This window comes from Nelumbo nucifera, chromosome 6 (assembly GCF_055504915.1).
Source record: "Nelumbo nucifera cultivar China Antique chromosome 6, China Antique-T2T, whole genome shotgun sequence".
Taxonomy (NCBI): Eukaryota; Viridiplantae; Streptophyta; class Magnoliopsida; order Proteales; family Nelumbonaceae; genus Nelumbo; species Nelumbo nucifera.
In genome coordinates this window covers 45,178,327-45,250,415 of record NC_142654.1, presented here as the reverse complement: position 1 = coordinate 45,250,415, position 72,089 = coordinate 45,178,327, and the positions used below count along the sequence as shown (strand labels likewise).

Here is a 72,089-nt window from a genome sequence, read left to right as displayed (position 1 = left end):
GAGTGATTATAAGTGGTTTAAATAATTATGGATTTGAATAATGAAGACTCTTTATATGGTTGTTAGAAGACAAGGAGGGTTTGTTTGAAAGAAAGAATTTTATGCGTCTAGTGGGGATTAGTTCGAATCTGCTTGTATGGCTTTTATTGCCACTTATAATTGTCAGTGAGTTGATTTAGTTTATCTAGATATAATGGGTTCGATTAAGTTAGAATAGTAAGTTAGATTTGTAATATGCTTCTTTCTAATTGGTTGAAAGAACTGTGTAGAGTTTTTGCTTTCATTTGTTTAATTTGTTTAACGGAATTGTTTGGATTGATCCTAGTTTATTTGCTTTTATTTTTTATTTTAATAGCTATGTTTTAATCTTCTAATGGAGATGAGTTCATTTTCTACTCTCTCTAAATATGCTGGGATTGTTTAAGTTAGTCAGTTTAGAGTACTATAAGCTCGGCTCTTGTTATTTAAAGTGATTATGTCTTGTTTTTGCTTTGATTTGTTTTAGGTTTATATCGGTAGGATTGTTCGGAATGATTCCGGTTTGTTGGTTTTATTTTACTTTGAGTATGTCTAACTTCATTTTTTAAAGTAGTTGAGTTGATTTCCTAGTTTATATATAGGCATGCTAGTTTTGTTTGAATTAGAATAGAGGGTCTAGTATTCTATTAGCATCGTTGGAGGTTATGGATTTGATTGCAAGTTGATTGGACGCTAGGGCTTGGTTTGTTTTGGATATTGTGTAGTTGGTCTACCTAGGATCGGCTAGACTCAGTTTCATGGGATTTGAAAGAATGCCTTTAATTAACCGTAGCTATATCAGATGTGTACCAGATTGGTTAAGCTTTGCAGAGAGGTTTCGTTGAAAGTGAGTACCATAAAATTGTTAGCATTTAGTCACAATTTTGTTGAGTTTGATTTGTCTTTGTATTGATAGGTAGGTCAGTTTGGATAATCTTGGGTTGTTTGGATTGATTTTAGTTATGTTTTGGTTCAATGGTTTTGATTTGGCAATGTCTCGGTATCTTTGATTAGATTGGTTACTGAATGGCAGATTGGGCCGTCATTGTGTGGTTGTATAGGTTCTACTTTGCAGTGCCCATGTTTGGATAAGTTTGGGCTCTGTTGTAATGGATTCGGTTTTAAGTTGCAGTTGATAATTTGATAATATCCTTCGGCTCTTAATAACCCTTCGGTTTGAGTGATTATAAGTTGTTTGAAGAATTATGGATTTGAATAATGAAACCTCTTTATATGCTTGTTAGAAGACAAAGAGCGTTCGTTTGATATAAGGACGTTTATGCGGCCAGTAGGGATTAGTTGGAATCTACTTGTGTGGGTTTTTGTGGAACTTATAATTTTGAGTGAGTGGATATAGTTTGTCAAGATATGGTTACACACTAACAAAACTTATTAGAACAATAAACGCATTTTACTAACTGAAACAAAACCAGCATACCCAGATAAGCTAGGAAATCAACTCAACACATTTAAAAAATATAAACAGACCTATGCAAAGCAAAATTAAACGAATAAACCTAGATCAACGCAAACAATCTCGTCTAAATAATCTATAACATTTTAAAGAAAAAATATGACATAATCAATTTAACCTACAAGAACAGAGATTTCAACAACTCTAACCTCGCTAATCTAACTTAAACAAAACAACATAACTTATACATCTGGCTGGATAATCTAATTATTCTAAGTTAAACAGACCTAACATAATTAGAGAAGCTGGAAAATCAATTCAAGTCCATCAAAAAGTTAAACCTGACCTGCTCCAATCTAAACAAAGACAACAAACATGGATCAATCCAAACAAAACCTTTTAAAGAATGAGAATAACATAATCACGACAACCAACAAAAGAAACAAGCGTATTAACATGCTAAAGTAACTGTTTTAACTTAGACGAACCCAACAAATCTAGAGAAGCTACCGTGCAAGGTTGTTCGAATATGGAATTCAGTAACCGATATAACAGAAGCCTAGGAAGAAGTAATCTACTTTATTTAACAAAGTCCAATGAAATCTATCAAGACATTGACAGAAGGAAACAATCAATTCAAAACGTAGCTGAAATCAATCCAAACAATTCAAAAGTATCCAAACCGACCTGACCTAAAGCAAAATTAAAGTCAACAAAACTGGAACAAGATACAGACAATTTTAGATAACTCACATTCAAATGAAGCACTGGCCAACCCTAGGTAGAACCAACTACACATTATCCAATACTAACGAAGCACTGGCCAACCAACCAACCATCAGTCAAATCTATACACACTAACAAAACTTATTAGAACAATAAACTCCCTTTACTAGCTGAAACCAACCCAGCATACCCAGATAAGTTAGGAAATCAACTCAGCACCTTTAAAAAATATAAGCAGACCTACGCAAAACAAAATTAAATGAATAAACCTAAATCAACCCAAACAATCCCGTCTAGAAAATCTAAAACATTTCGAAGAAGAAACATGACATAACCAATTTAACCTATAAGAATAGAGATTTCTACAACTCTAACCTCGCTAATCTAACTTGAACAAACCCACATAACGTATACAACTGGCTGGATAATCTAATTATTCTAAGTTAAACAAACCAAAACTAATTAGAGAAGCTGAAAAATCAACTCAAGTCTATCAAAAAGTTAAAACAATAAACAATAAACACCTTTAAAAAATAAACTCCCTTTACACACTAACAAATCTATACACACTAACAAAACTTATTAAAACAATAAACTCCCTTTACTAACTGAAACGAACCCAGCATACCTAGATAAGCTAGGAAATCAACTCAACACCTTTAAAAAATATAACCAGGCCTATGCAAAGCAAAATTAAATCAAGCCCAATAATCCCGTCTAAATAATCTAAAACATTTTGAAGAACATACATGACAAAATCAATTTAACCTATAAGAACAGAGATTTCTATAACTCTAACCTCGCTAATCTAACTTAAACAAACCCACATAACTTACACAACTGGCTGGATAATCTAATTATTTTAAGTTAAACAAACCTAACCTAATTAGAGAAGCTGGAAAATCAACTCAAGTCCATCAAAAAGTTAAACTTGACCTGCTCAAATTAAAACAAAGACAACAAACGGGGATCAATCCAAACAAAACCGTTTAAAGAACAAGAAAAAAACATGACGCGAAAACTTGACATAATAACAACCAACAAGAGAACCAAGTATATTAAAACCCCAAAGTCACTGTTTTAACTTAGATGAACCCAACAAATTTAGAGAAGCTAAATCTACTCACTACGAATTATAAGTGCCAAAACAGAACCTATAGGAACTGATTCAATGTACTCTCCACAAATCGAATAGACGTCTTTGTGCAAAACAATCTCACTAAACTTCTAAAAACCAAAAAATGAAGTTTTCGTTTTTCGAATCATTTATTATTCTTATAACTTACGATTACTCAGTCAGAAGAGTCTTCAAAAACCCTAAGAGATAATACGTTATAGGTTTTGAAAATTATAAACAATTATGACTCTCAACATCTTAAAAAAATTCTAACAACAGAACCCGTTACAGCGGTGCACAATCCAAACCCAGCACGACCAACCAAAATTCGAACCAACACAACCATGCAAGGTTGTCCGAATCTGTCATTCAGTAACCGATATAACAGAAGCATGGGAAGAAATAGTCCACTTTATTTAACAAAATCCAACCAAATCTATCAAGACATTTTCAAAAGGAAGCCATCAAACCAAAACGTAGCTGAAATCAATCCATACAATCTAAGACTAACCATACCAACCTGACCTAAGGCTAAATTAAAATCAATAAAAATGGAACAATATGTGGACAATTTTAGATAACACACATTCAAACGAACCTATACTGATAGAAATGAATCAAACCCAACATAGATAAAACCATTTGGTAGACATCGAATATCGCTAAGGTAAATCAAGCCCATTTTTAAAATCCCGGGAAACAGACTCTTGCCAACCCAAGGTAGAACGAACTACACATTATTCAATACTAACCAAGCCCTGGCCAACCAACCAAAAAACAGTCAAATATATACAAAGTAATAAAACTTATTAGAACAATAAACTCCCTTTACTAACTGAAACGAGCCAAGGTTAAACTAGGAAATCAACTCTGCACCTTTAAAAAATATAAACAGATAAACCTAGATCAACCCAAACAATCCCATCAAAAAAATCTAATACATTTCGAAGAAAAAACATAACATAATATATTTAACCTATAAGAATAGAGATTTTTACAACTCAAACCTCGCTATTCTAACTTAAACAAACCAACATAACTTATACCATTGGCTAGATAATCTAATTATTGTAAGTTAAACAAACCCAACATAGTTAGAGAAGCTGGGAAATCAACTCAAGTCCATCAAAAAGTTAAATCTGACCTGCTCAATTCAAAACAAAGACAATAAACGTGGATCAATCCAAACAAACCCGTTTAAGAAATGGGAAAATAACACGATGTGAAAACTTGACATAATCACATCAACCAACAAGAGAACCAAGCATATTAAAATGCTAAAGTAATTGTTTTAACGTAGATGAACCCAACAAATCTAGAGAAGCTAAATCTTCTCCCTTGGAATTATATGTGCCAAAACAGAACGTACAGGAACAAATTCAAGGTACTCTCCACAGGTTGAAATGACGTGTTTGCGCAAACAAACTCACTAGAGTTCCAAAAATGAAAAAAAAGAAGTTTTCATTTTTCAAAACGAAGTTGAAATCAATCCAAACAATCCAAAACTATCCAAACCGACCTGACCTAAAGATAAATTAAAGTCAACAAAACCGAAACAAGATACAAACAATTTTAAATAACTCACTTTCAAATGAAACTATCCTGAAAGAAATGAATCAAACTTAACATAGATAAAACCATTTGGTAGACGTGGAATATAGCTAAGGTAAATCAAGCCCATTTTTAAAATCCTGGGAAACAGACTCTTGCCAATACTCTCCACAAGTCGAATAGATGTGTTTGGGCCAAACAAAATGCAACCAAATATATCAAGACATTGATGGAAGGAAGCCATCAAATCAAAACGTAGCTGAAATCAATCCAAACAATCCAAGACTATCCAAACCGATCTGACCTAAAGCTAAATTAAATCAACAAAACTGGAACAAGATGCAGACAATTTTAGATAACTCACATTCAAATGAAACTATCCTGAAAGAAATGAATCAAACTCAACATAGATAAAACCATTTGGTAGACATCAGATATAGCTAAGGTAAATCAACCCATTTTTAAAATCCAGGGATATAGACTCTTGCCAACCCTAGGTAGAACCAACTACACATTATGCAATACTAACAAAGCCCTGGCCAACCAACCAACCATTAGTCAAATCAATACAAATTAATAAAACTTATTAGAACAATAAACTGCCTTCACTAGCTGAAATGAACCAAGGATAATCTACGAAATCAACTCCGCACCTTTAGAAAATATAACCAGACCTACGCAAGGCAAAATTAAACGAATAAACCTAGATCAACACCCGAACAATCCCATCTAAAAAATCTAAAACATTTTGAAGAAAAAACATGACATAATCAATTTAACCTATAAGAAGTGTGGGCTACCCCTTTGAAGGTGGTGGAGAAGGCCACGCACATGCAGGATTCACTGGCCCTTTGCCAGGTGCATCTGGGACTGAAAGGCGTCCACATGATCATTCGGATCGAAGGATCAATCGCACTTGTCCAGTGGAGGGAGCTTGAAGTCTCTTGGCATGGGGACAGCAAGAAGTTCTGGAGACAGGGGGGAAGGAACTGAAAGGAGAGGAGTAGCTTTTACTTCACCTGAGCTCACCTCCTCTTTACCTTTGAGCTCGGGCAAGACACAGGTAGCAATTCGGTGAGCTCACCGGCGTCTTCGTTGCTGCTTTGCCGGATCAGCGTTGGTGCTGCTTGCTTCAGTGTTATTGAGTTCGATGGGCTCGGACTGCTGGTGGTAGCTTTGGACCGAAGGGCCCAACTTGGTGTCTGCGGCTAGGACCTCAAACGAACTTTCTACAAGCGGGAGCTCGAACTGCTGGTGGTAGGTCTGGACCGAAGGACCCAGCCTGGTGTCTGTGGCTAGGACCTCAAATGAACTTTCTGCGAGCGGGAGCTCGAACTGCTAGTGCTGGGGCGATACGGGCTTCACTGGCTGGGCGGCCCCCGACTTGCCCATAGGCTGCGAGGCGGGGGTGACTGGCCTCTCCTTTTTGCCATGGGAAGAGGCTTGGCTCTTTGCGGGATCCTGGGCCGAGGAGGCCTCTCCCCGGCGAGGTCATTCACTCTGGCGGGAGGGCTTGGTTTGCTTTGAGGCCGGGTGTCTAGGAGGAAGTGGCTGCTGGGCCCGAGGCAAGGAAGGGAACTGCTGCTCATACTGGTACTGAGAGACCTAATGTAGCACTTGTTGCTGATAGAGTTGGAACTACTGGAACTGCTGCATTTGAGCTTGCATGGCTCGCATGCACTGCACTAAGTCTTCCAACTGATTCTGGTTGGTCGCTGGGGGCACAACTGAAGGTTAAGCAAAGGTTGCTCCAGCATAGCTTAACGAATCTATTACACATATGATATAGCTATGGTTAATTTAGGGCAATCTTCCAAATCCCATGAAACTGAGTCTAGCCAAACCAAGATTGAACCAACTACACCATAGCCAAAACCATCCAAGCCATCCAATCGACCACCAGTCAAATCCTAAACCACTAGCACAGCTTGAAAGAACACTAAACCCTCTATTCTAATTTAAACGAAACTAGCATGCTAGATAAACTACGAAATCAACTCAACTCCTTTGAAAGATGGAACTATACCTACTCAAAGTAAAATAAAGCCCATAAACCTGGATCATTCCAAACAGTCCGTCCTATTTAACCTAAAAACAAATCAAAGCAAAATCAAGAACTTAATCACTTTAACCAACAAGTACCAATTTTATTTCTACTCTAAACTCACTAATTAAAACAAGCCCAACATATTTAGGTAAAGTAGAAAATTAACTCAATTCCTTTATATGATTAAAACATACCTATTAAACGAACCATATCTTGATAAACTAAATCCACTCACTCAAAATTATAAGTTCCACAAAAATCCACTCAAATAGATTCAAACTAATCCCAACTGGCCGCATAAACATCCTTATATCAAACGAACATTTTTTGTCTTCTAACAAGCATATAAAGAGGTTTCATTATTCAAATCCATAATTCTTCAAACAAATTATAATCACTCAAACCGAAGGGTTATTAAAAGCCGAAGGATATTATCAAATTATCAGCTTTAACCTAAAACCGAATCCATTAGAACAGAGCCCAAACGTATCCAAACATGGCCACTGCAAAGTAGAACCTATACAACCACACAATGACGGCCCAATCTTTCATTCAGTAGCCAATCCAATCAAAGATACCGAGACATTGCCAAATCAAAACCATTGAACCAAAACATAACTAAAATCAATCCAAACAACCCAAGATTATCCAAACCGACCTACCTATCAATCAATACAAAGACAAATCAAACTCAACAAAATTGTAACTAAATGCAAACAATTTTATAGTACTCACTTTCAACGAAACCTCTCTGCAAAGCTTAACCAATCTGGTACACGTCTGATATAGCTACGGTTAATTAAAGGCATTCTTTCAAATCCCATGAAACTGAGTCTAGCCGATCCTAAGTAGACCAACTACACAATATCCAAAACAATCCAAGCCCTAACATCCAATCAACCTGCAATCAAATCCATAACCTCCAACCATGCTAATAGAACATTAGACCCTCTATTCTAATTCAAACAAAACTAGCATGCCTATATATAAACTAGGAAATCAACTCAACTACTTTAAACAATGAAGTTAGACATACTCAAAGTAAAATGAAACCAACAAACCCGAATCATTCCGAAAAAGCCTACCTATATAACCTAAAACAAATCAAAGCAAAAACAAGACATAATCACTTTAAATAACAAGAACCGAGCTTATTACTACTCTAAATTGAAAAACTTAAACAATCCCAGCATATTTAGAGAGAGTAGAAAATGAACTCAACTCCTTTAGAAGATTAAAACATAGCTATTAAAATAAAAAATAAAAGCAAATAAACTAGGATCAATCCAAACAATTCCGTTAAACAAATTAAACAAATGAAAGCAAAAACTCTACACAGTTCTTCCAACCAATTAGAAAGAAGCATATTACAAATCTAACTTACTATTCTAACTTAATTGAACCCATTATATCTAGATAAACTAAATCAACTCACTGAGAATTATAAGTGGCAATAAAAGCCATACAAGCAAATTTGAACTAATCCCCACTGGACGCATAAAATTTCTTCTTTCAAACAAACCCTCCTTGTCTTCTAACAACCATAAAAAGAGGCTTCATTATTCAAATCCATAATTATTTAAACCACTTATAATCACTCAAACCCAAGGGTTCTCCAAAACCAAAGCTATCAAATTATCATCTGCAACCTATAAACTATAATCGTTCCCAAAATCTTAAAAGAACAATCCCAATCAAATCCATCACAACAGAACCCAAACGAAACCAAACGTGGCCAATACAAATTAGAACCAACAAAACGACACAATGTCAGCCCGAATCAAGGATACAGACAATGCCACATCAAAACCATCGAAGCAAAACATAGCTCAAATCATTCCAGAAAACCCAAGATTATCTAGACCGACTTACCTATCAAGATAAAGATAAATCAAACTCAACAATACTGTAACTAGATGCTAATAATTTTTGAGTACTCACTTTTAGCGAAACCTCTCCTGATATACAAATGAATCCAATCCAGCATAGCTTAACGAATCTGTTACACATATAATATAGCTACGGTAATTTTGGGACAATCTTCCAAATCCCATGAAACTAAGTCTAGCCAAACCAAGATTGAACCAACTACACCATAGCCAAAACCATCCATTTCATCCAATCGACCACCAGTCAAATCCTAAGCCACTAGCACAGCTTGAAAGAACACTAAACCCTCTATTCTAATTTAAACGAAACTAGCATGTGTAGATAAACTACGAAATCAACTCAACTCCTTTAAAAGATGGAACTATACCTACTCAAAGTAAAATAAAGCCCATAAACCTGGACCGTTCCAAACAATCCATACAATTTAACCAAAAACAAATCAAAGCAAAATCAAGAACTTAATCACTTTAACCAACAAGTACCACTTTTATTTCTACTCTAACCTCACTAATTAAGACAAGCCCAGCATATTTAGATAAAGTAGAAAATTAACTCAATTCCTTTATAAGATTAAAACAGACCTAATCCCCACTGAGAATTATATCTAGATAAACTTACTATTCTAACTTAATCAAACCCATTATATCTAGATAAACTAAATAAACTCATTGAGAATTATAAGTGGCAATAAAAGCCATACAAGCAGATTCGAACTAATCCCCACTGGACGCATAAAATTTGAACTAATCCATTATTCATTATTCAAACAAACCCTCCGGCTAGTACCTGATTGGACCTAAGTGCAAGTGATAGCTGTTAGACAGTTTTGTATGCCCTTAGCTTCAATCAGAATGATGTAATTTATGAGTTTATTGTAAATGAATAAAAGTGCATATTTGATTCATGTTCCCTTGGTATTTTTCTGTGTAATACCCTTAAACTGGACACTTAATGAGACTCGTGTTAGTTTAGAATGTTCACAGCCAGTGGATCGGTCTAGGGAGACCTATCCTGACAAGGTTGACACTGTGGTGCCACCAAGTCGGTTGGGGTGGACTGTCTCAGCTGCCAGGGTGAGACCCTAGGCACATACAGTGTAGGATTAATTGAATCTTTGAACTCGATCAGATTTTCAGTATTGCCCTGGACCTTGGAGATTGATGGGCAAAACTGGAAAGTTACACCCGACCCCTAGACTCAATTATGATACTGTTCTAGGTGTCGGATTGGGCTGTCTTTGATATTCCAATCGGTGAGATCCTTAGCGGGGGTCAAAACCTGGGTATGTTGGGACTGTCTGAGAATTCATCTGAGTGGGTGATCATAGTGACAGGATCAGCCCCTTTGTCGGACAAAGGTAATGATCGAAGATGCACTCTCACTGATGGAAACCCAGACTGCCGGCAGCCGATTTTAATCGTTGAGATTTGTTTTGCAAAATATATTTTATATATTTTTTTAATGTAAATAAATTCTGATTTATATTGATTATTGAATAGGGAAAATTTCTAATTTTTTTTATTCGGTCGGGCTTCGGGCTTTTTATTAGGGCCGGGCTCGGGCCCAAGTTGTAGGCCCGTTGGTCGGGCCGGGCTTGGGCTCGGGCCTAACATATTTCTGTTAATGAATAGTAAAAGCCCAGCCCGAGCCTGGCCCAGCCCATGAACATGTCTATTCACAGGTAGTGCCATGTTCGGGAAGGGCTTTGTCTTTATATCAAAAGAATATATTGCAGCCCAACTTCAAGCCTAACCCAACCATCAAGTCTATTGTTGAGTCAAGCCTAGCAAGGAAATTGTTATTCTTTAGTACTCTCTCATTTCCTCACCAATTAATTTATATATTTAATTTAGTAAGTTAAAAATTTTATTTATTTAATTTTATCAACATATTATATCCCTCTATCTCCCCCTCCCTCTCCCTGAGTCCAATATTTTGGGTTGGTTTTAGATAGTTTGGATATTTACTTATTTATTTATTTATTATTTTACTATATTAATTAAATCTTTATCTACAGATATTATTATTTAGCTTAATAAATTATATAATTAATGAATAAATTCTATTATTAACAAATTATTTCTCTCTCTCTCTCTCTGGATCCTTATTTTTTGGGCTATCAACGAGTTAGGTCTAGAGTGGGATATGTACCTATCCCGTCCCAATAATAAATAAATATTTAGTTATTTTATTAAATTAAATCATTGATTTATTTATTTTACAAAATTAAGTAAAATATTATCCATATATTTCTATTTTTTAATTTACTAAATTATTCAAGTAGTTAATAATTTATTTAAAAATTAAGTTATTTCAATCTCTCTCCCCGAGCCTATTAGGGCTATTAGTAGGTTAGATCTCATTTGGGATTAAAATTATTAATGGGTTCGGCCAGGTTTGGATTGGGATTTGTGTTTATATCAATAGAATATATTTAAGCCCAAGTCTGAGTTTGGGTCGGCCTTCGGGCCTAGATCTTGAGCATAAGCCAACGTTCATATAACAGTGAGAAAATTCTTTGTTTCTCTCTCATTTTCTTACCCAATTATTTATATAGTTATGTTATTAAGTTAAAAAGTTATTTATTGAATTTACTAAATTGTTTACTCTATAAACAAGTTATTTCTCTCTCTCTCCCTCCCCGAGTTAAATATTTAGGGTTGTCAACGGATTAGGTTTAGATCTAGATAGCTTGGATATTTATTTATTTTACCAAAAGTTAGTATATTATTATCCATAGATTTTATTTTTTTTACTTAACTAAATTATTCAATTAATTAATGATTTAATTTATGAACAAAGTATTTCTCTTTCTCTCTCCCTTTTTAAGTCTATCAATGGATTAGTTATGTTGTCGGATAGGCTATACATGCCTTGTCCCAATAATAACTGAAATTTTATTTATTTACTTTACTAAATTAAAGTAGTCATTTATTTGTTTTAATAGATGAAATAAATTATTCTCCATAAATTTGTATTTATTTAATTCAACCCATGACCAATATTTAACTAATAAGTTATTTCTCTCTCTCTCTCCCTCTCTCAGTTGGGATTAAACCACTTCACGGTCCGTGCCAGGTTCAAGTCGGTCTTTACCTTTATATCAGCAAAACATATTCAAGCCCAAGTCTGAGCCCTGGACTGGCAATCAAGCCTAGACCTTAAGCTTGAGGCCGACCCTCATATAAAGCCTAAAGCACGACTAGGAAATTTATTCTTTGTTTCTCATTTTATTGCATAATTATTTATATATTTATATTATTAAGTTAAATAATTTTATTTATTTATTTTTATTAAAAAATTGCTAAAAATCCCTCTTCCATAATTGTTGCTAAATATATAATTATTTGTAATGATGTCATTAATAAATATCTATTATTTTATTAAGTTAAAAAAATTATTTATCTAATTTAGGCCAAGTTCAAGCTGGGATTTGTCTTTATATCAAAAGAACAGGGGTGGAGGCAGGGGGGACCCAGGGGAGCCATGGCCCCCCTAATGCCCAAAAATCCCCACTATTCCATGTAAAATTCCTAGGGGTGCAACTTTTCCATGTTAGGGTTGGGATTTTGTCAAAATTTCAATTGGCCCAACCTGAAGCCTGAGCCCGAAACAGTGTAAACTGTTAACTCGGGACAACCCGACTTGCACCCCTAAAATTTCCCCTCCCCCACTCTCCACCCCAATGGGGTGTCCCCCCTTTAACCATCCATATTTATTCCCCCCAGACCCCCAAATTCCACCTTAGTTTTAGGCCCCTTCATGAAAATTTTCTAGCTCTACCCCTGCAAAAGAACATATTCAAGCCCAAGTACGAGACCAGCCCAACCATTGGCCCTAAATATTGAGTCGAGCTTGCCCAAGGAGATTATTATTCTTGTTGGTGATGATGGAATCAGATTACCACGTAATGCTTTTGATTCTCAATTTTATTTTGATAGGCAAGTACTCTCTTTCTTTGTAATCTGAGTTGGTTCAGATTGATGTGCTTTGCCTAAATTTAATAAATCTGTTATAATACCTTTTTTAGCCTTTTTTTCCTAATTAGACAAAGAACTGTTGTTGGTTGTATTTTGCAACAATTAATAGATGTTTGAGATAGTTTTAGGGACTTGTTAGATGCTTGAATATCGTGTTTTTTTTTTTCCTTTCAAATTTTTGTTCATTTGTGCAATCTCTCTCTCTTCCCGTCCTGGGCAGATTTTTAACTTTCTAGCTCCCTTTTGAGTACAAATCAGTATGTCCAATTTTCTCACCAGTGCTTCTTAATTTTCATCTTCTTAATTTTCATTGGTCATTTAATTGTTCAGAAGGAAAAGGTTTGCGATTTGCCAACAGTCATGAATTTTTAGCAATAATGACCCTGTCCAAAACTTTATTCACATCTTTCTGATAAATCAATGTTGGACACATTACTCTAACTCCTCAAAAAATTACCAATTGAAACATAAATATTTTCTATTGGGTTTTTGGATGAGATTGAATGCAATTAGTTATTAATTGGAGATATGCTCAGCTTGGTTGTTAGCCTGTAAAAGACCAAGAAAATGCAATCTGTCATGAATTTGTGCCCACATGCTGGTGTTGACAAAGTACTAGAATTTTAATCCATACCAACACCAACAAAGAAACATTTGAAAGTTAACCACATGCTTTGAAATGGATTTATTCTTGTTTAATGTTGTGTGAATATCTTATTGTCAATATGGGTTGCTTTTCTTGTCAATATGGGCACTCAATCTGTTGTTGCAAGTGTAAATATCTTCTAATGCTGTTAATATTTGATTACTTTAAATGAATTTATTTCGTTTAAGACTCGTCTTTATAATGAAACATTAGGGGTAGGGGTATGCATTGCTTTTCTTGTCAATATGGGTGCCCAATCTGTTGCAAGTGTGAATTTTGATAGCAGTTCATATACTTTACCCATATGATCTGCAAGCATATTTCTAGATTGCAAGAATGTCGTGTATCTTTATTATAAAAATTTGATTCAACAACTTATGGTTGTCGGACTCGGACTTCCGGCCACGCTCAGAATTTTGACAAAACCCAAGCCCGAGCCCGGCCATTGAACAGGCTTCGGACGTTCTGAAAATTCCCTCTCCCCACTCCGTTCTCTCTTTTCCGTCTGGCTGCTTATTCCCTTTTTGATCTGTCTGGCTACTTTGGATGGAGGTGAAGGACACGGTAATTCTCGAAGGCCACCACCGCTCGATGACTAATTCTGTTAGAATTTTAAATATACCGTTGTAAGAATCGTGGTATTTATTCTGCAATCTTTGATACGCTTTACCTTGTCATTTAAATTGATTTTGTAATGGTCTAAATCCTTATCAATCGACCTGAGAGCAAGAGATCATCGATTAATTTCTATATAAGAGTTGGTGTTTTCCATTCAGAGAAGAGCTCGATATCGTGCTTCTTAGAAAAGAGAAAACAGAGAACAAAACCACTCGATTTCCTCAGACTTACCTGCGAATGGCGATCCATGGCTCCAGAGCCAGTTCACTCAGGTGGAGCTTCGCAGCTTGAATTCCTATGTGAGTAATCCTCAAAACCCTAAAACCCAAGTGGCTTTCTTGTTTGTGGGTTTCTTCGATGTTTTGTCTATTTTCTTGATTTGGCGGCTGGTTTCTGCAGTTCCTCTCAATGAGGAGGGAGATCGGGCGAGTGACAACCGTTGGAGAGTCTTTGACTGAGGGAGATCGGGCGAGGGAGATCCCACAGTTCCAGGACGTCGGAGCTGAAAACCGTTGGAGAGTCTTTGACTGAGGAAGAGAGGGCTGTGTGTTTGATCGAATCGTATCGGGACATGGACGAGGAGGTATAGGATTTTGAATCTATTTGTGTGGGTTTTTGTGGAACTTATAATTTTGAGTGATTGAATTTAGTTTATCAAGATATGGTTCGTTTAATAGGTCTGTTTTAATCTTATAAAGGAATTGAGTTCTATTAGCATGGTTGGAGGTTATGGATTTGATTGCAAGTTGGTTGGATGCTAGGGCTTGGTTTGTTTTCGATTTTGTGTAGTTGGTCTACCTAGGATTGGCTAGATTCATTTTCATGGGATTTGAAAGAGTGCCTTTAATTAACCGTAGCTATATCAGACGTGTACCAGATTGGTTAAGCTTTGCAGAGAGGTTTTGTTGAAAGTGAGTACTATAAAATTGTTAGCATTTAGTCACAATTTTGTTGAGTTTGACTTGTCTTTGTATTGATGATTGGTAGGTCGGTTTGGATAATCTGGGGTTGTTTGGATTGATTTTAGTGATTGTTTGGTTCAATGGTTTTGATTTGGCAATGTCTCGGTATCTTTGTTTGGATTGGTTACTGAATGGCAGATTGGGCCGTCATTGTGTGGTTGTATAGGTTCTACTTTGCAGTGGCCATGTTTGGATACGTTTGGGCTCTGTTGTAATGGATTCGGTTTTAAGTTGCAGCTGATAATTTGATAATATCCTTCGGCTTTTAATAACCCTTCGGTTTGAGTGATTATAAGTTGTTTGAAGAATTAGGGATTTGAATAATGGAACCTCTTTATATGCTTGTTAGAAGACAAAGAGCGTTCGTTTGATATAAGGATGTTTATGCAGCCAGTAAGGATTATTAGTTTGAATCTATTTGTGTGGGTTTTTCTGGAACTTATAATATTGAGTGAGTGGATTTAGTTTATCAAGATATTGTTCGTTTAATAAGCCTGTTTTAATCTTATAAAGGAATTGAGTTAATTTTCTACTTTATCTAAATATGCTGGGTTTGTCATAATTAGTTAGTTTAGAGTGGAAATAAAATTGGTACTCGTTGGTTAAAGTGATTAAGTTCTTGATGTTGCTTTGATTTGTTTTAGGTTAAATAGGATGGATTGTTTGGAATGATTCAGGTTTATGGGCTTTATTTTACTTTGAGTAGGTATAGTTCCATCTTTTAAAGGAGTTGAGTTTATTTCTATTTTATCTAGGAATGTTAGGTTGGTTTAAATTAGAACAGAGGGTTTAGTGTTCTTTCAAGCTGTGCTAGTGGCTTAGGATTTGACTGGTGGTCGATTGGATGGCTTGGATGGTTTTGGCTATGGTGTAGTTGTTTCAATCTTGGTTTGGCTAGACTCAGTTTCATGGGATTTTGAAGATTGCCCTAAATTAACCGTAGCTATATTATATGTTTAACAGATTCGCTAAGCGATGCTGGATTGGATTCATTTGTATATCAGGAGAGGTTTCGTTGAAAGTGAGTACTCTAAAATTATTAGCATCTAGTTACAATATTGTTGAGTTTGATTTATCTTTCTCTTGATAGGTAAGTCGGTCTGGATAATCTTGGGTTTTTTTTAATGATTTGAGCTATGTTTTGCTTCGATGGTTTTGATGTGCCAATGTCTTGGTATCCTTGATTCGGGCTGACATTGTGTCGTTTTGTTGGTTCTAATTTGTATTGGCCACATTTGGTCTCTATTGTGATGGATTCGATTGGGTTTGTTCTTTTAAGATTTTGGGAATGATTATAGTTTATAGGTTGCAGATAATAATTTGATAGCTTTGGTTTTGGAGAACCCTTGGGTTTGAGTCATTATAAGTGGTTTAAATAATTATGGATATGAATAATGAAGCCTCTTTATATGGTTGTTAGAAGAAGACAAGGAGGGTCTGTTTGAAAGAAGGAATTTTATGCGTCCAGTTGGGATTAGTTTGAATCTGCTTGTATGGATTTTATTGCCACTTATAATTGTCAGTGCGTTGATTTCGTTTATCTAGATATAATGGGTTCGATTAAGTAACAATAGTAAGTTAGATTTGTAATATGCTTCTTTCTAATTGGTTGAAAGAACTGTGTAGAGTTTTGCTTCATTTGTTTAATTTGTTTAACGGAATTGTTTGGATTGATCCTAGTTTATTTGCTTTTATTTTTTATTTTAATAGCTATGTTTTAATCTTCTAAAGGAGTTGAGTTCATTTTCTACTCTCTCTAAATATGCTGGGATTGTTTAAGTTCGTCAATTTAGAGTTGTAATAAGCTCGGTTCTTGTTATTTAAAAGTGATTATGTCTTGTTTATGCTTTGATTTGTTTTAGGTTTATATAGGTAGGATTGTTCGGAATGATTCCAGTTTGTTGGTTTTATTTTACTTTGAGTATGTCTAACTTCATTTATTAAAGTAGTTGAGTTGATTTCCTAATTTATATATAGGCATTCTAGTTTTGTTTGAATTAGAATAGAGGGTCTAGTGTTCTATCAGCATGGTTGGAGGTTATGGATTTGATTGCAGGTTGGTTGGATGCTAGGGCTTGGATTGTTTTGGATTTTGTGTAGTTGGTCAACCTACGATTATCTAGACTCAGTTTCTTGGGATTTGAAAGAGTGCCTTTAATTAACCGTAGCTATATCAGTCATGTACCAGATTGGTTAAGCTTTGCAGAGAGGTTTCATTGAAAGTGAGTACTATAAAATTGTTAGCATTTAGTTCCAATTTCGTTGACTTTGAATTGTTTTTGTATTGATAGGTAGGTCGGTTTGGATAATCTTGGGTTGTTTGGATTGATTTTAGTTATGTTTTGGTTCAATGGTTTTGATTTGGTAATGTCTCGTTATTGATTGGATTGGTTACTGAATGGCAGATTGGGCCGTCATTGTGTGGTTGTATAGGTTCTACTTTGCAGTGGCCATGTTTGGATACGTTTGGGCTCTGTTGTAAAGGATTCGGTTTTAAGTTGCAGCTGATAATTTGATAATATCCTTCGGCTTTTAAGAAACCTTCGGTTTGAGTTATTATAAGTTGTTTGAGGAATTATGTATTTGAATAATGAAACCTCTTTATATGCTTGTTAGCAGACAAAGAGCGTTCGTTTGATATAAGGACGTTTATGCGGCCAGTAGGGATTAGTTTGAATCTATTTGTGTGGGTTTTTGTGGAACTTATTATTTTGAGTGAGTGGATTTAGTTTATCATGATATGATTCGTTTAATAGGTCTGTTATAATCTTATAAAGGAATTGAGTTAATTTCTACTTTATCTAAATATGCTGGGCTTGTCTTAATTAGTGAGTTTAGAGTGGAAGTAAAATTGGTACTTGTTGGTTAAAGTGATTAAGTACTTGGTTTTGCTTTGATTTGTTTTAGGTTAAATAGGACAGATTGTTTGGAATGATCCAGGTTTATGGGCTTTATTTTATTGTGAGTAGGTATAGTTCCATATTTTAAAGGAGTTGAGTTGATTTCGTAGTTTATCTAGGGATTATTAGTTTGAATATATGCGGCCAGTAGGGATTATTAGTATGAATATATTTGTGTGGGTTTTTGTGGAACTTATAATTTTGAGTGAGTGGATTTAGTTTATCAAGATATTGTTCGTTTAATAGGACTGTTTTAATCTTATAAAGGAATTGAGTTAATTTTCTACTTTATCTAAATATGCTGGGCTTTGTCTTAATTAGTGAGTTTAGAGTGGAAATAAAATTTGTACTCGTTGGTTAAAGTGATTAAGTTCTTGATTTTGCTTTGATTTGTGGTTAAATAGGACGGATTGTTTGGAATGATCCAGGTTTATGGGCTTTATTTTACTTTGAGTAGGTATAATTCCATCTTTTAAAGCAGTTGAGTTGATTTCGTAGTTTATCTACGCATGCTAGTTTCGTTTAAATTAGAATAGAGGGTTTAGTGTTCTTTCAACTGTGCTAGTGGCTTTGGATTTGACTGGTGGTCGATTGGATGGCTTGGATGGTTTTGGCTATGGTGTAGTTGGTTCAATCTTGATTTGGCTAGACTCAGTTTCATGGGATTTGGATGGTTGCCCTAAATTAACCGTAGCTATATCATATGTGTAACAGATTCGTTAAGCTATGCTGGATTGGATACATTTGTATATCAGGAGAGGTTTAAGTGAGTACTCTAAAATTATTAGCATCTAGTTACAGTATTGTTGAGTTTGATTTATCTTCCTCTTCGTAGTCGGTCTAGATAATCTTGGGTTTTTTGGAATGATTTGAGTTATGTTTTGCTTCGATGGTTTTGATGTGGCAATGTCTTGGTATCCTTGATTCGGGCTGACATTGTGTGGTTTCGTTGGTTCTAATTTGTATTGGCCACGTTTGGTTTCATTTGGGCTCTGTTGTGATGGATTCGATTGGGATTGTTATTTTAAGATTTTGGGAATGATTATAGATTATAGGTTGCAGATGATAATTTGATAGCTTTGGTTTTGTAGAACCCTTAGGTTTGAGTGATTATAAGTGGTTTAAATAATTCTAGATTTGAATAATGAAGCCTCTTTATATGGTTGTTAGAAGAAGACAAGGAGGGTCTGTTTGAAAGAAGGAATTTTATTCGTCCAGTGGGGATTAGTTCGAATCTGCTTGTATGGCTTTTATTGCCACTTATAATTGTCAGTGAGTTGATTTAGTTTATCTAGATATAATGGGTTCGATTAAGTTAGAATATAAGTTAGAATTGCAATATGCTTCTTCTTAATTGGTTGAAAGAACTGTGTAGAATTTTTGCTTTCGTTTGTTTAATTAGTTTAACGGAATTGTTTGGATTGATCCTAGCTTATTTGCTTTTATTTTTTATTTTAATAGCTATGTTTGAATCTTCTAAAGGAGTTGAGTTCATTTTCTACTCTCTCCAAATATGCTGGGATTGTTTAAGTTAGTCAGTTTAGAGTAGTAATAAGCTTGGTTCTTGTTATTTAAAGTGATTATGTCTTGTTTTTGCTTTGATTTGTTTTAGGTTTATATTGGTAGGATGGTTCGGAATGATTCCGGTTTGTTGGTTTTATTTTACTTTGAGTATTTCTAGCTTCATTTTTTAAAGTAGTTGAGTTGATTTCCTAGTTTATATATAGGCATGCTAGTTTTGTTTGAATTAGAATAGAGGGTCTAGTGTTCTATTAGCATGGTTGGAGGTTATGGATTTGATTGCAAGTTGGTTGGATGCTAAGGCTTGGTTTGTTATGGATATTGTGTAGTTGGTCTACCTAGGATTGGTTAGACTCAGTTTCATGGGATTTGAAAGAGTGTCTTTAATTAACCGTAGCTTTATCAGACGTGTACCAGATTGGTTAAGCTTTGCAGAGAAGTTTCATTGAAAGTGAGTACTATAAAATTGTTAGCATTTAGTCTCAATTTTGTTGAGTTTGACTTGTCTTTGTATTGATGAAAGGTAGGTCGGTTTGGATAATCTATGGTTTTTTGGATTGATTTTAGTTATTGTTTGGTTCAATGGTATTGATTTGGCAATGTCTCGGTATCTTTGTTTTGATTGGTTACTGAATGGCAGATTGGGCCGTCATTGTGTGGTTGTATAGGTTCTAGTTTGCAGTGGCCATGTTTGGATACGTTTGGGCTCTGTTGTAATGGATTCAATTTTAAGTTGCAGCTGATAATTTGATAATATCCTTCAGCTTTTAATAACCCTTCGGTTTGAGTGATTATAAGTTGTTTGAAGAATTATGGATTTGAATAATGAAACCTCTTTATAGGGTTCTTAGAAGACAAAGAGCGTTCGTTTGATATAAGGACGTTTATGCGGCCAGTAGGGATTATTAGTTTGAATCTATTTTGTGTGGGTTTTTGTGGAACTTATAATTTTGAGTGAGTGTATTTAGTTTATCAAGATATGCTTCGTTTAATAGGCCTGTTTTAATCTTATAAAGGAATTGAGTTAATTTTCTACTTTATCTAAATATGCTGGGCTTGTATTAATTAGTGAGTTTAGAGTAGAAATAAAATTGGTACTCGTTGTTTAAAGTGATAAGTTCGTGATTTTGCTTTGATTTGTTTTAGGTTAAATAGGACGGATTGTTTGGAATGATCCAGGTTTATGGGCTTTATTTTACTTTGAGTAGGTATAGTTCCATCTTTTAAAGGAGTTGAGTTGATTTCGTAGTTTATCTAGGCATGCTAGTTTCGTTTAAATTAGAATAGAGGGTTTAATGTTTTTTCAAGCTGTACTAGTGGCTTAGGATTTGACTGGTGGTCGATTGGATGGCTTGGATGGTTTTGGCTATGGTGTAGTTGGTTCAATCTTGGTTTGGCTAGACTCAACTTCATGGGATTTGGAAGATTGCCCAAAATTAACCGTAGCTATATCATATGTGTAACAGATTCGTCAAACTATGCTGGATTGGATTCATTTGTATAACAGGAGAGGTTTCGCTGAAAGTGAGTACTCTAAAATTATTAGCATCTAGTTACAGTATTGGTGAGTTTACTTTATCTTTCTCTTGATAGGTAAGTCGGTCTATATAATCTTGGGTTTTTTGGAATGATTTGAGCTATGTTTTGCATCGATGGTTTTAATGTGGCAATGTCTTGGTATCCTTGATTCGGGTTGACATTGTGTCATTTTGTTGGTTCTAATTTGTATTGGCCACGTTTGGTTTCGTTTGGGCTCTGTTGGTATGGATTCGATTGGGATTGATCTTTTAAGATTTTGGTAATGATTATAGTTTATAGGTTGCAGGTGATAATCTGATAGCTTTGGTTTTGGAGAACCCTTGGGTTTGAGTGATTATAAGTGGTTTAAAGAATTCATGATTTGAATAATGAAGCCTCTTTATATGGTGTTAGAAGAAGACAAGGAGGGTCTCTTTGAAAGAAGGAATTTTATGCGTCCAGTGGGGATTAGTTCGAATCTGCTTGTATGGCTTTTATTGCCACTTATAATTATCAGTGAGTTGATTTAGTTTATCTAGATATAATGGGTTCGATTAAGTTAGAATAGTAAGTTAGATTTGCAATATGCTTCTTCCTAATTGCTTGAAAGAACTGTGTAGAGTTTTTGCTTTCGTTTGTTTAATTTGTTTAACGGAATTGTTTGGATTGATCCTAGTTTATTTGCTTTTATTTTTAATTTTAATAGTTATGTTTTAATCTTCTAAAGGAGTTGAGTTCATTTTCTACTCTCTCTAAATATGCTGGGATTGTTTAAGTTAGTCAATTTAGAGTAGTAAAAAGCTCGGTTCTTGTTATTTAAAGTGATTATGTCTTGTTTTTGCTTTGATTTGTTTTAGGTTTATATTGGTAGGATGGTTCGGAATGATTCTGGTTTGTTGGTTTTATTTTACTTTGAGTATGTCTAGCTTCATTTTTTAAAGTAGTTGAGTTGATTTCCTAGTTTATATATAGGCATGCTAGTTTTGTTTGAATTAGAATAGAGGGTCTAGTGTTCTATTAGAATGGTTGGAGGTTATGGATTTGATTGCAGGTTGGTTGGATGCTAGGGCTTGATTTGTTTGGGATATTGTGTAGTTGGTCTACCTAGGATTGGCTAGACTCAGTTTCATGGGATTTGAAAGAGTGCCTTTAATTAACCGTAGCTTTATCAGATGTGTACCAGAGGTTAAACTTTGCAGAGAGGTTTCGTTGAAAGTGAGTACTATAAAATTGTTAGCATTTAGTCACAATTTTGTTGAGTTTGACTTGTCTTTGTATTGATGATAGGTAGGTCGGTTTGGATAATTTGGGGTTGTTTGGATTGATTTTAGTTATTGTTTGGTTCAATGGTTTTGATTTGGCAATGTCTCGGTATCTTTTTTTGGATTGGTTACTGAATGGCAGATTGGGCCGTCATTGTGTGGTTGTATAGGTTCTAGATTGCAGTGGCCATGTTTGGATACGCTTGGGCTCTGTTGTAATGGATTTGGTTTTATGTTGCAGCTGATAATTTGATAATATCCTTTGGCTTTCAATAACCCTTCGGTTTAAGTGATTATAAGTTCTATGAAGAATTATGGATTTGAATAATGAAACCTCTTATAGGGTTGTTAGAAGACAAAAAGCGTTCGTTTGATATAAGGACGTTTATGCGGCCAGTAGGGATTATTAGTTTGAATCTATTTGTGTGGGTTTTTGTGGAACTTATTATTTTGAGTGAGTGGATTTAGTTTATCAAGATATGCTTCATTTAATAGGTCTGTTTTAATCTTATAAAGGAATTGAGTTAATTTTCTACTTTATCTAAATATGCTGGGCTTGTCTTAATTAGTGAGTTTAGAGTGGAAATAAAATTGGTACTCGTTGGTTAAAATAACTGATTAAGTTTGTGATTTTGCTTTGATTTGTTTTAGGTTAAATATGACGGATTGTTTGGAATGATCCAGGTTTATGGGCTTTATTTTACTTTGAGTAGGTATAGTTCCATCTTTTAAAGGAGTTGAGTTGATTTTGTAGTTTATCTAGGCATGCTAGTTTCGTTTAAATTAGAACAGAGGGTTTAATGTTTTTTCAAGCTGTGCTAGTGGCTTAGGATTTGACTGGTGGTCGATTGGATGGCTTGGATTGTTTTGGCTATGGTCTAGTTGGTTCAATCTTGGTTTGGCTAGACTCAACTTCATGGGATTTGGAAGATTGCCCAAAATTAACCGTAGCTATATCATATGTGTAATAGATTCGTCAAGCTATGCTGGATTGGATTCATTTGTATAACAGGAGAGGTTTCGCTGAAAGTGTGGTAAGGTAGGTATGGACCCACCCTGATGAGCTGTCATGTGAGCCCCGCCCTACTGCTGCTGCCGGGCAGTGCGTGCGTCTCGCAGTTCTGCTGCCGTGCGGTGTGTGCTGCTGTCTAGTGCTACTGCCGTGCGGTGCGTGCTGCGCGCTACCGGGCAGCATGCTGCGTGCTGCCAGGCGGTGCGTGCTGCGCACTGTCGGTGCACTGCTGTGCGGTGCTGCTGTGCGGCCTGCTGTGCGTGTTGCGCACTGCCGGGCGGTGCGTCCATAACATCACACCCCTCCTAGACTACGAGCTTGTTCTCAAGCTCGAATTGGGTGTCGAAAACACCGTCAGAGGAATCCTGGGTAGGTGGAATGACTTTGCCCTCTTGGATCAGGTTCCCATGGAGGGGGTTCATCCTCATCTTCCTCTTGTTTCACCAGGAGGCAAAAAAGTCTCTTGCACTTGTTCACTGCTGAGTAGAGTTCATCGCAATTAAAACACTGCCCCCTCGCCCTGCGTTCTACCATCTCAGCCCTGGACAAGTGCTTAATGGGGGGTGTAACGACGCTGCTCCCTGCACTGGATGCTGATCTGGGATTGGTGCTTGTCTGTGGCTTCCGTTCTTGGCTGGCTGCTGAGTATGGAGCCACTCCGACTGGTTCCGAGGATGCCCATGCTGATGGAGGCCGTCCCAAACTAACGGTTCCGTGGCTGAGCTGTAGTCTGCGTTCGAAGGCGCGTGCTAGGTTCATGGCTGTGACCAGGTTGGTACGGTGTTGCATCTCCACGTCCACCCTTAGGGGTTCTGCTAGCCCCGTGGTGAACATGTCAACTTGCTGATTTGCGCGAACCGAGGTTGCTCTGGTGAGAAGGGTTTGGAACTGGCGTTGGTATTCTGCCACGGTTCCAGTTTGCTTGAGGTTGACTAACTCGCCCAGTGGGTTGTTTGTCAACAATGGTCCGAACCTGAGGAGACAATATGACTTGAACTGATCCCAACTAAGTCCTGGTTCCTCCTGTTCCACTCAGTAGAACCAGAGCTGCGCTTCGTCGGTCAGGTGGAACACGGCCAGACTGACCTTGTCCTTCTCCTCCGTGCGTTGATTACGGAAGAATTGCTCACAGCGGTACAACCATCCTAGTGGGTCGCCGTTGCCTCTGTATGAGGGAAACTCCAAACGGCTATACTTGGGAATAACTGCGGCTATCGGGGCAGCGATTTGCTGTTCGCTGGATGCCTCTGCCCAGTCCTGATGGTGACTATTTGTGTTGGCGATTCCCTCATAACTCCCTTCTTTGTTGGAGAGGAATGCTTCCAACAGGCGTCGCATCTCCCAGACATCTTCCTTGACTTCACGAACCTCCATGCTGGTTTCTGCTAGACTATGTTCCAGTTTGTGGACCTTGGATGATAGCTGCTCCATATCGCCCATGACGTTTAGCTTTGATACCAGAATGTTATGGGCCCGGGCGTAGGATCTCGTCACAGGTCGGTCCACGGGGAGAAAGCCCTGCTTTCCCTTGCGCCTTCCCTTGCGCACAGACCCTATTGTGGAAAACCGAATGGGTGATTTGTCCAAGAGACCACCCGAACTCTCCTTACTCTTCTCTTGACTGGAAAACTGAATGCCTTTATTTCAACTCATAGCTCCTTAAATAGGAGATTACAAAAGGGGGTTCCTTGTTGGATTCGGCTAGGCTAGGGTAATCCAACTTAAACTCAAACTCCTAATTACCTACTCCTAAAGGTAACACAACTCTTACCTTGGATAAGATAAGGATAAGGAATAAGGGATAAGGGATAAGGAATGGTGAAGCTGGCGGCGAGTTAGTGAGCAGAGCTGATGTGGTAAGATAAGTGTGGACCTACCCTGATGAGCTGTCATGTGGGCCCCGCCCTATTGCTGCTGCCGGGGCGGTGCACGCGTCTTGTAGTGCTGCTGCCGTGAGGTGCGTGCTACTGCCATGCGGTGCGCGTTGCTATCTAGTGCTGCTGCCGTGCGGCGCGTGCTGCTGCCTAGTGCTGTTGCCGTGCGGTGCGAGCTACGCGCTGTCGGGTGGTGCCTGTTGCTGTGTGGCCTGCTGTGCATGCTGCACGCTGCCGGGCAGTGCCTGCTGCTGTGCGTGCTGCGCGCTGCCGAGCAGTGCCTGCTGCTGTGCATGTTGTGCGCTGCCAGGCAGTGTGTCCATAACACGCGACCACCAGGAAGTCGTGGTTGAGTCTGACTATGCAGGGCCATGTGCCGACTTCCACAGGTACTGTCACTTTCCCAAGGGGTCTGACTTCTTCTCCGCTGAAGCCCACCAAAGGAGTGTTCGCAGGCCTCAAGTCACTTCCCTACAACTGAAGCTGGTCGAACGCGGCTTTGAAGAGAATATCTATCGAGCTTCCTGAATCAATGAGGACACGCCTAACCTCGAAGTCGTTGATCCTTAGCTTTATCACAAGCGCGTCATCGTGGGGGTAGTGGACCCCTCGCGCATCGTCTTCTGTGAAGAAAATTGGTTCTTCTGTCTTCGGCCGCTTCGGAGGATTCTGTTCTTCCCGGGCAGCTTCACGAACCGACATCCGAGCTGTTGCTGAAGTACAACCCACGACGGCCGAGCCTCCCACTATCACGTGGATGGTGCCCCAAACCGGCCTCTCTTCCGGAGGCTGCCTCTGCGACTGTTCGGCCGGCCTGCTACTGGACTCAGGAGCATCATTACTGTGCTCCCCTCGCCAACATGTTTTATTATTATCATTATTATTATTTCGTACAAAGTTCCTTAAATATCCGCGACGGATGAGCTCCTCTATCTCATCGCGGAGGTTCTTACAATTTTCGATACTGTAACCATGATCTCTGTGAAAACTACAGTACAAGTTCTTATTTCTTTCATTGGGATTCCCCCTCAGACGGGGTGGCCACTTCACATACGGGGCGTCCTTGATCGCCATCAGGATTTTGGCTTGCTTCGCGTTCAGTGGGGTGTAATCAGTTCAGTCCGCTACAGGAACTCAGAACGACTGACCCGGCTTTGCCCCCCAAGCTGCGCCTTTTTTCTTTCGGCTGTCCCCTTGGCTGGAAGGCTCTCCTTCCCTTTTCCTCTTCTCGGGCGTGCCCTCGCCCTTCTGGTTGATCTCTTCCTCTGTGGCTATAAACCTGTCTGCGAGCTTAAGGAATTCGGTTATGGTCGCCGGTTGGTTGACGACCATGTGCCATTTGAACTCTTTATGTGTCATGCCCTTCTTGGCTGCTGCGAGGCTTACAGTAGGGTCCAGGCGCGGTATCTGCATGCATGCATTGTTGAATCGCTTGATATAGCCCCGGATGGACTCTCCCTCTCTCTGTACTATGTTGAGGAGGCTTTCCTCAGTTTGCGGGCACCGCTTGCTGGTGACGAAGTGGGACATGAAGGCTTGCGCGAACTGCGCCCAACTTCTTATCGATTTGGGTGCCACGTTTCGGTACCATGTGCGGGCCACTCCTCTGAAAGTGGTGGAGAAGGCCACACACATGCACGACTCACTGGCCCTCGCCAGGTGCATCTGCGACTGGAAGGCGTCTACGTGATCATTCGGGTCAAACGACCCGTCATACTTGTCGAGAGGGGGGAGCTTGAAGTCCTTAGGCATTGGAACTGCCAGGAGCTCGAGAGACAGGGGGGATGGAACTGAAAGGAGGGGGGCCTTGACTTCGCCCGAGCTTACCTCTTCTCTACCTCGGAGCTCGGGCAGGTTGTGGGTAGCAGATCGGCGAGCTCGGCTGCGGCGTCTCTGCTTCTTGGCAGGCTCCGCATTTGTGCTGCTCACTTCTGTGCTGTCAGGAATGGTTTGTGCAGGAAGTAGCTCGGACCACTGGTGATGGCTGCGGACAAAGGGATCCTGCTTGGAGTCAGCAGCCAGGATCTCAAACCGGTTCTCCAGGAGCGGGGTTTCAAACTTCGACTGTCGAGGTGATGTAGACCTGGCGAGCTGGGGTCCTCCCGACCTAACTGCCCGCGGCGAGACCGGGGTAGCCGATCTCTCTTGTCTGCCGCGGGAGGAGGCCTGGCTCTTAGGAGGGTTTTGGGAGGCTTCAGCTTAGCGAGAAGGGCATTCGTCCTGGCGGTGAGACCTAGCTCGCTGCGAGGCTAGGTACCGAGGAGGAAGTTGGGCTGCTGAAGCTGAGGTTGATGCAGCTGGGGGAATTGCTACTGGTAGTGGTACTAGGAGACGTGGTGCAGCACTTGCTGCTGGTAAAGCTGGTGTTGCTGGAGCTGCTGCACTTGGGCTTGCATGGCTCGCATGCACTGCATCAGATCGTCGAGTTGGTTCTGGCTGGTCGCCAGAGGGATGACAGTGTTCAGCAAAGGTCGTTTCAACAGAGGGAGGAAGGGGAACACCCGCAGGCGCCGTTGCTCGCGGCATGTTCAGGCTGGGGATTCCATCCACCGAGAGGGGAATGGTGAACTGCCCAATGCAGACCGTGGGAACCTGGGGTTGTTCCCTGGCGTTATCCATCTCCATGCTACGTCCATCATTGCTTGAAGAAGCCATGAGTGCTGAGTTTTCAGAGAAGAAAGAACTGTGAAGGTTTAGAGGAAGAAGGCTTTTAGAAGCGGTTTCCCACAAACGGCGCCAAATGATGCGGCACGATCCGGGCACTCCTAGCTGGCTGCTGACTGGCTCCTTGTTGGCAACAGACGGCACCTGAGAAGATGGAAAGGAAGGATTCCCGGGGATTTTACCCGGTGGGAATTCTCCGATGCTTAAGTTAGAACGCAAGAAAGAAGGAAAAGAAGAGTCGATAGCTAAGAGTGTAGGTCGCGCTTTATCACTATACTTGAGAGATTAGAGGTCTCAAGAAGAATTTTCTCTTCTGCCTTGAGGGCTTTTATAGAGGCGTTCTTGTCAGATCGGGCATAACCACAACCGTTACCTGCCAGGGCTACACAGGTGGCCGTTGTGACGTACTCCTCGCCCGGGTGAGTGACACGTCTCCAAAGTGACAGGCACGCCTCCGCCTGTTGAGAGACGTGGGTGCAGATTGTCAAAAGGACAGGGACTGCGCCGTTAGTAAGGGACGTGGCACAATCTGATCAGTACGACCTGTCAGATAGAAGCTTCCTGAGGAATGCTGGTGCAGCCCATTCGCGAGCTACTTTGCAGCGAGCTCGGAATACTTCAAGAGTACCCTTAGTAGAATTGGTCCTCGGGATGACTTGTCTGCTTTGGAGCTCGGGCGAGCTGGTTTTCTTAGCTCACGAGCTAAAGTTGCCTCGAAATATCCCTTTAGAGGTAGCTTGGGGAACCCGGAGCTCGCATTGTGGCGAGCTCCTCCTTTTGCGTGCTACGATGTAGCGAGCTGCCTTATGGGCCCGTTACTTGGTTGTACTGGGCCACAATGCTGAGCTGTCGCTTATGTTGAGTCAGGGTCCACGTGTCGCCATTTCGAAGATCGGGCCAAATCGTCCTACATCAGGTTGGTTTGGATATTCTTGGATTGATTTCAGCTACGTTTTGCTTTGATGGCTTCTCTCTGGCAATGTCTTGATAGATTTGGTTGGATTTTGTTAAAAAAAGTGGATTACTTCATCTTTTGCTTCTGTTATATCGGTTACTGAATGACTGATTCGGCAAACCTTGCAGGGTTTTGTTGCTTCGATTTTGGGTTGGCCACGCTGTGTTTGGTTTGTGCACTGCTGTAATGGATTCTATTGTGAGGATTTTTGTACGAGGTTGAGAGTCATAATGGTTATAATTTTTAAAACCAATAACGTATTATCCTTAGGGTTTTTGAAGACTTTTCTGACTGTGTAATTGTAAGTGATAAGAGTTGTAAGTTAAATTGTTTGATTAATGAGTAAAGAGTTGTAAAAATCTTTGTTCTTCTAATTCATTTTTTTATTTGAAATATTTTAGATTTTGTAGACGGGATAGTTTGGGTTGATCTAAGTTTATTCGTTTTATTTTCCTTTGCGTCTGTCTAGTTATATTTTTTATAGGAGTTGAGTTGATTTCCTAGCTTATCTAGGTATGTTGGGTTTGTTTCAGTCAGTAAAGGCAATTTATTATTCTCATAGGTTTTGTAAGTGGGAATAGATTTGATAGATGGTTGGTTGGTTGGACAGGGCTTGGTTAATATTGGATAATGTGTAATTGGTTCTACCTAGATTTGGAAAAACTAAATTTCTAGTTATTTTAAAAATGGGCTAAATCAACCTTAGCTATATTCGATGTCTACCAAATGGTTTTATTTATGTCGAGTAGGATTCATTTGTATTAGGATAGGTTGGTTTAAAACTGAGTTATCTAAAATTGTCTGCATCTTGTTTCGATTTTGTTGAATTCCATTTAGCTTTAGATTAGGTCGGTTTGGATATTCATGGATTGATTGGATTGATTTCATCTACGTTTTGCTTTGATGGCTTCCCTCTAGCAATGTCTTGATAGATATTGTTGGATTTTGTTAAAAAAAATGGATTAATTGATCCTACGCTTCTGTTATATCGGTTACTGAATGACTGATTCGGCCGACATTGCATGGTTTTGTTGGCTCGAATTTGGGTTGTCGACGCTGCGTTTGGTTTGTGCTCTGATGTAATGGATTCTATTGTGAGGATTTTTAAACGAGATTGAGCGTCATAATGGTTTATAATTTTCAAAACCAATAACATATTATCCTTAGGGTTTTTGAAGACTTTTCTCATTGAGTAATTATAAGTGATAAGAATAATAAACGCTTCGAAAAACGAAAACTTATTTTTTGGTTTTTAGAAGTCTAGTGAGATTGTTTGGCACAAAGACGTTTATGCGACCAGTGGAGAGTACCTATCTGTTCCTATGAGTTCTGTTTTAGCATTTATAATTCCCATTGAGTAGATTTAGCTTCTCTAGATATGTTGGGTTAATCTAAGTTTAAACAATGACTTTAGGGTTTTAATACGCTTTGTTCTCTTGTTGGTTGATGTGATTATGTCAAGTATTCACTTCGTGGCTTTTTCTCATTCTTTAAATGGGTTCGTTTGGATTGAACCTCGTTTATTGTCTTTGTTTTAATTTGAATAGGTCATGTTTAACTTTTTGATGGACTTGAGTTGATTTCCCTAGTTATCTAAATATGTCGGGTTTGTTTAATTTAGAATAATGAGATTATCTAGTCAGTGGTATAAGTTATGTGAGTTTGTTTAAGTTTGATTAATGAGATTAGAGATGTAAAGATCTCTGCTCTTATAAGTAAAATTGATTATTTCAATTTTTTCCTTTGAATTATTTTAGATTTTGTAGACGGGATGGTATTGAAAATTATAAACGATTATGACTCTCAACATCTTAAAAAAGTTCTCACAATAGAATCCGTTACAACAGAACACAAATCAAACCCAGCACGGCCAACCAAAATTCGAACCGACACAACCATGCAAGGTTGTCCGAATCTGTGATTCAGTAACCGATATAGTAGAAGCCTGGGAAGAAATAATGCACTTTATTTAACAAAATCCAACCAAATATTTCAAGACATTTTCAGAAGGAATCCATCAAATCAAAACGTAGCTGAAATCAATCCAAACAATTCAAGACTATCCAAACCGACCTGACCTAAGGCTAAATTAAAGTCAACAAAAACGGAATAAGATGCGGACAAATTTAGATTACTCACAATCAAACGAAACTATCTTGAAAGAAATGAATTAAACTCAACATAGATAAAAGCATTTGGTAGACATCGAATATAGCTAAGGTAAATCAAGCCCATTTTGAAAATCTAGGGAAACAGAGTCTTGCCAAGCCTAGGTAGAACCAACTACAACATTATCCAATACTAACCAAGCACTAGCCAACCAACCAACCATCAGTCAAATCTATACACACTAACAAAACTTATTAGAACAGTAAATTCCCTTTACTGACTAAAACGAACCCAGCATGCCAAGATAAGATAGGAAATCAACTCAACACCTTTTAAAAATATAAATAGACCTGCGCAAAACAAAATTAAACAAATAAACCTTGATCAACCCAATCCATTCTGTGTTAAAAATCTAAAACATTTCGAAGAAAAAACATGACATAATCAATTTAACCTATAAGAATAGAGATTTCAACAACTACAACCACGCTAATCTAACTTAAACAAACCAACATAACTTATACAACTAGCTAGATAATCTAATTATTCTAAGTTAAATAAACTTAACAAAATTAGAGAAGCTGGAAAATCAACATAAGTCCATCAAAAAGTTAAACCTGACATGCTCAAATCAAAACAAAGACAATAAACGTGGATCAATCCAAACAAACCCGTATAAAGAATGAGAAAAAAACATGCTGTGAAAACTTGACATAATCACAACAACCAACAAGAGAACCAAGCGTATTAACACCCTAAAGTCACTGTTTTAACTTAATTGAACCCATCAAATCTAAAGAAGCTAAATCTACTCACTGTGAATTATAAATGCCAAAACATAACCAATAGGAATAGATTCAAAGTACTCTCCACATGTCTAATAGATGTCTTTGTGCCAAACAAACTCACTAGACTTCTAAAAACCAAAAAATAAAGTTTTCATTTTTTGAAGTGTTTATCATTCTTATAACTTACGATTACTCAGTCAGAAGAGTCTTCACAAAGGCTGAGATAATACCTTATTGTTTTTGAAAATTATAAACCATTATGACTCTCAACATCTTACAACCCGATACCCAATAATAAATGAGTATTTAGTTATTATAAAAAATTAAATTGTTGATTTGTTTATTTTACAAAATTAAGTAAAATATTATCCATAGATTTCTATTTTTTAATTTACTAAATTATTCAAGTAATTAATAATTTATTTAACTATTTAGTTATTTGAACCACTCTCCCAAAGCCTAATATTTAGGGCTATTAGTAGGTTAGGTCTCCGCTTGGATTAAAATTATTAAGGGGATCAATAGAACATATTTATGCGCAAATATGAGTCTAGGTTGAACTTCAGGCCTACATATTGAGCAGGAGCCTGAAGTTCATATAGAGCCCTAATCACGGTGAGGAAATTCTTTGTTTCTCTCATTTTCTCACCTAATTACTTATATAGTTATGCTATTAAGTTAAAAAATATTTACTGAACTTACTAAATTATTTTAGTTTATAAACAAATTATTTCACCCTCTCTCTCTCCCTCCTGAGTTACATATTTAGGGTTGTCAATGGATTGGGTTTAGATCTAGATATTTTGGATATTTATTTATTTTTCCAAAAGTTAGTAAATTATTATTCATAGGTTTTATTTATTTACGTAACTAAATTATTCATCTAATTAATGATTTAATTTATGAACAACGGATTAGTTTTGGTGTCGAATAGGCTGTACATGTCTTGTCCCAAATAATAACTAATAAATTATTTATTTATTTTATTAAATTAAATTATTCATTTATTTGTTTTAATATATGAAATAAATTATTCTCCATAAAGTTTTATTTATTTAATTCAACCTCTGACCAATATTTACGGTTGTCAATGATGCAAGTTTGGTTGGGGATAGCTTGGACTAGTCTTGCACAACCCACAAGTGAATATTTATTTATATTTTTTGTTAAAGTTAATTATTGATTTATCTATTTCATAAAATTAAGTAAATTATTATCCATAGATTTCTATTTACATAATTTATTGAATTTTTTAATTAACTAATTAATTAATTATTTTTCTAACAAATTATTTCTCTCTCTCTCTCTCTCACGGAGACTATTTTTAGGGTAATTAATATGTTTAGTGAGGTGTGGGGTTGGATGTACCTTTCCCGTCCCAATACTAAATGTAAATGTATTTATTTATTTTACTAAACCAAATTAATCATTAATTAATTTACAAAATTAACTAAATTAGTATCCATTGGTTCGTATTTTATTAATTTAATAAATTATTCAAGTAGTTAATAATCCATAGATTTCCCCCCCAACCCGAGCAAAATATTTAGGTTTATAAATTGGATAGGTATCGGTTGGGATTAAACCTTTTCATTGGTTGGGCCACGTCTGGTTTGGGCTTTGCCTTTATATCAACAAAACTTATTAAGGCCCAAGTCTAAGCCTAGGCCAACCATCAAGCCCAGATTTTGAGCCTGTGCCCGACCATCATATAAAGCTCGAATTGCGATAAGGAAATTTTTGTTCATTGTCTCTTTCTCATTTTCTAGAAATCTCTCTTCCATATTTGTTGCTAACATGTAACTATTTACAATGATTCCATTAATAAAGAGCTAACTACTCTCTTTTTTTTGCCTAATTATTTATATACTTATTTAAAAGTTAAAAATTTTATTGATTTAATTTACTAGATTATTTAATTATATCCCTCTCTATCTTACTGCTCGGTGTCCAATATTTAAGGGTTGTCAACAGCTGGGGATTGGTGTAGGTAGCTTGGATATTTATTTATTTTACTAAATTAAATTATTCAATTATATATTTTAAAAAATTAAGAAAATTATTATCCATAGATTTATATTTATTTAAATATTAATTGACTTCATTAATTAATAATTTATTAACAAGTTAAGGAGGTTGGGATTAAACTTGTTCACAGGCAGTGCCAAGTTTGAGTTTGTCTTTATTCAATAGAATATATTGAAGCCCAACTTTAAGCCTGACCCAACCATTAGACCTATCTCTTGAATTGAGCCCGGCGAGGATAGTGTTATTGTTTATTACTCCCTTATTTCCTCACCAATTTATTTATATATCTAATTTAGTAAGTTAAAAATTTTTATTTATTTAATTTTATCAAAAATTTAATTCAATATATCTCTCCGTCCCCGAGTCTAATATTTTGGGTTATCAATGGGTCGGGCTTGGTTTTAGATAGATTGGAGATTTATTTATTAATTTTCTAAATGAATTGAGTCATTATATATAGATTTTATTATTTAGTTTAATAAATTAATTTATCTTTCTCTGCATCCTTATTTTTTGGGTTATCAACGAGTTAGGTCTAGTGTGGTATATAGCATGTACCTCTCTCGTCCCAATAATTAATGAATTTTTTTTTATTCTTTTGTATTACTAAACTAAATTATTTTTTTATATATTTAAATACATTACTTTAACTATTATGTATAAATTTTTATTTATTTGATACAACCCGACACACAATAATAAATGAGTATTTAGTTATTTTGTTCAATTAAATTGTTGATTTGTTTATTTTACAAAATTAAATAAAATATTATCCATAGATTTCTATTTTTTAATTTACAAAATTATTCAAGTAATTAATAATTTAATTAACAATTTAGTTATTTGAACCTCTCTCCCTAAGGCTAATATTTAGGGCTATTAGACCTATCTCTAGAGTCGAGTTTGGCGAGGAAAGTATTATTGTTTCTTACTCTCTTATTTCCTCACCAATTTATTTATATATTTAATTTAGTAAGTTAAAAATTTTATTTATTTTATTTACTAAACGATTTAATTTTATCAAAAAATTATTTCACTATATCTCTCCCTCCCCGAGTCTAATATTTTGGGTTATCAATAGGTCATGCTTGGTTTTAGATAGATTGGATATTTATTTATTATTTTACTAAATGAATTGAGTCATTATATATAGATTTTATTATTTAGTTTAATAATTTATTTTTCTCTTTCTCTAGATCCTTATTTTTTGGGTTATCAACGAGTTAGGTCTAGTGTGGTTTAGCATGTACCTGTCCCATCCCAATAATTAATAAAATTTTATTTATTTATTTTTTTTACTAAACTAAATTCTTTGTTTATATATTTAAATACATTAGATAAACTATTATGTATAAATTTTTATTTATTTGATACAACCCGACACCCAATAATAAATGAGTATTTAGTTATTTTATTAAATTAAATTGTTTATTTGTTTATTTTACAAAATTAAGTAAAATATTATCCATAGATTTCTATTTTTTAATTTACTAAATTATTCAATTAATCAATAATTTATTTAACTATTCAGTTATTTGAACCACTCTCCCATAGCCTAATATTTAGGACGATTAGTAGGTTAGGTCTCCGCTTGGATTAAAATTATTAACGGGATCAATAGAACATATTTATGCACAAATATGAGTCCAGGTTGAACTTCGGGTCTACATATTGAGCATGAGCCTGAAGTTCATATAGAGCCCAAATCACGGTGAGGAAATTCTTTGTTTCTCTCATTTTCTCACCTAATTACTTATATAGTTATGTTATTAAGTTAAAAAATATTTACTGAACTTACTAAATTATTTTAGTTTATAAACAAATTATTTCTCTCTCTCTCTCTCTCCCTCCTGAGTTACATATTTAGGGTTGTCAATGGATTGGGTTTATATCTAGATATTTTGGATATTTATTTATTTTTCCAAAAGTTAGTAAATTATTATTCATAGGTTTTGTTTATTCAGGTAACTAAATTATTCATCTAATTAATGATTTAATTTATGAACAACGGATTAGTAGTGGTGTCGAATAGGCTGTACATGTCTTGTCCCAAATAATAACTAATAATTTATTTATTTATTTTATTAAATTAAATTATTCATTTATTTGTTTTAATTCATTAAGTAAATTATTCTCTATAAAGTTTTATTTATTTAATTCAACCTGTGACCAATATTTACGGTTGTCAATGATGCATGTTTGGCAGGGGATAGCTTGGACTAGTCTTGCACAACCCACAAGTGAATATTTATTTATATTTTTTGTTAAAGTTAATTATTGATTTTTCTATTTTATAAAATTAAGTAAATTATTATCCATAGATTTCTATTTACTTAATTTCTTGAATTGTTTAATTAACTAATTAATTAATTATTTTTCTAACAAATTATTTCGCTCTCTCTCTCTCTCTCTTACGGAGACTATTTTTAGGGAAATTAATATGTTTAGTGAGGTGTGGGATAGGATGTACCTGTCCTGTCCCAATAATAAATGTAATTTTATTTATTTATTTTACTAAACCAAATTAATCATTAATTATTTTCAAAATTAACTAAATTGGTTTCCATTGGTTCCTATTTATTTAATTTAATAAATTATTCAAGTAGTTAATAATCCATAGATTCCCCCCCCCCAACCCGAGCAAAATATTTAGGTTTATAAATTGGATAGGTATCGGTTGGGGTTAAACCTTTTCATTGGTTGGGCCACGTCTAGTTTGGGCTTTGCCTTTATATCAACAGAACTTATTAAGGCCCAAGTCTAAGCCTAGGCCAACCATCAAGCCCAGATTCTGAGCCTGTGCCCGACCATCATATAAAGCTCGGATTGCGATAAGGAAATTTTTGTTCTTTGTCTCTTTCTCATTTTCTAGAAATCTCTCTTCCATATTTGTTGCTAACATGTAACTATTTACAATGATTCCATTAATAAAGAGCTAACTACTCTCTCTTTTTTTTTCCTAATTATTTATACACTTATTTTAAAAAGTTAAAAGATTTTATTGATTTAATTTACTAGATTATTTAATTATATCCCTCTCTATCTTATTGCTCGGTGTCCAATATTTAAGGGTTAACAACAGGTGGGGTTTGGTGTAGGTAGCTTGGATATTTATTTATTTTATTAAATTAAATTATTCAATTATATATTTTAAAAAATTAAGAAAATTATTATCCATAGATTTCTATTTATTTAAATAACTAATTGACTTCATTAATTAATAATTTATTAACAAGTTAAGGAGATTGGGATTAAACTTGTTCACAAGCAGTGCCAAGTTTGAGTTGGACTTTGTCTTTATTCAATAGAATATATTGAAGCCCAACTTTAAGCCCGACCCAACCATTAGACCTATCTCTTGAGCCAAGCCCGGCGAGGATAGTGTTATTGTTTATTACTCCCTTATTTCCTCACCAATTTATTTATATATTTTATTTAGTAAGTTAATAATTTTTATTTATTTAATTTTCTAAACGATTTAATTTTATCAAAAATTTATTTCAATATATCTCTCTGTCCCCGAGTCTAATATTTTGGGTTATCAATGGGTCGGGCTTGGTTTTAGATAGATTGGAGATTTATTTATTAATTTTCTAAATGAATTGAGTCATTATATATAGATTTTATTATTTAGTTTAATAAATTAATTAATAATTTAATTTCTCTTTCTCTGCATCCTTATTTTTTGGGTTATCAACGAGTTAGGTCTAGTGTGGTATATAGCATGTACCTGTCTCGTCCCAATAATTAATGAATTTTTTTTATTCTTTTGTATTACTAAACTAAATTATTTGTTTATATATTTAAATACATTATTTTAACTATTATGTATAAATTTTTATTTATTTGATACAACCCAACACAATAATAAATGAGTATTTAGTTATTTCATTAAATTAAATTGTTGATTTGTTTATTTTACAAAATTAAATAAAATATTATCCATAGATTTATATTTTTTTATTTATTAAATTATTCAAATAATTAATAATTTATTTAACTATTTAGTTATTTGAACTTCTCTCCCTAAGGCTAATATTTAGGGCTATTAGTGGGTTAGGTCTCAGCTTGGATTAAAATTATTAACGGGATCAATAGAACAAATTTATGCGCAAGTTTGAGTCCAGGTTGAACTTCGGGCCTACATCTTGAGCATGAGCCTAGAGTTCATATAGAGCCCTAATCATGGTGAGGAAATTCTTTATTTCTCTCATTTTCTCACGTAATTACTTATATAGTTATGCTTTTAAGTTAAAAAATATTTACTGAACTTAGTAAATTACTTTAGTTTATAAACAAATTATTTCTCTCTCTCTCTCTCTCTCTCTCTCTCTCTCTCTCTCTCTCCCTCCTGAGTTACATATTTAAGGTTGTCAATGGATTGGGTTTAGATCTAGATAGTTTGAATATTTAATTATTTTTCCAAAAGTTAGTAAATTATTATTCATAGGTTTTATTTATTTCCGTAACTAAATTATTCATCCAATTAATGATTTAATTTATGAACAACGGATTAGTTCTGGTGTCGAATAGGCTGTACACGTCTTGTCCCAATAATAACTGAAAATTTATTTATTTATTTATTTTGTTAAATTAAATTATTCATTTATTTGTTTTAATATATTAAATAAATTATTCTCCATAAAGTTTTATTTATTTAATTCAACGTGTTTCCAATATTTACGGTTGTCAATGATGCAAGTTGGGTTGGGGATAGCTTGGACTAGTCTTGCACCAATCACAAGTGAATATTTATTTATATTTTTTTGTTAAAGTTAATTATTGATTTATCTTTTTTATAAAATTAAGTAAATTATTATCCATAAACTTATATTTACTTAATTTATTGAATTCTTTAATTAACAAATTATTTTTCTCTCTCTCCCGGAGACTATTTTTAGGGTAATTAATATGTTTAGTGAGGTGTGGGATAGGATGTACCTGTCCCGTCCCAATAATAATTGTAATTTTATTTATTTATTTTACTAAACCAAATTAATCATTAATTATTTACAAAATTAACTAATTTTAGTTACCATAGGTTCCTATTTATTTAATTTTTTAAATTATTCAAGTACTTAATAATCCATAGATTCCCCCCCAACCCGAGCAAATTTTTTAGGTTTATAAATTGGATAGGTGTCGGTTGGGGTTAAACCTTTTCATTGGTTGGACCACGTATGGTTTGGGCTTTGCCTTTATTTCAACAGAACTTATTAAGGCCCAAGTCTAAGCCAAGGCTAACCATCAATCCTAGATTTTGAGCCTGTGCCCAACCATCATATAAAGCTCGGATTGCGATAAGGAAATTTTTGTTCTTTGTCTCTTTCTCATTTTCTAGAAATCTCTCTTCCATATTTATTGCTAACATGTAACTATTTACAATGATGCCATTAATAAAGAGCTAACTACTCTCTCTTTTTCTTGCCTAATTATTTATATACTTATTTTAAAAAGTTAAAATATTTTATTGATTTAATTTACTAGATTATTTAATTATATCCCTCTCTATCTTACTGCTCGGTGTCCAATATTTAAGGGTTGTCAACAGGTGGGGATTGGTGTAGGTAGCTTGGATATTTATTTATTTTATTCAATTATATATTTTACAAAATTAAGAAAATTGTTATGCATAGATTTCTATTTATTTAATTAACTAGTTGATTTCGATAATTAATAATGTATTAACAAGTTAAGGAGGTTGGGATTAAACTTGTTCACAGGCAGTGCCAAGTTTGGATTGGACTTTGTCTTTATTCAATAGAATATATTGAAGCCCAACTTTAAGCCCGACCCAACCAATAGACCTATCTCTGGACTCGAGCCCGGCGAGCAAAGTGTTTTTGTTTATTACTCTCTTATTTCCTCACCAATTTATTTATATATTTAAATTAGTAAGTTAAAATTTTTTATTTATTTTATTTGCTAAACGATTTAATTTTATCAAAAATTTTTTCACTATATCTCTCCCTCCCCGAGTCTAATATTTTGGGTTATCAATGGGCCGGGCTTGGTTTTAGATAGATTGGATATTTATTTATTATTTTACTAAATGAATTGAGTCATTATATATAGATTTTATTTTTTAGTTTAATAAATTAACTAATAATTTACTTTTCTCTTTCTCTGGATCCTTATTTTTTGGGTTATCAACGAGTTAGGTCTAGAGTGGTATAGCATGTACCTGTCCCGTCCCAATAATTAAAGAATTTTTTTTTATTCTTTTGTTTTACTAAACTAAATTATTTGTTATATATTTAAATGCATTAGATAAACTATTATTTATAATTTTTTTTTATTTGATACAACCCGACACCCAATAACAAATGAGTATTTAGTTATTTTATTAAATTAAATTGTTGATTTGTTTATTTTACAAAATTAAGTAAAATATTATCCATAGATTTCTATTTTTTAATTTACTAAATTATTCAAGTAGTTAATAATTTATTTAACTATTTAGTTATTTGAACCACTCTCCCCAAGCCTAATATTTAGGGCTATTAGTAGGTTAAGTCTCCGCTTGGATTAAAATTATTAACGGGATCAATAGAACATATTTATGCACAAATATGAGTCCAGGTTGAACTTCGGGCCTACATATTGAGCATGAGCCTGAAGTTCATATAGAGCCCTAATCACGGTGAGGAAATTCTTTGTTTCTCTCATTTTCTCACCTAATTACTTATATAGTTATGTTAATAAGTTAAAAAATTTTTACTGAACTTACTAAATTATTTTAGTTTATAAACAAATTATTTCTCTCTCTCTCTCTCTCTCTCTCTCTCCCTCCTGAGTTACATATTTAGGGTTGCCAATGGATTGGGTTTAGATATAGATATTTTGGATATTTATTTATTTTTCGAAAAGTTAGTAAATTATTATTCATAGGTTTTATTTATTTACGTGACTAAATTATTCATCTAATTAATGATTTAATTTATGAACAACGGATTAGTTCTGTTGTCGAATAGGCTGTACATGTCTTGTCCCAACTAATAACTGATAATTTATTTATTTATTTTATTAAATTAAATTATTCATTTATTTGTTTTAATATATTAAATAAATTATTCTCTATAAAGTTTTATTTATTTAATTCAACCCGTGACCAATATTTACGGTTGTCAATGATGCAAGTTTGGTTGGGGATAGCTTGGACTAGTCTTGCACAACCCACAACTGAATATTTATTTATATTTTTTGTTAAAGTTAATTATTGATTTATCTATTTTATAAAATTAAGTAAATTATTATCCATAGATTTCTATTTACTTAATTTATTGAATTGTTTAATTAATTAATTATTTTTCTAACAAATTATTTCTCTCTCTCTCTCTCTCTCACGGAGACTATTTTTAGGGTAATTAATATGTTTAGTGAGGTGTGGGATAGGATGTACCTGTCCTGTCCCAATAATAAATGTAATTTTATTTATTTATTTTACTAAACCAATTTAATCATTAATTTTTACAAAATTAACTAAATTGGTATCCATTGGTTCCTATTTATTTAATTTAATAAATTATTCAAGTAGTTAATAATCCATAGATTTCCCCCCCAACCCGAGCAAAATATTTAGGTTTATAAATTGGATAGGTATTGGTTGGGGTTAAACCTTTTCATTGGATGGGCCACGTCTAGTTTGGGCTTTGCCTTTATATCAACAGAACTTATTAAGGCCCAAGTCTAAGCCTAGGCCAACCATCAAGCCCAGATTCTGAGCCTGTGCCCGACCATCATATAATGCTCGGATTGCGATAAGGAAATTTTTGTTATTTGTCTCTTTCTCATTTTCTAGAAATCTCTCTTCCATATTTGTTGTTAACATGTAATTATTTACAATGATTCCATTAATAAAGAGCTAACTACTCTCTCTTTTTTTTCGTAATTATTTATATACTTATTTTAAAAAGTTAAAAGATTTTATTGATTTAATTTACTAGATTATTTAATTATATCCCTCTCTATCTTACTGCTCGGTGTCCAATCTTTAAGGGGTTGTCAACAGGTGGGGATTGGTGTAGGTAGCTTGGATATTTTTTTATTTTATTAACTTAAATTATTCAATTATATATTTTAAAAAATTAAGAAAATTATTATCCATAGATTTCTATTTATTTAAATAACTAATTGACTTCGTTAATTAATAATTTATTAACAAGTTAAGGAGGTTGGGATTAAACTTGTTCACAGGCAGTGCCAAGTTTGAGTTGGACTTTGTCTTTATTCAATAGAATATATTGAAGCCCAACTTTAAGCCCGACCCAACCATTAAACCTATCTCTTGAGCCAAGCCCGACGAGGATAGTGTTATTGTTTATTACTCCCTTAATTCCTCACCAATTTATTTATATATTTTATTTAGTAAGTTAATAATTTTTATTTATTTAATTTTCTAAACGATTTAATTTTATCAAAAAATTATTTCAATATATCTCTCTGTCCCCGAGTCTAATATTTTGGGTTATCAATGGGTCGGGCTTGGTTTTAGATAGATTGGAGATTTATTTATTAATTTTCTAAATGAATTGAGTCATTATATATAGATTTTATTATTTAGTTTAATAAACTAATTAATAATTTAATTTCTCTTTCTCTGCATCCTTATTTTTTGGGTTATCAACGAGTTAGGTCTAGTGTGGTATATAGCATGTACCTGTCTCGTCCCAATAATTAATGATTTTTTTTTATTCTTTTGTATTACTAAACTAAATTATTTGTTCATATATTTAAATACATTATTTTAACTATTATGTATAAATTTTTATTTATTTGGTACAACCCGACACACAATAATAATTGAGTATTTAGTTTTTTTGTTAAATTAAATTGTTGATTTGTTTATTTTACAAAATTAAATAAAATATTATCCATAGATTTCTATTTTTTAATTTACTAAATTATTCAAGTAATTAATAATTTATTTAACTATTTAGTTATTTGAACCTCTCTCCCAAAGCCTAATATTTAGGGTTATTAGTAGGTTAGGTCTCCGCTTGGATTAAAATTATTAACGGGATCAATAGAACATATTTATGCGCAAGTCTATGTCCAGGTTGAACTTCGGACCTACATATTGAGCATGAGCCTGAAGTTCATATAGAGCCCTAATCACGGTGAGGAAATTCTTTGTTTCTCTCATTTTCTCACCTAATTACTTATATAGTTATGCTATTAAGTTAAAAAATATTTACTGAACTTACTAAATTATTTTAGTTTATAAACAAATTTTTTCTCTCTCTCTCTGTCTCCCTCTTGAGTTACATATTTAGGGTTGTCAATGGATTTGGTTTAGATCTATATATTTTGGATATTTATTTATTTTTCCAAATGTTTGTAAATTATTATTCATAGGTTTTATTTATTTACGTAACTAAATTATTCATCTAAATAATGATTTAATTTATGAAAATTTATTTATTTCTTTTACTAAATTAAATTATTCATTTATTCATTTTAATATATTAAATAAATTATTCTCCATAATGTTTTATTTATTTAATTTAACCTGTGACCAATATTTACCGTTGTCAATGATGCAAGTTTGGTTGGGGATAGCTTGGACTTGTCTTTCACCAATCAAAAGTGAATATTTATTTATATTTTTTTGTTAATGTTAATTATTGACTTATCTATTTTATAAAATTAAGTAAATTATTATACATAGATTTCTATTTACTTAATTTATTGAATTCTTTAATTAACTAATAAAATAATTATTTTCCTAACAAATTATTTCTCTCTCTCTCTCTCCCGTAGACTATTTTTAGGGTAATTAATATGTTTAGTGAGGTGTGGGATAGGATGTACATATCCCGTCCCAATAATAAATGTAATTTTATTTATTTATTTTGCTAAACCAAATTAATGATTAATTATTTTACAAAATTGACTAAATTGGTATCCATAGGTTCCTATTTATTTAATTTATTAAATTATTCAAGTAGTTAATAATCCCTACATTCTCCCCAACCCGAGCAAAAATATTAGGTTTATACATTGGTTGGGATTAAACCTTTTCATTGGTTGGGCCACATCTAGTTTGGGTTTCGCCTTTATATCAATGGAACTTATTAATGCCCAAGTCTAAGCCTAGGCCAACCATCAATCCAAGATTTTGAGCCTATGCCCGACCATCATATAAAGCACGGATTGCGATAAGGAAATTTTTGTTCTTTGTCTCTTTCTCATTTCTTGAAATCTCACTTCCATATTTGTTGCTAACATATAACTATTTACAATGATGCCATTAATAAAGGGCTAACTACTCTCTCTTTTTCTTGCCTAATTATTTATATACTTATTTTAAAAAGTTAAAATTTTTATTGATTTAATTTACTAGATTATTTAATTATATCCCTCTCTATCTTACTACTCGGTGTCCAATATTTAAGGGTTGTCAACAAGTGGTGATTAGTCTAGGTAGTTTGGATATTTATTTATTTTATTAAAGTAAATTATTCAATTATATATTTTACAAAATTAGGAAAATTATTATCCCTAGATTTTCTATTTATTTAATTAACTAATTGACTTCATTAATTAATAATTTATTAACAAGTTAAGGAGGTTGGTATTAAACTTGTTCATACGCAGTGCCATGTTTGAGTTGGACTTTGTCTTTATTCAATAGAATATATTGAAGCCCAACTTTAAACCCGACCCAACCATTAGACCTATCTCTTGAGTCGAGCTCGGCGAGGAAAGTGTTATTGCTTATTACTCCCTTATTTCCTCACCAATTTATTTATATATTTAATTTCGTAAGTTAAAAAATTTTATTTATTTAATTTTCTAAACGATTTAATTTTATCAAAACTTTATTTCAATATATCTCTCCATCCCCGAGTCTAATATTTTTTGGTTATCAATGGGTTGGGCTTGGTTTTAGTTAGATTGGATATTTATTTATTATTTTTCTAAATGAATTGAGTCATTATATATAGATTTTATTATTTAGTTTAATAAATTAATTAATAATTTAATTTCTCTTTCTCTAGATCCTTATTTTTTGGGTTATCAACGAGTTAGGTCTAGTGTGGTATATAGCTTGTACCTGTCTCGTCCCAATAATAAATGAATTTTTTTTTATTCTTTTGTTTTACTAAACTAAATTATTTGTTTATATATTTAATTATATTATTTTAACTATTATGTATAAATTTTTATTTATTTGATACAACCCGACACCCAATAATAAATGAGTATTTAGTTATTTTGTTACATTAAATTGTTGATTTTTTTTATTTTACAAAATTAAATAAAATATTATCCATAGATTTCTATTTTTTAATTTATTAAATTATTCAAGTAATTAATAATTTATTTAACTATTTAGTTATTTGAACCTCTCTCCCTAAGGCTAATAATTAGGGCTATTAGTAGGTGAGGTCTCAGCTGGGATTAAAATTATTAACGGGATCAATAGAACATATTTATGCGCAAGTTTGAGTCCAGGTTGAACTTCGGGCCTACATCTTGAGCATGAGCCTGAAGTTCATATAGAGCCCTAATCATGGTGAGGAAATTCTTTATTTCTCTCATTTTCTCACCTAATTACTTATATAGTTATGCTTTTATGTTAAAAAATATTTACTGAACTTAGTAAATTACTTTAGTTTATAAACAAATTATCTCTCTCTCTCTCTCTCTCTCTCTCCCTCCTGAGTTACATATTTAAGGTTGTCAATGGATTGGGTTTAGATCTAGATAGTTTGGATATTTAATTATTTTTCCAAAAGTTAGTAAATTATTATTCATAGGTTTTATTTATTTCCGTAACTAAATTATTCATCAAATTAATGATTTAATTTATGAACAATGGATTAGTTCTGGTGTCGAATAGGCTGAAACATGTCTTGTCCCAATAATAACTGAAATTTTATTTATTTATTTTATTCTCCATAAAGTTTTATTTATTTAATTCAACATGTGACCAATATTTACGGTTGTCAATGATGCATGTTTGGTTGGGGACAGCTTGGACTAGTCTTGCACCAATCACAAGTGAATATTTATTTATATTTTTTTGTTAAAGTTAATTATTGATTTATCTTTTTATAAAATTAAGTAAATTATTATCCATAGACTTCTATTTACTTAATTTATTGAATTCTTTAATTAACAAATTAGTTTTCTCTCTCTCTTGGAGAATATTTTTAGGGTAATTAATATGTTTAGTGAGGTGTGGGATAGGATGTACCTGTCCCTTCCCAATAATAAATGTAATTTTATTTATTTATTTTACTAAACCAAATTAATCATTAATTATTTACAAACTTAAATAAATTAGTAACCATAGGTTTCTATTTATTTAATTTATTAAATTATTCAAGTAGTTAATAATCCATAGATTCCTCCCCAACCCGAGCAAAATTTTTAGGTTTATAAATTGGATAGGTATCAGTTGGGGTTAAACCTTTTCATTGGTTGGGCCACGTCTGGTTTGGGCTTTGCCTTTATTTCAACAGAACTTATTAAGGCCCAAGTCTAAGCCAAGGCCAACCATCAATCCTAGATTTTGAGCCTGTGCCCGACCATCATATAAAGCTCGGATTGCGATAAGGAAATTTTTGTTCTTTGTCTCTTTCTCATTTTCTAGAAATCTCTCTTCCATATTTGTTGCTAACATGTAACTATTTACAATGATGCCATTAAAGAGCTAACTACTCTCTCTTTTTCTTGCCTAATTATTTAGATTAATAAATTAATTAATAATTTAATTTCTCTTTCTCTGGATCCTTATTTTTTGGGTTATCAACGAGTTAGGTCTAGTGTGGTATAGCATGTACCTGTCTCGTCCCAATAATTAATGAATTTTTTTTATTCTTTTGTTTCGCTAAACTAAATTATTAGTTTATATATTTAAATACATTATTTTAACTATTATGTATAATTTTTATTTATTTGATACAACCCGACACCCAATAATAAATGAGTATTTAGTTATTTTGTTAAATTAAATTGTTGATTTGTTTATTTTACAAAATTAAATAAAATATTATCCATAGATTTCTATTTTTTAATTTACTAAATTATTCAAGTAATTAATAATTTATTTAACTATTTAGTTATTTGAACCTCTCTCCCTAAGGCTAATATTTAGGGCTATTAGTAGGTTAGGTCTCAGCTTGGATTAAAATTATTAACGGGATCAATAGAACATATTTATGCGCAAGTTTGAGACCAGGTTGAACTTCGGGTCTACATCTTGAGCATGAGCCTGAAGTTCATATAGAGCCCTAATCATGGTGAGAAAATTCTTTATTTCTCTCATTTTCTCACCTAATTACTTATATAGTTATGCTTTTTAGTTAAAAAATATTTATTGAACTTACTAAATTACTTTAGTTTATAAACAAATTATCTCTCTCTCTCTCTCTCTCTCTCTCTCTCCCTCCTGAGTTACATATTTAAGGTTGTCAATGGATTGGGTTTAGATCTAGATAGTTTGGATATTTAATTATTTTTCCAAAAGTTAGTAAATTATTATTCATAGGTTTTAATTATTTCCGTAACTAAATTATTCATCTAATTAATGATTTAATTTATGAACAACGGATTAGTTCTGGTGTCGAATAGGCTGTAACATGTCTTGTCCCAATAATAACTGAAATTTTATTTATTTATTTTACTAAATTAAATTATTCATTTATTTGTTTTAATATATTGAATAAATTATTCTCTATAAAGTTTTATTTATTTATGTCAACGTGTGACCAATATTTATGGTTGTCAATGATGCAAGTTTGGTTGGGGATAGCTTGGACTAGTCTTGCACCAATCACAAGTGAATATTTATTTATATTTTTTTGTTAAAGTTAATTATTGATTTATCTTTTTTATAAAATTAAGTAAATTATTATCCATAGACTTCTATTAACTTAATTTATTGAATTCTTTAATCAACAAATTATTTTTCTCTCTCTCTCCTAGAGACTATTTTTAGGGTAATTAATATGTTTAGTGAGGTGTGGGATAGGATGTACCTGTCCCTTCCCAAAAATAAATGTAATTTTATTTATTTATTTTACTAAACCAAATTAATCATTAATTATTTTACAAAATTAAGTAAATTGGTATCCATTGGTTCCTATTTATTTAATTTATTGAATTATTCAAGTAGTTAATAATCCATAGATTTTCCCCCCAACCCGAGCAAAATATTTAGGTTTATAAATTGGATAGGTATCAGTTGGGGTTCAACCTTTTCATTGGTTGGGCCACGTCTGGTTTGGGTTTTGCCTTTATATCAACAGAACTTATTAAGGCCCAAGTCTAAGCCTAGGCCAACCATCAAGCCCAGATTTTGAGCCTGTGCCCGACCATCATATAAAGCTCGGATTGCGATAAGAAAATTTTTGTTCTTTGTCTCTTTCTCATTTTCTAGAAATCTCTCTTCCATAGTTGTTGCTAACATGTAACTATTTACAATGATTCCATTAATAAAGAGCTAACTACTTTCTCTTTTTCTTGCCTAATTATTTATATACTTATTTTAAAAAGTTAAAAGATTTTATTGATTTAATTTACTAGATTATTTAATTATATCCCTCTCTATCTTAGTGCTCGGTGTCCAATATTTTAGGGTTGTCAACAGGTGGAGATTGGTGTAGGTAGCTTGGATATTTATTTATTTTATTTTATTAAATTATTCAATTACATATTTTAAAAAATTAAGAAAATTATTATCCATAGATTTCTATTTATTTAAATAACTAATTGACTTCATTAATTAATAATTTATTAACAAGTTAAGGAGGTTGGGAGTAAACTTGTTTATAGGCAGTGCCAAGTTTGGGTTGGACTTTGTCTTTATTGATTATAATATATTGAAGCCCAACTTTAAGCCCAACCCAACCATTAGACCTATCTCTTGAGTCGAGCCCGACGAGGAAAGTTTTAATACGCTGGGTTAATCTAAGTTTAAACAACGACTCTATGGTTTTAATACGCTTTGTTCTTTTGTTGGTTGATGTGATTATGTCAAGTTTTCACATCGTGGCTTTTTCGCATTCTTTAAACGGGTTCGTTTGGATTGATCCACGTTTATTGTCTTTGTTTTGATTTAAGTAAGTCAAGTTTAACTTTTTGATGGTCTTGAGTTGATTTCCCTAGGTCTCTAAATATGTCGAGTTTGTTTAACTTAGAATAATGAGATTATCCAGTCAGTGGGATAAGTTATGTGGGTTTGTTTAAGTTTGATTAATGAGATTAAAGTGGTAAAAATATATGTTCTTATAAGTTAAATTGATTATTTCATTTTATTCTTCGAATTATTTTAGATTTTCTAGATGGGATAGTTTGGGTTGATCTTGGTTTATTCGTTTTATTTTCCTTTGCGTCGGTCTATTTACATTTTTTAAAGGAGTTGAGCTGATTTCCTAGCTTATCTGGGCATCCTGGGTTCGTTTCAGTTATTAAAGGTGGTTTATTGTTCTTATAGGTTTTGTAAGTTGAAATAGGTTAGATTGATGTTTGGATGGTTGGATTGGGCTTGGTGAGTATTGGACAATGAGTAATTGGTTCTACCTAGGTTTGGCAAGACTAAATTTCCAGTTATTTTAAAAATGGGCTTAATCAACCTTAGCTATATTCGATGTCTACTAAATGGTTTTATTTATTTCGAGTTGGATTCATTTGTATTAGAATAGGTTGGTTTGAAAGTGAGTTATCTAAAAGACTAAATTTCCAGTTATTTTAAAAATTGGCTTAATCAACCTTAGCTATATTCGATGTCTACCAAATGGTTTTATTTATGTCAAGTTGGATTCATTTGTATTAGGATAGGTTGGTTTGAAAGTGAGTTATGTAAAATTGTCTGAATGTTGTTTCAATTTTGTTGAATTTTATTTAACTTTAGAGAAGGTCGGTTTGGATAGTCTTGCATTGATTGGATTGATTTCAACTATGTTTTGCTTTGATGGCTTCTCTCTAGCAATGTCTTGAAAGATTTGGTTGGATTTTGTTAAAAAAAAAGTGGATTAATTCAACTTATGGTTCTGTTATATCGGTTACTGAATGACTGATTCGGCAGACCTTGCAGGGTTTTGTTGCTTCGAATTTGGGTTGGCCACGCTGGGTTTGGTTTGTGCACTACTATAATGGATTCTATTCTGAGGATTTTTATATGAGGTTGAGAGTCATAATGGCTTATAATTTTCAAAACAAATAACGTATTATCCTTAGGGTTTTTGAAGACTTTTCTGACTGAGTAATTGTAAGTGATAAGAATATTAAATGCTTTGAAAAACGAAAAGTTCTTTTTTGGTTTTTATAAGTCTAGTGAGATTGTTCGGCACAAAGACATCTATGCGTCCAGTGGAGAGTACCTTCAATCTGTTCCTATAGGTTCTGTTTTGGCACTTATAATTCCCACTGAGTAGATTTAGCTTTTCTAGATACGTTGGGTTAATCTATGTTTAAACAACGACTCTAGGGTTTTAATACGCTTTGTTCTTTTGTTGGTTGATGTGATTATGTCAAGTTTTCACATCATGGCTTTTTCGCATTCTTTAAACGGGTTTGTTTGGATTGATCCACGTTTATTGTCTTTGTTTTTATTTAAGTAAGTCAAGTTCAACTTTTTTGATGGTCTTGAGTTGATTTCCCTAGGTCTCTAAATATGTTGGGTTTGTTTAACTTAGAATAATGAGATTATCTAGTCAGTGGGATAAGTTATGTGGGTTTGTTTAAGTTTGATTAATGAGATTAGAGTGGTAAAAATCTATGTTCTTATAATTTAAATTGATTATTTCATTTATTTTTCTTCGAATTATTTTAGATTTTCTAGATGGGATAGTTTGGGTTGATCTTGGTTTATTCATTTTATTTTCCTTTGCGTCAGTCTATTTATATTTTTTAAAGGAGTTGAGTTGATTTCCTAGCTTATTTGGGCATGCTGGGTTCGTTTCAGCTATTAAAGGTTGTTTACTATTCTTATAGGTTTTGTAATTTGGAATAGGTTAGATTGATGATTGGTTGATTGGATAGGGCTTGGTGAGTATTGGACAATGAGTAATTGGTTCTACCTAGGTTTGGCAAGACTAAATTTTCAGTTATTTTAAAAATGGGCTTAATCAACCTTAGCTATATTCGATGTCTACTAAATGGTTTTATTTATTACGAGTTGGATTCATTTGTATTAGAATAGGTTGGTTTGAAAGTGAGTTATCTAAAATTGTCTGCATCATGTTTCGATTTTGTTGAATTTCATTTAGCTTTAGGTTGGTTTGGATAATCTTGGATTGATTGGATTGATTTCAGCTACGTTTTGCTTTGATGGCTTCCCTCTGGCAATGTCTTGATAGATTTGGTTTGATTTTGTTAAAAAAAAGTGGATTACTTCATCTTACATTTCTGTTATATCGGTTACTGAATGATTGATACGCCGACCTTGCAGGGTTTTGTTGCTTCGAATTTGGTTTGGCCACGCTGGGTTTGGTTTGTGCTCTGCTGTAATGGATTCTATTGTGAGGATTTTTATACGATGTTGAGAGTCATAATGGTTTATAATTTTCAAAACCAATAATGTATTATCCTTAGGGTTTTTAAGACTTTTCTGACTAAGTGTAACTGATAAGAATATTAAACGCTTTGAAAAACGAAAACTTCTTTTTTGGTTTTTAGAAGTCTAGTGAGATTGTTTGGCACAAAGACGTCTATGCGACCAGTGAAGAGTACATTGAATCTGTTCCTATAGGTTCTGTTTTGGCACTTATAATTCCTACAGTGTAGATTTAGCTTCTTCTAGATATGTTGGCTTAATCTAAGTTTAAACAGCGACTCTAGTGTTTTCCTTTTGATTTCCTTTTGATTTGAGCACGGCAGGTTTAACTTTTTGATGGTTTTGTGTTGATTTCCCTAGTTCTCTAAATATGTAGGGTTTGTTTAACTTAGAATAATGAGATTATCGAATCTGTCGTATAAGTTATGTGGGTATGTCTAAGTTTGATTAATGAGAATAAAGTTGTAAAAATCTCTGTTCTTATAAGTTTAATTGATTATTTCATTTTTTTTCTTTGAATTAATTTAGATTTTCTAGACGGGATTGTTTCGTTTGATCTAGGTTTATTCGTTTTATTTTCCTTTACGTCGGTCTAGTTATATTTTTTAAAGGAATTGAGTTGATTTCCTAGCTTATCTGGGCATGCTTGGTTTGTTTTAGTTAATAAGGCAGTTTATAGTTCTCATAGGTTTTGTAAGTGGGAATAGATTTGATTGATAGTTGGTTGGTTGGATAGGACTTGATGAGTATTGGATAATGTGTAATTGGTTCTACCTAGGTTTGGCAAGGCTAAATTTCCAGTTATTTTAAAAATTGGCTTAAACAACCTTAGCTATATTCGATGTCTACCAAATGGTTTTATTTATGTCGAGTTGGATTCATTTGTATTATGATAGGTTGGTTTGAAAGTGAGTTATCTAAAATTGTCTGAATGTTGTTTCAATTTTGTTGAATTTTATTTAGTTTTAGAGTTGGTCAGTTTGGATAGTCTTGGATTGATTTCAGCTGCGTTTTGCTTTGATGGCTTTTCTCTAACAATGTCTTGAAATATTTGGTTGGATTTTGTTAAAAAAAAAAGTGGATTAATTCATCTTACGGTTCTGTTATATCGGTTACTGAATGACTGATTCGGCAGACCTTGCAGGGTTTTGTTGCTTTGAATTTGGGTTGGCCACGCTGGGTTTGGTTTGTGCACTATTGTAATGGATTCTATTCTGAGGATTTTTATACGAGGTTGAGAGTCATAATGGTTTATAATTTTCAAAACAAATAACGTATTATCCTTAGGGTTTTTGAAGACTTTTCTGACTGAGTAATTGTAAGTGATAAGTATATTAAACGCTTCGAAAAACGAAAAGTTCTTTTTTGGTTTTAGAAGTCTAGTGAGATTGTTTGGCACAAAGACATCTATGCGACCAGTGGAGAGTACCTCCAATCTGTTCCTATAGGTTCTGTTTTGGCACTTATAATTCCCACTGAGTAGATTTAGCTTTTCTAGATACGTTGGGTTAATCTAAGTTTAAACAACGACTCTTGGGTTTTAATACGCTTTGTTCTTTTGTTGGTTGATGTTATTATGTCAAGTTTTCACGTCGTGGCAGTTTCCCATTCTTTAAACGAGTTTGTTTGGATTGATCCACGTTTATTGTCTTTGTTTTGATTTAAGTAAGTCAAGTTTAACTTTTTGATGGACTTGAGTTGATTTCCCTAGGTCTCTAAATATGTTGTTTAACTTAGAATAATGAGATTATCCAGTCAGTGGGATAAATTATGTGGGTTTGTTTAAGTTTGATTTATGAGATTAGAGTGGTAAAAATCTATGTTCTTATAAGTTAAATTGATTATTTCATTTATTTTTCTTCGAATTATTTTAGATTTTCTAGATGGGATAGTTTGGGTTGATCTTGGTTTATTCGTTTTATTTTCCTTTACGTCATTCTAGTTATAGTTTTTTGAAGGAATTGAGTTGATTTCCTAGCTTATCTGGGCATGCTTGGTTCGTTTCAGTTAATAAGGCAGTTTATAGTTCTCATTGGTCTTGTAAGTGGGAATAGATTTGATTGATGGTTGGTTGGTTGGATAGGGCTTGGTGAGTAATGGACAATGTGTAATTGGTTCTACCTAGGTTTGGCAAGACTAAATTTCCAGTTATTATAAAAATGGGCTTAATCAACCTTAGCTATATTTGATGTCAACCAAATGGTTTTATTTATGTCGAGTTGGATTCATTTGTATTAGGATAGGTTGGTTTGAAAGTGAGTTATCTAAAATGTCTGCATCTTATTTCAATTTTGTTCAATTTCATTTAGCTTCAGATTAGGTCGGTTTGGATATTCTTGGAATGATTGGACTGATTTCAGCTACGTTGTGCTTTGATGTCTTCCCTCTGTTAAAAAAAGTGGATTAATTCATCATACACTTCTGTTATATCGATTACTGAATGACTGATTCGGCCAACTTTGCATGGTTTGGTTGGCTCGAATTTGGGTTGTCCACGCTGCGTTTGGTTTGTGCTTTGCTGGAATGGATTCTATTGTGAGGATTTTCATACGAAGTTGAGAGTCATAATGGTTTATAATTTTCAAAACTAATAATGTATTATACTTAGGGTTTTTGAAGACATTTCTGACTGAGTAATTATAAGTGGTAAGAATAATAAATGTTCTGAAAAACGAAAACTTTTTTTTTTGGTTTTTAGGAGTCTAGTGAGATTGTTTGGCACAAAGACGTTTATGCGACCAGTGGAGAGTACCTTGAATCTGTTCCTATAGGTTCTGTTTTAGCATTTATAATTCCCAATGAGTAGTTAGTTTCTCTAGATATATTGGGTTAATCTAAGTTTAACAACGACTTTAGGGTTTTAATACGCTTTGTTCTCTTGTTGGTTGATGTGATTATGTCAATGTTTTCACGTCATGGCTTTTTCTCAATCTTTAAACGGGTTTGTTTGGATTGACCCACGTTTATTGTTTTCCTTTTGATTTGAGCACGTCAGGTTTAACTTTTTGATGGTTTTGAATTGATTTCCCTAGTTTTCTAAATATGTAGGGTTTGTTTAACTTAGAATAATGAGATTATCTAATCTGTCGTATAAGTTATGTGGGTATGTCTAAGTTTGATTAATGAGAATAAAGTTGTAAAAATCTCTGTTCTTATAAGTTTAATTGATTATTTCATTTTTTTTCTTCGAATTATTTTAGATTTTCTAGACAGGATAGTTTCGTTTGATCTAGGTTTATTCGTTTTATTTTCCTTTACGTCGGTTTAGTTATATTTTTTAAAGGAATTGAGTTGATTTCCTAGCTTATCTGGGCCTGTTTGGTTTGTTTCGGTTAATAAGGCAATTTATAGTTCTCATAGGTTTTGTAAGTGGGAATAGATTTGATTGATGGTTGGTTGGTTGGATAGGGCTTGGTGAGTATTGGATAATGTGTAATTGGTTCTACCTAGGTTTGGCAAAACTAAATTTCCAGTTATTTTAAAAATTGGCTTAAACAACCTTAGCTATATTCGATGTCTACCAAATGATTTTATTTATGTCGAGTTGGATTCATTTGTATTATGATAGGTTGGTTTGGAAGTGAGTTATCTAAAATTGTCTGAATGTTGTTTCAATTTTGTTGAATTTCATTTAGCTTTAGAGTAGGTCGGTTTGGATATTCTTGGATTGATTGGATTGATTTCATCTATGTTTTGCTTTGATGGCTTCTCTCTAGCAATGTCTTGAAGGATTTGGTTGGATTTTGTTAAAAAAAGTGGATTAATTCAACTTACAGTTCTGTTATATCGGTTACTGAATGACTGATTCGACAAACCTTGCAGGGTTTTGTTGCTTAGAATTTGGGTTGGCCACGCTGGGTTTGGTTTGTGCACTACTATAATGGATTCTATTGTGAAGATTTTTATACGAGGTTGAGAGTCATAATGGTTTATAATTTGGAAAAACAATAACATATTATCCTTAGGGTTTTTGAAGACTTTTCTGACTGAGTAATTGTAAGTGATAAGTATATTAAACGCTTCGAAAAACGAAAAGTTCTTTTTTGGTTTTAGAAGTCGAGTGAGATTGTTTGGCACAAAGACATCTATGCGACCAATGGAGAGTACCTTGAGTCTGTTCCTATAGGTTCTGTTTTAGCATTTATAATTCCTACTGAGTAGATTTAGTTTCTCTACATATGTTGGGTTAATCTAAGTTTAACAACAACTTTAGGGTTTTAATACGCTTTGTTCTTTTATTGGTTGATGTGATTATGTCAATGTTTTCATGTCATGGCTTTTTCTCAATCTTTAAACGGGTTCGTTTGGATTGATCCTCGTTTATTGTTTTCCTTTAGATTTGAGCACGTCTGGTTTAACTTTTTGATGGTTTTGAGTTGATTTCCCTAGTTCTCTAAATATCGAATATGTCGTATAAGTTATGTTGGTATGTCTAAGTTTGATTAATGAGAATAAAATTGTAAAAATCTCTGTTCTTATAAGTTTAATTGATTATTTCATTTTTTTTCTTCGAATTATTTTAGATTTTCTAGACGGATAGTTTCGTATGATCTAGGTTTATTCGTTTTATTTTCCTTTACGTCGGTCTAGTTATATTTTTTAAAGGAATTGAGTTGATTTCCTAGCTTATCTGGGCATGCTTGGTTTGTTTCAGTTAATAAGGCAGTTTATAGTTCTCATAGGTTTTGTAAGTGAGAATAGATTTGATTGATGGTTGGTTGGTTGGATAGGGCTTGGTGAGTATTGGATATTGTGTAATTGGTTCTACCTAGGTTTGGCAAGACTAAATTTCTAGTTATTTTAAAAATTGGCTTAAACAACCTTAGCTATATTTTCATTCTGATCATGAGAGCTTAAAGTTCTTGAAATCCCAAGGTAAGCTTAATAAAAGGCATGCTAAGTGGCTGGAGTTCATATAAATGTTTCCTTATGTGATCAGGTACAATATGGAAAGAAAAATGTCGTTGCTGATGCATTATGTAGGAGGTACGCATTACTTACTACTTTGTTGTGTGCTATCATTCAAAAGAACTTAAGGCAGTGGAAAAACTGTTTTCCACATATTGAGTTTGCATATAACAGGTCTGTTCATTCTACTACTTCTTTTTCACCTTTTGAAGTTGTTTATGACTTTAATCCTTTAACTCCTCTGGATATTTTACCTTTTCCTACTAATGAGCATGCTAATCTTGATGGTAAGAAAAATGCAGTTTTTGTGAAGGATTTACATGCCAAGGATCGGCTAACATTGAAAGGAAGAATGAGCAATATTCTAAGCAAGATAATAAGGGGCGTTTGAAGGTTGTTTTTGAACCTGGAGATTGGGTTTGGGTGCATATGCGTAAGGAGAGGTTTCCTACACAAAGGAAACCAACCAACCAACCATCAGTCAAATCTATACACACTAACAAAACTAATTAAAACAATAAACTCCCTTTACTAACTGAAACGAACCCAGTATACCTAGATAAGCTAGGAAATCAACTCAACACCTTTAAAAAATATAACCAGACCTAAGCAAAGCAAAATTAAATCAAGCCAAATAATCCCGTCTAAATAATCTAAAACATTTTGAAGAAAATACAGGACATAATCAATTTAACATATAAGAAGAGAGATTTCTATAACTCTAACCTCGCTAATCTAACTTAAACAAACCCACATAACTTACACAACTGGCTGGATAATCTAATTATTTTAAGTTAAACAAACCTAACCTAATTAGAGAAGCTGGAAAATCAACTCAAGTCCATCAAAAAGTTAAACTTGACCTGCTCAAATTAAAACAAAGACAACAAACGAGGATGAATCCAAACAAAATCGTTTAAAGAATGAGAAAAAAGCACGACGTGAAAACTTGACATAATAACAACCAACAAGAGAACCAAGTATATTAAAACCCCAAAGTCACAGTTTTAACTTAGATGAACCCAACAAATTTAGAGAAGCTAAATCTACTCACTACGAATTATAAGTGCCAAAACAGAACCTATAGGAACTGATTCACTGTACTCTCCACAAATCGAATAGACGTCTTTGTGCAAAACAAACTCACTAAACTTCTAAAAACCAAAAAATGAAGTTTTCGTTTTCTGAATCGCTTATTATTCTTATAACTTATGATCATTCAGTCAGAAGAGTCTTCAAAAACCCTAAGAGATAATACGTTATTGGTTTTGAAAATTATAAACAATTATAACTCTCAACATCTTAAAAAAATTCTAACAACATAACCCGTTACAGCGGTGCACAATCCAAACCCAGCACGGCCAACCAAAATTCGAACCAACACAACCATGCAAGGTTGTCTGAATCTGTCATTCAGTAACCGATATAACAGAAGCATGGGAAGAAACAGTCCACTTTATTTAACAAAATCCAACCAAATCTATCAAGACATTTTCAAAAGGAAGCCATCAAACCAAAACGTAGCTGAAATCAATCCAGACAATCTAAGACTAACCATACCGACCTGACCTAAGGCTAAATTAAAATCAATAAAAATGGAACAATATGCGGACAATTTTAGATAACTCACATTCAAACGAACCTATACTGATAGAAATGAATCAAACCCAACATAGATAAAACCATTTGGTAGACATCGAATATCGCTAACGTAAATCAAGCCCATTTTTAAAATCCCGGGAAATAGACTCTTGCCAACCCAAGGTAGAACCAACTACACATTATTCAATACTAACCAAGCCCTGGCCAACCAACCAACAAACAGTCAAATATATAAAAAGTAATAAAACTTATTAGAACAATAAACTCCCTTTACTAACTGAAACGAACCAAGGTTAAACTAGGAAATCAACTCCGCACCTTTAAAAAATATAAACAGATAAACCTAGATCAACCCAAACAATCCCATCAAAAAAATCTAATACATTTCGAAGAAAAAACATGACATAATATATTTAACCTATAAGAACAGAGATTTTTACAACTCAAACCTCGCTATTCTAACTTAAACAAAACAAACCAACATAACTTATACCATTGGCTAGATAATCTAATTATTGTAAGTTAAACAAACCCAACATAGTTAGAGAAGCTGGGAAATCAACTCAAGTCCATCAAAAAGTTAAATCTGACCTGCTCAATTCAAAACAAAGACAATAAACGTGGATCAATCCAAACAAACCCGTTTAAGGAATGGGAAAATAACACGACGTGAAAACTTGACATAATCACATCAACCAACAAGAGAACCAAGTATTGGATTGGATGGTTGCTAAAGACAATTAGATGACACTCAAAGGGTGTTTATGTCTTTTTAAATGCCACTTAACGACTGTTTAATGGGCTGGTTAACGACAAGTATTGGATTGACACATTTTGAAAGTTCAGGTATTGAGTTGTCACGTTTTAAAGTTTGGGGACCAAAGTGACACTAGGCCCAATAATTTTCCCTTAATTTAATTATTGTTTTATATATTACTCTTTTTCTTAAATCTCCCTTTAGGCATTGAGCCCAATCGGAATTTTTGTTAGTATCAATACTAAATAAAAACACTAATTTAAATTAATTACTACTTTACTAATTAGTGTTTAGTAATTAATAGTAACTAGTAAGTGGGAAACACAAAAGACAACACATTGGAGTGCCCGAGTTGGGTTAGGAGTCAAACTATCAAAGAGTAATTACTAATTAGTATTTACTAATTACTAACTCTTGTTTGATTTTTCCCTTTTTCTACTAACTCAGTCATTTTATTTTTTAAATACGGTATGGATTGGTTCAGTTTAAACCCTGTTTCGTTCGGTTCAATTGAGGGATATGACCAAACTAAATAGTGGGTTAGGTCATCAGTTTGAACCGAACCAAACCGAATGTACACCCCTACTTGTCATATAAATTAAACAGTTATGTAAGGGACACTTTCGTCATATTCTGAATTCTCAAATCATACCTTGTATTATGATAGAGTCCCTCTTATGTTCGGACATTCTCAGAATTCCCTCTCACCACTCTGTTCCACAGTCCAACGCGCCGGTGTGTGGTGAGTGGCCAACGGGATGCTCGGGTTGGGGCTCGAAGAAGATGAGGACAAGAGATGGGGAGGGGAGAGTTCGAATGACCTTAAAACTTTTGAAAGAAGCCCTGTTTTTGAATTTTGTCTTTTTGCGGGTGGTTAAACCGGGTTTGTTCAGCTAACGGCTGAACACCCGCTAATATTAGTATTTTTGTCGAAATGCCAATGTGGCCCACGAGTGCATAAAACGTGGACTCTCACAATCCGGACTTCGGTCCCAACTTTACACTATCTCGGATTCGGACTTCCGGCCAGGCCCATTAGAATTTTGACAAAACCCAAGCCCGAGCCCGGCCAATGAACAGGCTTCGGACGTTCTGAAAATTCCCTCTCCCCACTCCGTTCTCTTTTTCTGTCTGGCTGCTTATTCCCTTTTTGATCTGTCTGGCTACTTTGGATGGAGGTGAAGGACACGGTAATTCCCGAAGGCCACCACCGCTCGATGACTAATTCTGTTAGAATTTTAAATATACCGTTGTAAGAATCGTGGTATTTATTCTGCAATCTTTGATACGCTTTACCTTGTCATTTAAATTGATTTTGTAACGGTCTAAATCCTTATCAATCGACCTGAGAGCAAGAGATCATCGATTAATTTCTATATAAGAGTTGGTGTTTTCCATTCAGAGAAGAGCTCGATATCGTGCTTCTTAGAAAAGAGAAAACAGAGAACAAAACCACTCGATTTCCTCAGACTTACCTGCGAATGGCGATCCATGGCTCCAGAGCCAGTTCACTCAGGTGGAGCTTCGCAGCTTGAATTCCTATGTGAGTAATCCTCAAAACCCTAAAACCCAAGTAGCTTTCTTGTTTGTGGGTTTCTTCGATGTTTTGTCTATTTTCTTGATTTGGCGGCTGGTTTCTGCAGTTCCTCTCAATGAGGAGGGAGATCGGGCGAGTGACAACCGTTGGAGAGTCTTTGACTGAGGGAGATCGGGCGAGGGAGATCCCGCAGTTCCAGGACGTCGGAGCTGAAAACCGTTGGAGAGTCTTTGACTGAGGAAGAGAGGGCTGCGTGTTTGATCGAATCGTATCGGGACATGGACGAGGAGGTATAGGATTTTGAAGTCTTCCTTCGGGTGAGTATAAAAGATCATAGCGAATGATCTTTCTATGATATGTGTAAAGGTGTACTATGTGTAACTCTATTTTATGTTGGCCAGTAGATGCTTTGATTCCGAGACAGAGCTGTGTCGAGTAATGGGCATATAATCGTATTAGTATGTAATGCAGCAACTGTCACCAATAAGGAAATGTTCTCGGAAACCTTCTAGAGCACCAATAAGGAGTTATTTGATGCGAGCTGATGGTCATCTAGGTACTAGGAAAATGCCAAAAGCTATGAGTTGAGGTTGTGAAAACTGAGAAATGACCTGATGACTCGTGGTTTGGCAGAGGGACCTAGGATGGGCTGGAATTATGATATGATAAATGTAGCTGACCCAGTATAATTGGTAAATGTCTCTGTTGAACTGAATCAAGTTGAGTCCAGTTTTCAGAGAATTTGGCTTGTTGGATGATTGTTCTGGATTTGAAACATAGGGTACATGGTTTGTTTAAATGGTCTATTTTAAAAATGCCTTCCTTTGTTTATATTTTGTTTGGTAGATCCTTTTGTGTTATATGCCTTTGTAATGGTTTGTCAACTTCTCAAGTACCTTTTATTGCTGTTTATATTAGTAGTAATGGTCTATTGACTTTTAAAATAAATAAATATAAAGACCATTCAATACCTGAATGGTCTATTAGATTTTATGGCTGTGATTTATGAGTCAAATGAAAATAATTTTTAAGTTTTTTTGGTGTTGCTTCTGGTTGTCCACATTTGTATCTCTATGCCAGCCTGATGATGCCTTTTGCACTTTACCTTTTCTTGTAGCACTTTAGAGGAGCTAAAAATCCATTATTTTCTGCAAGTAATTTGATGCAGTTTTGCACCAATTTCTCAAAACATTGCAATGCATCGTGTCAAGATAAATCTGAAACTTATTGGAAATGGTTTTAGGAGGTTCCTTTTTTTGTTCTCCATAACAAAGCAAAATTACTTTCTCCAATGTCAAATCCTGAAAATGGAAATGATAATTATATTTGCACCTGAAATTTGCAAATAGAACTCATTAGTATAAATGCCTTCTGTCTTACTATGTCATCTATAACATGCATAATCTTACCAAAGAGATTAGACTCATTTGCTTATATATTATATGTTGAGGCATGATTAAATTTGATCATGTCTAAGCAGTCATATAAAAAAAAATTTTGGTCTCAGTAGAGATGATTGGGCATCATTGCATTTTGTGATAAAAATTTTTAACAGAACTGAGCTAGTTGACTGAGGAATTGATATAGCTTTGTTGCCAGACACCCTGATCATATCCATCTTGAGACCCATTATTATTTTTTTCTGTTCCCCCATGCATGTATTCCTTATCTATCTTACCCAGCAGAGTTGGGAAGCTCATCAAGATTTTCAGAAAACATCCCACCCTTCTAAGTTCTAACCTTCTACCTATCGGAATATACACATTCCTTTTTCCTCCCTTACCAAAAAATTCCTGCCAGGGTTATAAATTGGCCTTTCTAGCAGGGTTTCTGTTCAACAACCTCCTACCTAAGGATGGATCCAGCCTATGGGGCATGTCTCTCCTCATCCATTCGCACCATTGAGTGCCCCTGGAAAGTCTGCGGACACGATGCCCACCTGGCAATGTTAAACTCGGCTCCTTCCGCTTTGCAAGGAACCAGATAAGGGCCACCATGACTCTGTGAGGGTGTACTTTGTAAGCAACGGGTGGATAAGGCTTATCACCTTTGGACGTATTGGACATACACTTACTTTACTAAGCTCTCGGCTCTGATTCTCTGCCCACTAGCTCTGGTTCTCTTTGGCAGCTTGGTACTAACTTGCCTGTTAGAGTCCCCTTGCCTGGGTCATCCTCTCGGGCTCTTTGATGTGTTTGATCTTGTAGATATGACTTGATGACCTTAGTTCACATTGTTTGAGCTGTCATTGCCAGACTCAGCGCGATTTGGTCCTCATCACCTTGTGTATGTCTTTTTCTCTGATGTACATCTTCTCATGTACTACCTCTTTTAGTTAATCAAATATTTTGTTATCCTTTCTCAAAAATTAAAATAAAGTAACACCATTTGCTCTTTTTTAAGCTATCTGGATAGAGTGCTACAGCCAGATCTTTGACTCAAAAGCTTCCATCATAGAGGTTGTTATGCATAGGACTGAGTGATACCTGATCTGCTGGCAAAGGGACTCAGCAATTCCAGGGGTTACAGCTAAGCAATCCAGTGTAACTGGGATTCCATCTCTCTCTCTCTCTCTGATGCAAGCTGTCTTGTGTACATTCTGTTCTTTGTTTTGTTCATCTGAGTATATATCTCAATACTCCATTATAAATGAAGAGTTTTCCTGCTTTACAGCAATATAATCATATACCACTTAAAAAAATGCTTATTCTGAAGAAAGTCATTGGTAAAGAAACTCAAGTTGAAATGAGGGAAGTGTTGGGAGTGTTATATTTAGGAGGGGAGTTTTCTGAACAGTTGGAAGATGGGGAAATAAGAGAGCAGAAATCGGGGGAAGTTTTAGAAACAGAACACTATGTGAGGTTCAATTGAAAAGAATGGGGTGGGAGTTAATTATCAAAAAAAAAAAAAGAATGGGGTAGGAGTTTAGTTGACACCGGTAACCATATTTGGAGTATGGTTTTTGGATAGAGGTCTGAGAGAATCCTTGTTTTTTCTTGTTTGTAATGGTTCTTATATTTGGGTCATAGTTTTCAAAGTGTGACATACCCATTATGTGTGCCATACCGCCATTAGTCTATGTAAGTTCTTATTTGATTGGTCATGATGGGGAGTTTAGGATGCTTGTTGGTTCTCTTGTCCTTTGTGGGTAATTCCTTACAACCTATTTTTGTGTCTTCATTTTGTTTTAATGAATTTTTCTTTACCATAAAAAATGCTTATTCTGTCCAAGATTCCAAGGAACTTATTCCACAAAAATCCACTCAAATAGATTCAAACTAATCCCTACTGGCCGCATAAACATCCTTATATCAAACAAACACTCTTTGTCTTCTAACAAGCATATAAAGAGGTTTCATTATTCAAATCCATAATTCTTCAAACAAATTATAATCACTCAAACCGAAGGGTTATTAAAAGCTGAAGGATATTATCAAATTATTAGCTTTAACCTAAAACCGAATCCATTAGAACAGAGCCCAAACGTATCCAAACATGGCCACTGCAAAGTAGAACCTATACAACCACACAATGACGGCCCAATCTTTCATTCAGTAGCCAATCCAATCAAAGATACCGAGACATTGGCAAATCAAAACCATTGAACCAAAACATAACTAAAATCAATCCAAACAACCCAAGATTATCCAAACCGACCTACCTATCAATACAAAGACAAATCAAACTCAACAAAATTGTAACTAAACGCAAACAATTTTATAGTACTCACTTTCAACAAAACCACTCTGCAAAGCTTAACCAATCTGGTACACGTCTGATATAGCTACGATTGATTAATTAAAGGCATTCCTTCAAATCCCATGAAACTGAGTCTAGCCAATCCTAGGTAGACCAACTACACAATATCCAAAGCAAACCAAGCCCTAACATCCAATCAACCTGCAATCAAATCCATAACAGTGTATTCGGCCAGGCCTTGTTACAAAGGCTGGGCCGAACCCATGTGGCTGATGTGTAGATCAATGCTTGGGTCCCACGCTATACAAGGAAGCACAACTGGGCAGCAGTTAGGACGGTTAAGTGAGCACATAAGCTTAATGGGCCTAAAGCCCATTTCAAACTGGGCTATTTATTTAGTTAATTAAAGGGGCAAATTCTGAGATAGAATTAGCAGATAGGATAGGGTCAAGACCCTATCCACTCAGAGAGTCCAGATCTGAATGCAATTCAGATCTAGAAACCTCCTAATGAGATTAGGAGAAAGCTAATCTAATCTGCAGATAAGATAAGGGTTTATCCCTATCACCTAAAGAGAGGTCTTATCCAAATATGATTTGGATAAGCTGCTCCTAATGAGATTAGGAGCTGATCTTTTTTAGGTTAAAAAAAGAAGGAGGGGGCGGCAGCGTTTAGAAAGACATCAGATTTTCTGTAGTGCAAAAATCAAGAAGAGAGAATTCTGACCCTGCGAATAATCTCTTGCCACCTCCCTGTTCTTGCCGCCCTGTTTGCCAGTTCGATCTCCAGTTGTGGAAGAAGTCAATATTCGATCTTGACATCAGTTCTTTGTGAAAGGATTGAAAGGAAGCTGTGTTCACATACCATCCTGCTGTTTTTGCGAAAGACAGAGTTCTTGGAGAAGAACACTACTGATTCTGCTCCATCCTGCACTGCACCATCTTCAGTGGGAGCAGTCTTTGGATCCTTCCTTGGGCGTGAACACCTCCATTGGGAGATACTACTTCTCCGTATCAGGTATAATTCTCTCCTACTCCTTTTGGTTCAGATCTGATTCAGTTTAAGGTTCTAGAATGATCTTTGAAAATATGATTTTCTAAATAGGGAATGTGATTCCCAGTTGAAGGGAGAGAAAAATTTTTGAAATTCGCCCCCTTATTCCACAATCTTTGGGCGACCATGGGATGGATCTCTCATCCCTTCAGTGGTATAGGAGCCAGGTTCAAATCTTGAACCATTTTGTTTCAGATCTGAACCTGCGCAAATGGGCAGAAGGTGTTCTACCCGATTTGCGCAGATATGGATTTTGGGAAATCTGTTCCCAAAATTAATGGGCGAATAATCTGAAATTATTTTTATATAAATCTGATTATTATTTAGAACTGTTCTTAATGATTTTCTTGATTTATGGGCTGTTCGTACAAGAGAAGATCGAATTCTTGGTTTGCGCAGGGAACCTGCGATTTTGCAGTTCTTGAATTAATTTTTGGTCTGTAAATAATTTTTTTTTAATTTTCTAGACTCAATGTATAGGTATTCGATCTGATGTAATTATTAATAGAAATAGCATTTCTATTTATTTTATTTTGGATCGAAGATGGCGGCGCAGAAAAGGAGATTTCGCAGAGAAGAAGTTTTCGTAGATGGGAGAATTGCATTTTGCGATTTGCAGTTTGTGAAACTACCAACTGTGGTCTAACCTCTGTTTTGCAGGGTGGATTGTGCGAACAGCCCTATTTGACTGATTATTGGTTTTATTTCATCAGTATTTAATTTCAGATTATTTTCTTGAATTAAAGATTTAATTAAAAATCAAACCCTAGACCCATTCGAACCAAGATTGGTTCAAATTGTTTGAACCGAATCTAGGGTTTAATCAAGGCTGAATGTCAGCCCTAATTTTCCCACTAACAGGCCTAAGGATTGATGTTTAATTAAATGGTTAATTCGGCCCAACCAGTAAAGGCCTAGTTTTAAAAGGCCGAATCTAGGGTTTAATCAAGGCTGAATGTCAGCCCTAATTTTCCCACTAATAGGCCTAAGGATTGATGTTTAATTAAATGGTTAATTCGGCCCAACCTGTAAAGGCCCAGTTTTAAAAGGTTAAAACTGCTGAAAGCCCACTTAACATTTAAAGCTATATGGGCTGAACCATTCGGCCCATGTACCTAGATAATATTAATGGTTAATATTATGGATTTTAAATGGGCTTCAAATGGGCCTTACAGATGATTAATTGATTGGATCAATTTATACCTACATGTGATGTATGGATGTGTGATGTGCTACGTACATGGGCCATAAGTACTTGGCCCATGCTCCATCGACAGTGGCTCTTGCGCACACCATGGCTGAATGCACATCATTGCCATGGTGTTCCTTTTGGTCATTGGATGACCTCCCTCAATGGTGGGCCCCACACCTCATCGAGAGGTTATGTGCGGAACCCTAGCCAATTTAGGCCCACTGAAATCTGGCTTTATGAAAGTCAGTGGGAGCCACTTTGGTTTGACCTAAAATAAGGATTATGGCGTAATTAACTATTCCCTCCGGCTAATATGAGTGCATGTGATAGGGAGATTCATATGATGAACTCTCTAAAGGCCTTCCATCATTAGCATGAGGATGGGTCATTCAGTAATGAGGAAATGCACCAGAAAATGGGCTATCCATTTGCTGTTGGGCTTGTCTGAGTGTTTCATAAGATGATAGGGGCGTCATAGACCGATGTGGGAGGGGCTTTACCAGAAAATGGAAACTCTCTCACGGTACCTTGGCGTTCACGAACATGATGGGTAAGACTCACTGGACAGAAGGGTTTACCTAAAAACGGCTCTGAACCTTGTCTGACAGAGGCCAAAGGGAAAGCTCATGTGATGAGTGGATATGATCCTTCACAGAAAGGTGGTGGGGTTATGCAGCTGAAACAGTTGGCTCCATGCACCCTATGTGATTTCCCACATTTCCAGAGACAACCTATAGTCTCCGTCACTGGGGAAGGAGAGAAATCTCAGAGACGAATAAATGGAAATGGAACGTAGATTAAAATCCATATTTATGAAATGAACATGAATCAAATAAGGTTGTGGACTGATGTTTGCTCTTTTATCAGAAAATGGCAAACGGATCATTTGCAAAACTGCTTGATGACAACAAGTTAAAGGGCCCAAACTATGCTGACTGGTACAGGAACCTTATGCTGGTCCTAGCTTCTGAAAAGCTGGACAAAGTGGCAAAGAATCCTGCCCCGGAGCGTCCGGGTGATAGGGCTTGAGGCCCAAATGAGAGACTATCAAGAATGGGAGGAAAAAAACTCCCTTGCCCGGTGTTACATCATTGCCTCCTTAGACAACCCAATACAGAGGCATTTCGATCAAATCGAACTTGCCAAAGACATATTGGACAGTCTCAGGACAATGTATGAAGAGCAGAATCGTTCTACTCGACAAAAGGTCTTGAAATAGTTCATGACCGCACAAATGCCCAAGGGTCAACAAGTTCACGACCATTGTCTTTGGATGATGGGATACATCAACGAACTGGAGGCTCTTGGACCCGGGCTGGACCTTGCAACCCAGATAGATGTTATCCTTAATTCTTTGCCTCCTTCCTTTAATCCGTTCATCATGAATTATAACATTAACAAGCTGAATGTCAGCTTGCAAGAGCTCAGCAATATGTTGCAAAGAGCTGAAGAACTGATTAGAAAGGATGAGCCTGTAGCCATGCTTGTTGAAGCTGGCAAGACAGGCAAGAGAAAGAGGAAGGCAAAGAAGCCTCAGAAGAAAGCCACTAAGGGCAAGAAGCAGAAGAAAGACAAAGCATCGGATGCCTGTCACTTCTGCAAGAAGACCGGCCACTGGAAAAGGAATTGTCCTGCCTACCTGGAATCCAAGAAAGGTAATTTCGAAACATGTGTTATAGAAACCAATTTATTGGTAGCTTCTGCGTCCTGGTGTATTGACTCCGGGGCTTCAACTCATGCGTGTAACTCACTGCAGGGGTTCAAAGTAAGCAGAAGGCTGAGTGAAGGAGAAGTCACACTCTACTTGGGAACTAATGCAACTGTTGCAGCTGCGGCGACCATAGGAACCGTGGAGTTATTTTTTAGAGAAGGAACAATACTGAAAGATTGTCTTTATGTACAAAATTTAAGGAGAAATTTGATTTCTGTTTCAAAACTGTGTGCAGATGGTTATTCTGTCTTCTTTAGTAATACGATTATTATTAAAAGAAACAACAGATTCATCGCATACGGGGAACTAGAGAACAGTCTCTATGTTCTACATCCTTCTCTAGAAACTAACATAACCGAAACTACGTCGGTTGAAATCCCCAAAAAGAGAGCCCGTGATACAGTTAATCCCACGTGTCTGTGGCATTACCGACTTGGCCACATCGATGTTGACCGAATCACAAGGTTGGTAAAGGATGGTCCTTTGGATTTTCTAACTGTAGAAGATCTTCCCACTTGTGAGCCTTGCCTACAAGGCAAGATGACGAAATGGCCATTTAACGGTAAGCCTGAAAGATGTACAGGCACACTTGACCTAATACATACTGATGTATGTGGTCCCCTGAGTGTTAGGACACGAAATCAACACGTGTATTTCATCACCTTCACAGATGATTTTTCACGATATGGTTACGTGTACCTAATGAGACACAAATCTGAATCCTTTGAAAAGTTCAAAGAGTTTAGACAAGAGGTCAAGAAACAGTTAGAGAGAGAAATTAAAGCCCTTCGATCAGATCGAGGTGGCGAGTATCTCTCTGACGAATTCAGGGACTACTTAAAAGACAATGGGATAGTATCACAATTACCTTCTCCTGCTACACCACAACTTAATGGTGTTTTAGAGAGGAGGAATAGAACCTTATTGGATATGGTTCGGTCGCTTCTCATACACTCAGAGTTACCCACATCCTTTTGGGGTCACGCATTAGAGACTACGATTTATGTGCTGAATCGGGTTCCAACCAAATCGGTTCCGAATACTCCATATGAACTTTGAATAGGAAAGAAACCAAGTGTCAGACACTTGAAGATTTGGGGTTGTCCAGCACACGTTAAAAGAACGAGTGTAGACAAGTTGGAACCCAAGACCAGCCGTTGCCTATTTGTAGGCTACCCAAAAGGCTCTGTAGGTTATCTATTCTATGACCCAAGTGAGTAGAAAGTGTTTTGCAGTCGAAATGCACAATTCTTGGAAACCGATTACATCCTGGACATCCATCCTCAGGAAATTGTTCTTGATGAGGAGAGCTCAGGAGCAGTGGGAGATGTCCCACAAGTTCCAGGTAGTGACCAACCTAGAAGATTCACCCGGGTATCCAGGCCACCAGTCCGTTATAGTTATGACCAGGATAGTTACCTGATGGAAACCTTGACTAGTGAGGAGGATCCCGTGACTTACGCGGAAGCTATGTTGGACATAGATTCCCAGAAGTGAGTGGAGGCCATGAGGGCAGAGATGGACTCAATGGAGACAAATGGAGTCTGGACTCTAGTAGATCTGCCCTCCGGGGTAAAAAGCAATCGGTTGCAAATGGATTTACAAGAGGAAGAAGGGCCCCGATGGTAGGGTTGAGACCTTCAAAGCTCGTCTGGTGGCGAAAGGGTACACTCAGAAAGAGGGCATCGATTATGAGGAAACCTTTTCGCCTGTGGCCATGCTTAAATCTATTAGGATCCTGCTAGCTGTAGCAACATACCATGATTATGAGATTTGGCAGATGGATGTCAAAACTGCATTCCTGAATGGAGATCTTACTGAAGATATCAAAAACTCCAAGAAAGGAAATGTTCCTTTCAGGCATGGAGTCACTCTCTACAAGAAGATGTCTCCTAAGACTTCTGAGGAGATTGATGGCTTGAAAGACGTTCCTTATGCCTCAGCCGTAGGGAGCATCATGTATGCCATGATGTGCACTCGTCCTAACATAGCTCAGGCAGTGAGTGTAGTAAGCTGATTTCAGGCCAACCCAGGGCAGGAGCATTGGACTGCTGTGAAAAACATACTTAAGTACCTTCGAAGGATAAAAGAGTTTTGTCTAGTATTCGACGGTAGCTCACTACAGATCCAAGGGTATACAAATGCTGATTTCCAGTCAGACCCAGATGATAAAAAGTCTACATCTGGATATGTTTTCACGATAGGATCGTGTGCTGTTTGCTGGAAAAGCAACAAACAAGGGTCCACTGCAGACTCCACGACCGAGGCCGAGTACATTGCCGCAAGTGAGGCTGCCAAAGAAGTCGTGTGGATGAAGAAGTTTGTTCACGAGTTGGCAGTAGTTTCGTCCAACACATCACCCATCCCATTGTTGTGTGACAACAATGGAGCCATTGCTCAAGCTAAGGAGCCACGAGCCCACTCGAAGTCGAAGCACATCGAGAGGAAGTACCACGTACTGTGGAAGATTGTTGGTAGAGAGGACGTCCTGATTCAGAAGGTAGCGTCAGCGGAAAATGTAGCAGACCCATTGACAAAGCCACTATCACAGAAAGTGTTTGAGAAACACGTGAAAAGCATGGGACTCTGACTAGTACCTGATTGGACCTAAGTGCAAGTGGGAGCTGTTAGACAGTTTTGTATGCCCTTAGCTTCAATCAGAATGATGTACTTTATGAGTTTATTGTAAATGAATAAAAGTGCATATTTGATTCATGTTCCCTTGGTATGTTTCTATGTAATACCCTTAAACTGGACACTTAATGAGACTCGTGTTAGTTTAGAATGTTCACAGCCAGTGGATCGGTCTGGGGAGACCTATCCTGACAAGGTTGACACTGTGGTGCCACCAAGTCGGTTGGGGTGGACTGTCTCAGCTGCCAGTATATATACTATGGTTTCTAAAATGTTTGTAAGAAGGTTTTAATTCCCGGGATCCATATAAGTGGAGAGTGCAACACTGTTCCTTGCAACCGAGGGAGAGCTCCTCTCTTGTTGGGCAGTGTATGATCATTATGGGCTGAGAGGTTGAGTGTAAGACCATTGAGGATAAAACCCGATGGGCTAATCTTGCATCTGCCCACAGTCCCTGGGTGTTACTACAAGGTGGCTTGGCCCAGGGACCACTTAGGGTAAGTGTTGGGCCCATAGAGCCCATTCGATGGGTTTCAGGGGGTGCATTGTCTTTAACAGTGTATTCGGCCAGGCCTTGTAACAAAAGCTGGGCCGAACCGATGTGGCTGATGTGTAGATCAATACTTGGGTCCCACGCCATACAAGGAAGCCCAACTGGGCAACAGTTAGGACGGTTAAGTGAGCACATAAGTTTAATGGGCCTAAAGCCCATTTCGAACTGGGCTATTTATTTAGTTAATTAAAGGGGTGAATTCTGAGATAGAATTAGCAGATAGGATAGGGTCTTGACCCTATCCACTTAGAGAGTCCAGATCTGATTCAGATCTAGAAACCTCCTAATGAGATTAGGAGAAAGCTAATCTAATCTGCAGATAAGATAAGGGTTTATCCCTATCACCTAAAGAGAGGTCTTATCCAAATATGATTTGGATAAGCTGCTCCTAATGAGATTATGAGCTGATCTTTTTTAGGTTAAAAAAAGAAGGAGGGGGCGGCAGCCTTTAGAAAGACATCAGATTTTCTTTAGAGCAAAAATCAAGAAGAGAGAATTCTGCACCCTACAAATAATCTCTTGCCACCTCCCTGTTCTTGCCGCCCCGTTTGCCAGTTCGATCTCTAGTTGTGGGAGAAGTCAAGATTCGACCTTGACATCAATTCTTTGTGATAGAATTGAAAGGAAGCTGTGTTCACATACCATCCTGCTGTTTTTGCGAAAGACAGAGTTCTTGGAGAAGAACACTACTGATTCTGCTCCATCCTGCACTGCACCATCTTCAGTGGGAGCAGTCTTTGGATCCTTCCTTGGGCGTGAACACCTCCATTGGGAGATACTACTTCTCCGTATCAGGTATAATTCTCTCCTACTCCTTTTGGTTCAGATCTGATTCAGTTTAAGGTTCAAGAATGATCATTGAAAATATGATTTTCTAAATAGGGAATGTGATTCCCAGTTGAAGGGAGAGAAAAATTTTTTAAATTCGCCCCCTTATTCCGCAATCTTTGGGCGTCCATGGGATGGATCTCTCATCCCTTCAGTGGGATAGGATGTACCTGTCCCGTTCCAATAATAAATGTACTTTTATTTATTTATTTTACTAAACTAAATTAATCATTAGTTATTTTACAAAATTAACTAAATTGGTATCCATAGGTTCCTATTTATTTAATTTATTAAATTATTCAAGTAGTTAATAATCCATAGATTCCCCCCAACCCGAGCAAAATATTTAGGTTTATAAATTGGATAGGTATCGGTTGGGGTTAAACCTTTTCATTGGTTGGGCCACGTCTGGTTTGGGCTTTGCCTAATATTTAGGGCTATCAAAAGGTTAGGTCTCAGTTGGGATTAAACCGGTTCACGGTCCGTGCCAGGTTCAAGTCGGTCTT

The 72,089-nt window shown here is 35.3% G+C and overlaps 1 long non-coding RNA gene across 1 annotated transcript; it reads left to right on the top strand.

Annotated features, from left to right (window-relative positions):
• Nucleotides 1-59,381: 59,381 nt before the first annotated feature.
• Nucleotides 59,382-67,502, top strand: LOC148790828 (uncharacterized). The gene is made up of 3 exons (XR_016077197.1): nt 59,382-59,919; nt 60,020-62,199; nt 62,317-67,502. It is a non-coding gene; the product is annotated as an uncharacterized LOC148790828 (long non-coding RNA).
• Nucleotides 67,503-72,089: the final 4,587 nt, after the last annotated feature.